General features: G+C 42.2%; 2 protein-coding genes across 7 annotated transcripts; one reads left to right on the forward strand and one right to left on the reverse strand.

Moving 5' to 3' along the window:
* The first annotated feature begins 5,003 nt into the window (after window positions 1–5,003).
* DNAJC19 (DnaJ heat shock protein family (Hsp40) member C19) lies at window positions 5,004–8,144 on the forward strand. 3 transcript variants are annotated; one of them, XM_074153239.1, is made up of 6 exons: window positions 5,004–5,073; window positions 5,517–5,568; window positions 5,833–5,906; window positions 6,308–6,384; window positions 7,051–7,121; window positions 7,421–8,144. In XM_074153239.1, exons 1-6 carry the CDS (start codon window positions 5,071–5,073, stop codon window positions 7,489–7,491), a joined length of 348 nt encoding a protein of 115 aa, XP_074009340.1. In that variant the 5' UTR covers window positions 5,004–5,070; the 3' UTR covers window positions 7,492–8,144. The 3 variants fall into 3 exon arrangements, with proteins under 3 accessions (XP_074009340.1, XP_074009342.1, XP_074009341.1); XM_074153240.1 differs by having other exon boundaries at window positions 5,018–5,073; window positions 5,430–5,568; XM_074153241.1 differs by lacking the exon at window positions 5,517–5,568.
* Window positions 8,145–9,043: 899 nt separating this feature from the next.
* FXR1 (FMR1 autosomal homolog 1) lies at window positions 9,044–41,979 on the reverse strand. Of its 4 annotated transcripts, none has more exons than XM_074153242.1 (17): window positions 41,833–41,979; window positions 31,992–32,044; window positions 28,831–28,924; window positions 27,644–27,715; window positions 25,577–25,725; window positions 25,048–25,141; window positions 24,046–24,162; window positions 23,775–23,945; window positions 19,962–20,040; window positions 18,949–19,058; window positions 18,101–18,187; window positions 17,137–17,344; window positions 15,100–15,303; window positions 14,246–14,446; window positions 13,418–13,498; window positions 10,983–11,074; window positions 9,044–10,075 (listed from the first exon to the last, which is right to left on the reverse strand). In XM_074153242.1, exons 1-17 carry the CDS (start codon window positions 41,881–41,883, stop codon window positions 9,905–9,907), a joined length of 2,034 nt encoding a protein of 677 aa, XP_074009343.1. In that variant the 5' UTR covers window positions 41,884–41,979; the 3' UTR covers window positions 9,044–9,904. The 4 variants fall into 4 exon arrangements, with proteins under 4 accessions (XP_074009343.1, XP_074009346.1, XP_074009345.1 ...); XM_074153243.1 differs by having other exon boundaries at window positions 9,046–10,075; window positions 15,100–15,267; XM_074153245.1 differs by lacking the exon at window positions 13,418–13,498 and having other exon boundaries at window positions 9,045–10,075; window positions 15,100–15,267.
* Between the last annotated feature and the right edge of the window lie 29,900 nt (window positions 41,980–71,879).

The raw sequence follows: 71,879 nt of genomic DNA on the forward strand, positions 1-71,879 counted from the left end.
TTTGCTGATTTTGTGCTTTCTCCTGCCTTTGGTGACCACACTTACCACTGGGTTGTCTTAAATACTCGATTCTGCTTGCAAAGAATGGTCTGGTAAGGCCCCACCTCCCCAGCGTCCCTACTATAAGGAGAGATTCAGAGGTGTCCCTAACTCCTTCCCCTCCTTCCCAAAGGAGGTGTTCCAGCTTCTCTGAATAAAAAAACCCAACAGCTGATGTGCTGATCTCGTCCCGCTCCCTTTCCACTTGCTGGCAGAATGTCACTACTGAAGTGGGGAGACCAGGATGGACTTTGTGCAGTGTGCCCTTCACTGGCCAGCGCTCCATCAGAGAGTGGGTTTCCTCCCTAGTGAAATCCAGATAAACTTGCATGTTTCAAGAAAAAAACAAACCACAAACCCAACCCCACAATCAAAAACCTTGCTAAACTTACTAACAATTACAAACCCTGCCCCTCCATCACTTTCCGACAATCTGACCTGTTTTTCTTAACTGAGCTAGGAAGTCAAATAACGCCCACTGCGAGGTGGACGGATTCTCTTGTGATCATCGGAAACACCGATATGCTGCCTGCCACACATACACACCTCATACCTGCTGTCAAATCACACCGAAATCTTGCTTTGTTTGATTAAAATAATCCACAACCATTCTTACCAAGTGAGAGAATCTCAGTTTACAATTAATTACATCCACACGATGCTCTAATAATTACGATTATCAATTTAATGACAAAGTGATGCTACATATGCCCAGCTAATTTAGCCACAGGTAAGAGAGTGTGGCATTGTATTCTGGTACAGATGTTGAGCACCCAAAAAGATAGCAGAATCTCAAAAAGGATGAATGAAAAGAAAATGACAAGAGATGTGAAACATAACACTGGCAGATCGGCATAGCCAAGAAAGTGGAGTATGGGCAAAAAGCAGGAAAAAGGTTTGCAGGAAAAAAAATCCCAAGATATTCTACCTAAACATTATTTTTACAATATATGTCTTAAAATTTAAATAATGTGCTTAAGAGATTCTGTACCTTGGTGCCCCAAGGTGAAAGTCTGCGGGCTTTTAGCAGCTTGGTAGTTCAGCCACAGCACATAAAGGAATAAGCAATCTAAGATTTGGCTGCCTGTGCATACGACAACATATAACTGTGATTTTCACCTAAACAAATGTTTAACAACCTTATACAGGCATTTAACAGGTACATCCCAAACCCTCTGAAAGCACAACTACCTCTTTCACCTTCTGTCCACTTTGTGGAAGATACAGTTAAGAGAAAGTACTGCCAGATTTCTGCAGAAGTGGTCTGCTTTAACGGAGAAGTTTACTTACGTACTCCACACTGGCTGCTTTGGAGAGCCCAGCAAGATAAGGCTTCCAAAAGAAAAACAATCTTCTGTCATGAGGTATTTTAACCCCAGGAGTGGAAAACCTGAAGACAGCAGTAGGATAAAACTCTCGACAGAAGAAACTACAAAAGCTTCAGGGTTTCTCTGGAAAATAGAAAGGGAGCAGTTTAGAAACACAGTAGGCAAAACAAAAGGTTTTATACTTCAACGGAGAGTGTATTTCTTAAACACTCAGTAATTTTGCCTTCCTCCTGATTTCAAAACCAGGCATTCTGCAGAAGGGATAAAAACTGTAGTGCAGCTATTTCATTTGAGCCCATTAGAGCTTATTAATTTTCCCCTGTGAATGACCTTCCAGACACCACCATGCGGCTGGCTGACCGACAGAAGATCCACAGGAATACAGTGCTAAAAAATTAGCTATTCAGGGAAATAGACCAGAACTTCAATTTCTAAATAAGTTGAAACTCTGATGGCAAAAGAAGCCACTTCCAACTTCATTTGTGGGGAAAAAAAAAATTCTGGTTCCATGAGGTTTTCTGCATTTTCTGGTTTTGTTTGATTTTCATTTTCTGATGATGCCCGATTCCTGCTTCCTATAAATCAGCAGTAATACCTGTTATTTCAGCCCCGCGTCCCTGTGTCTCTACAGCCACCAACGTGGCCATAAAGCACTAGCTGTAGTAGCTTGAAGGACCAAGGCTTAAAAACCAGGAAGCTGCCTGCTGTGTAACAAGCACAAGATTAATATTTATGTACAGAACCCGAACAAAATCAACTTTAAGCATCTGGCAAGACTTAAAACACCATTTGCCAAGAGGGGCACCTAGATGATTAGTTTCTGGAGAACACAACCTATATATAGGTAATAATTCACAAACCTTACGGGTTCAGAAATAATGTATCACATCTCTGACCCTTCAAGCACGTGTTATTAAAGCTACTCAGATAGGTAAGTGTTTACTGACTTGGTGTGCTGAAATGTGAACTGACATGAACTTAAACACAGCTTTTAAACACCCAGTCCCTTCCACACTGCACACAGGTTTCCTGAGGAGCACAGAAGGGAAAAGGAATAGATTTAGAGAAGATTAGAGCAGTTATTTGCAAATTTATGCACAGAAAACTTATTTTGATTCTGATCCAGCTTTGGAAAGTTTAGTGGCAGCATTTAGGGACTGTGGTCAGCAAAGAGATAGAATAGGTGGCACCCGTCGCCCGCCCCAAAGCACTCCAGGGACAGGGAGAGCTAAGGAAGGAAAAGCAACTGTTTTCCCCTTCAGCTGCCGGGCAGTAGAAGAGTATCTATCTCCTACATCATAGACCTCCTAGAAACACATGGCACTTAAAGAAGCCCTGAAAAAAAGACCACACTCGAAACACGTTAGAAGTCTCCAAACGTCCTCTTCTTTAGCAAGTGTGGCATTTTGCAGCTCTGGCTTTGTCTTCTTCATCCACCGTGATGTCCCAACAGACATCCAGGCTGGGACACGGGTAGTTCTCCTTTAGCTCTGCTGGGGAAGCTCAACAAACTGGGGGAAGAAGCAAAGTTTGTCTTGTCCCATGGAATAAAAATATACACAGCATATTTTAAAGGAATTATGACACTTCAACTTCAAATGCTGTATTATAAAGTATTTAATCTAATAACAAAAAAATGAATTATTCCATCTTTAGGCTCAGCCAACACCCTGGTCCCGTTGCTGCTATCACACATGTACCAACGATGCAAATCCCTCCATCCCACCTCAACTCTTGCCAGCCCTTCCCGCTTACAGACAAAAGTTTCCTTTCTCCTCAGTAAAGATGAAATCTCTCCCCTGAGCGAGCAGGGGCTTCCCAGCATCTCCCTTTCCGGGTTTTCCTTAAGGGGCTGTCACATGAGAAGGATTAGGTACCAGTTATTCACCCGTTCCCAACCCACGTGGAAGTTTGCATGTTTCATAATGTCTGTCTCTTCTCCCCCAAAACAAGAAATTCCTCAATAGAAAGAACCACGAGGTATAAATCCGCAAACCCCCCTTTGCGAGTGGAGCTACGAGTCCTTCAGGGCTGGGACTGGGGAAAGTGGGGAAGATAAATGGAATAAAACTCCCTTTCAGGACAGTTTTCCTCTAAAAGCTGCTAAAATCTGGATGTAGCAAAAGGCTCTGTCAAGATGGAAGAATCAAACTTTGCATAATTAATTACAGGGAAGGAGTCGTCTCTTACTGTACTGGTTTAGGCGACAGGAAAAATTAAACACTTATCATGTCCTGGTAAAGTCATTGCCCCCTTTTCCCCACAGCTCTACCCCCTGTTTTTGATGGAAAAGGGACAAAGGGGAAACCATTTTACGACCAAATCCTCCACATTGGAGGAAGCTAGTTACCTGCCAGACCCGTACACCTCTACAGACTTACTTTTCCCCCCATAAAGCAAACCTCTAGTTGTTTTCCTCTTGCTCGCTCCCCTTTCCATATTTGAGAAGGTGGGACAGGCTGGCGGGGGCCTCGTGCTCTACCATCGATGGATTTGATTCATTTATCAAAGAGAAAAGTCTCCTTTTTTTCCCCTCTCACGAAACGCTCGTACGACAGCGTGAGCGCCTTAACCAAAACCTTTCTTCTCGCCTCGGTAAACGGCAGCAGGTTATTTTCTTGTAGCGCTATTTGGGTGACGGGGAAGGAAAGAGACAGGAGACCACCTCCAAACGTTATCTCAGAAGACATTAAATCAGGCGCTCGGAATTTTAGTGAAAAAAACAACGATTCAAGCTCAAACTGAAACGATGACACAGTCAAAGCGAACACGGTACTCCCAGGAACCACACAGCGGGAAAGAAAAAGTCTCTCTTCCCCTGCAAGAGCCAGCAGAACGACGAGCTGCTCGGCTCTCCTACCGAGCTGCCTTCCTGAGGGCTTGTGAGTCCGAGGCCTGCGGCAACCAAAACCCGCCCCGGACCACGGGGCTCCCCGTGAGGGCACCTTCCCCCCGCGCAGGGGACGACGCTAGCGCCGTGCGCTCCTGCCGAGGAAGGAGGGCTCAGAGACCAGCGCCGGGAGCTTCCAGTCGGGACCTCGGGGTGAAGGCCGGCCCGGGGTCACCGCCGCGGGCTCCGTGTCCGCAGACAGCACCCGCGGACGGAGGGACGGAGGGTCTGTCGGCTGCTGTGCGAGCACAGCGTTACTGCCGAGCTGTAACGGGAGCTACAGACAGAGCAGACGCTGCCCCGTTACTAATATTCCAATACAGGTGCCGGGCCCGCGGCTCTCCCTCATCCCATCTCCCATCTTCAGCCACCGGGAACCGGGCTCCTCCCTCCGCAACCAGCCCCGAGGGGACACCCCGCCGCCGGCCGGCACCGGGGATGGACCCGTCGGGAGCACGGCCCAGCGACGAACGGGACGGGCCGGGTGGTAGCGAGTCACCGGAGCGGGAGAGAAGAAGAACGGGATGGAAAAAAACAACCACTTTTTCTAACAGAGGGCCGTGGAGTGCGGGGAGGCTCCTGGCCAGCACCGGAACCGCTCGCTGACACCGCCGGTAACACCCGCACGGCCGCGCTCCGCCTCTCCCGCCCCGCACCATCCCGGCGGGGCTGCGGCCGCCCCTCCTCAGGGAACGGCCCCCGCTGCTCCCGCCCCGCTTTACGACAGCCGGCGGCGCTTTGCGGCCGGCCCGGGTGCCGTACGGCGAGGCGCGGCCTTCCGCCAGCTCGGCCCGGGGCCGGGTCGGGGCGGCCATGGTGAGTGCGGCGGGGGTCGGGCCCGGCGGGTCTCCCCGCGGGAGCCGGGGGGTGCTCGTGTCTGTGCGGGGAGCTCTCCGGCCCTGCCCCGGGGCGGGGAGCTCAGCTCGTCCTTGGGCCGGCCCGGCCCGGCCGCGGGGCCCGGGGCGCTGCCCCGCACAGGCCGCTGGCTCCGGCCTCGGTGGCTCCGGGGACCGAGCGGCGCCGCCGAACGGGACGGTGCCGGTGGGCTGGGTTTCCCTCGGCTCCCGCAGCTGGGGGTTTCCCTCCCTGCCCCCAGCCCCGCTGCACTCGGAGCCCCGTGGCCCGAGTGACTCGCGTCGTGACCGCTTGTCCCCCTGTCACCTTGTTTTCAGCGTACACACCAGCCCGGCCCGCGGTAGGGATCGCCGGGCGGGCTTCTGTCCTTCAATAAACGGATGCTTTATGTCTCCCCTGTGTAGGCCAGCACGATGGTGGCGGTTGGGCTGACCATCGCGGCCGCTGGATTTGCAGGTTTGTAGATGGTGGGGGGGTCACTGAACAGCCGGTGGCACCCCCCGCTGCCTGCCTCGGGGCTGCTGGCTGTGGAGGCGGTTCGGGAGCTCACAGAGGGCACTCTCAGGAGAGCCTGTATTGAGAAACACATAATTAAACAAAAGATCAAAGTTCTGACTTTTTTATGCCCTCAAAAAGTAGTCCACGTTCTAATCCATACGTTTACTCCTAAATCTTTACAAAACTTTACACTTAGCCTTGTCCAACACCCATTTCTTTAAGGTCGCTACGCAGTGAAAGCCATGAAGCAAATGGAGCCACAAGTAAAACAAGCACTTCAGAATCTACCAAAATCTGTAAGTTTTTGTTTTATCAGTAGCATCTTTTTATTCAGAAGTTTGCTGGGTGGAATAACTACAGGCTGTTGTCCTGTATAGCATTGCTGTATCTGCTTCTACTACTAAAAAGAATTTTGTCAATAATAGCAATTAATGTCAGCAATTCTGGTGGTGGTTGACTAATAGAGAACTTCTTTTGTACTCGTTTAAATAATGTTAAAGTACTCGTTTAAATTGTTAAAGTACTCATTTAAATAATGATACTCGACTTCAACTGAATTTCTTCCTATGACTGCAGAAGCAGCTTCGCAGGGCTCTGACAGACCAAGGGCTCAGCAGCTGCTACAGCAATAACGAGTTGTTTTAACTGATAGACTTACAAATTGGCGGTTTTTTAACTAACGTGTTTTCTCTCTCAGGCCTTCAGTGGTTACTACAGAGGTGGATTTGAACCCAAAATGACTAAACGAGAAGCAGCTTTAATACTAGGAGTGAGGTAAAAGGCAATTTATTACGAAGGGAAGGTAAAAGGGAGGTTACGGCCTTACCTGGTTTGAAAAGGACACAGTTCTCAGTGCTTAAGGCTCTCCTGTGCCGACCTTCCCCTGGGAATGTCACTGTCGGCCTTCCAGGATTTTCTGTACTTGTTTGGGATGCTTTGCTGCACGTCAGCACGGTTAACGCTAACTCCGGCTGGAATTTTTGCATCTGCAAAGCCCTGGCAGGTTCCAAAGCCACGTCCAGGCCCCGGTGAATTTGCCGTTTTCAGGAAGCCTGGGGGTGACCGGCTGCGGGGAGCGGGGCTGGGTTGGTTGCTCTTAAATAAACGAAGAGCAAATTGTACGTTATGATTTTCCTCTAGCCATTAGGAAGTTGTCCCAGTAAAAACGTCACAACATAGTTCTGCTTGGTTTCAACCTGTGAATGTCCCCACCACGCTGGAGCGCTGTGGTGTGTCACCTGCACCTACAGCGCTTGGGGACACCTTACAGACCCTCTCCGGGACTCGGATGCTACACATCACTAATAGGAAAAGAAAAACACCCGGGAGCCAAAGAGCGCACGGACAGACACCGTGTTTGCTTGGCCGAAGGCATCCTTGAAAGATCTGGGGGACTTCAAAAGGTTCCCTCAAGTCAGTTTTTCTCTCTCTCTTTCAAAGCCCTACAGCCAACAGGAGTAAAATTAGAGAAGCTCATAGGCGGATCATGCTTCTCAACCATCCAGACAAAGGTAAGTGAATTAAGTCACATTGATTAATTAATACCTGTTTTTAACACAGATTAATAGCACCGTGTAGGGGAGAAGTGGCCGACATCTGACTACCTCGGCTCCTAAAAAATAAACCCAGAAAACTGAGTGAAAACAAATTTTAGGGTGCCTTAATCCTTATGCTTTTGGAAGAGACGAGGCGGTTTGTTTGTGAACACCTTTCAGCCCGCAGTTCCCTGGGTGCTCTGGCGTCGCCAGCGACACAGAAAGCAAGTGTTTTCCTCACCTGACGTGACGGGAGGTTCTCCTCTTTCTTCTAGGCGGTTCTCCATACGTAGCGGCCAAAATCAACGAAGCTAAAGACTTGCTGGAAGACCAAGCTAAAAAATGAACGAGTGAGAAAATCAGAGGGTTTGTCCGCGCAAAATGATTATTTTTTTTTTTTCACAAATGGCTTAAGAAAAGTTCTAATGTCGGTCTTTGACTTAATATAAATGAAGCTGGAACTGTTGAGTCCGGGGAGGTACCTCCCTCCTCACGTCTTAGTCGCTTTTTGGGGAAATACGCGAGGGAGTGAGGCTTTGAGGGTTTTTTTTCCGAGCTGTTCTTTATTAAGCAGCAAAATCTGCCACTCGAACTACGCCCAGCGCAAAAGAGCACTGAGCGGGTTTGGCCGATGCATGTTACCCGATGCAGGCAGACTTAATGCTGTCACCTCGTTTTGTGTTGAAGTAGCTGCGTTTAAAGCTCGTGCTGCTGTTCCTTCGCGTGCCAAAGCCAGAACCACGACCGCATCAGGGGAGAGGGTGGGAAAAGTCAAGAGGATTTATTTGAGGGGAAGAACGGGGGGAGTTCTGTGGTTGTTTCTGACTGAAGAAATAAAGAATAGGAAACGATGTGCTCAGTTGTCTTTGCCTTGTGAGAAACAAGGTTGGTTCAGCTGCTCGCGTGTTACCGCGGGGTCTGGAATGCCCTGGCTTCTTAAGTAACTTTCATTTTTTTAATGGATTTTATGGCATTTAATAAATTCCAAATTTGTGATGTAAGTACTGCAGTTTTATACATTATCTGAACAGCACAGAGTCAGAATTCACATCACAAGGTCTGCGTTTACGGTGATGAGGAAGCAGGAGCCCCTTACCCCAAGCCACTGCCGCTGCCTGCGCTGGATTTGTCACGCGTTGTCTCTGACCCGGCGCCCGAGAGTCCTGTCGCGCTCCAGGAATCGCCATCTGTCTCTTTACACTGACTTTTTAAACATCCCTTTTTTTTCCCCCCATTTTTTTAGATTTTTCCCCACTCTTGCAGCTGCCCTGCCAGCTGAGGTGCTTGCGCACACACCTCGGTTACAAGCGTGTCACCGTTCTCCGGGAGGAAACGCGTGTCGGTGAGCGTCCACACTTAAGTCGCGTTCAATCTGCCCGTCTCCTTCGAGGAAGCTGACGGTGGGTGCAGGTGCTGCGGCTCCGCTGGGGCTGACGGGGGCAGCAGCTGGACTCGCAGCTGGGCCGAGGCCTTGGTTTTGTCCTTACTCACCTCCGAGCAACCAGGTAAGGCAGATTTCCTTCTTTAAAGGCAGCAACTTCAGCGCCAGCCCTTGGCTGCGATTCCTTACGGCATCTCCTGGCTCCCCAGACCCTTTCCCACACCCGTCTCTTCTGCTCCTGAAAACACAGGTTAGCGGGTCACGCCTCCACCTTCTCCATCAAGAACTACGCTCCTCTCTATGTCAGATCAGGTGCTTCTCCAAGAGAAGCAGCCTGGTTTTAGGCTCGTTAACCGATGGTTTACGTCCTCGCGTCACAGAACGGAAGATGAGCTCCCGAGAAAACTCTCGGGGAAGAGCCCAAGGCTGGAGCTGCCTCGCAGGGGAGTTTCAGCCGTTCCCCACGGCTTGAAAACCTGCGAGTCAGTAAGAATTTAAATTTCTGACAGAAACAGTCAACAGATGGAAGATCAAAGTTTATTTTCTTTTACTACCAGCATACAAAAAAAACATATTGCACATCAAACAACCAAAACAAAAATAAAAATACTCTACTAAGGACTAACATATGTAGTTTATACAGAATAAACTTTCTGGAAATTGATCTTTTTCAGTAGTTCAGGTTATGTCTTAATGGACATGACTAATTCAGCTTAGTGTTAACTAAAGCTATGTTTGATTTTTAAATACTGTACAGTTTAATAAATAAACCAAACAAAGCCTCAATGTAGAACAGTCACTGCCAATGTCACCCAGAATCCCTGCAGATTATGAGAATTTAACAAATGTATTCCAGTGGTCTGCAGATTTTTTTTTTTCCTCTACATACAGCATTTAAAAAACATGTATTAAAACAGACCAGTTTCCAGACTAAACTAATGGAGAAATTACATTTCAGTGCAAAATATTTTAGACTGCATTTCTTTCTAGTATTCCTCAGGTGAAGAAGTGGTTGCATATTATTAAAAATGTAACAAAAGCAGCTAATGCTTTCATAAAGAGTATTATGTTAGGGATCCCCCTCACATCTTTGCCGTATTTTGAAAACAAAATAACATTTCCTATAGCCAGCAATTTTGTTTTATTTAAATGTTACATATACTATCTCAAGGCACATCTGATGATATATTTATAACACAGTAGGTGTCAAAGTATGTTTAACATATGATTTCTTCAGGATCCCTCCCCTTTCTGTATTCCAAAATGGAGGAACTGAAAGTGCGGTGTCAAGACTGGCGATCCATATTCTATCTTTGGCAAGCTTATACAAGCACTATTTTAAATGTAATGTAAAAGAACTGTAAACTAGAACTTCAGTTTATGAAACACCGTTCAGCACCGCTTCTTCCTGGGTATTTCCCTCCTCCTGAACGGTGACTTTCTTCTCCTCAGGACTGTGCTGTACTTTAGAAGGCTCATCCCCAGAAGTGGTGGCAGGACCATTCACTGCCTTTTCGGAAGGGCTGTTCTCATCAATCGCGTCTTTTGCCTTGCGAAAACAAAACCGGGATAATATAAAAAACCCTGTAAAAACACGGAGCGTGTGACCCAGTTCCCTCTGGCTCCCGCGGCAGCTTTGCAACAGGAAACGCCTCTGGCTCTGTCCGTGCCACGACCCACCGGCTGCAGCCTCCTGCCACCCGAGTTCTGTCTCCCACACCCCGAGGAAATCTGCCACGGTAACCCCCGCCAGCACAGCCCCCCCCCCCCCCGGCGTTTCTCAATTCCCACTTTTTTAAGCCAAAGAAGTAGTTGATGGAAGAGTTGACTTTTACACCCCTTTCGAATTAGATGTCGTAAATCATGTAGCAATGGATTTTGTCTTATTTTGCTAAGCTCAGACCTGACTTGTGGCAGTAAGTTCCATGTCACTGTTAAAGTAAAGGAATTCTGCTTTATTCACTTCTGAATATTAGTTTTTATATTATCATTTATTATATCATTTATATTATTATTTATATTATTTACCGGTAATGCCACCGATCCTTCAACGAGACCAGATCTCAGATCTGCAATCTCTGCAACAGCAACTCTTTCTAAAACAGCCTGAGTCCCTAAACACGCAACTTGGGATCCTCTACTTGTGAAGTATTTTACGGATTAGTTCCCAAGCCCCATCCCTGTTTACGGAACGCCACCTTAGCAAGCGTAGTATTTTAAAACGCCCAAGGGCTTCATTTGAGCATGACACGGGGCACTAAGGGCTGCAGTGACACTCTGAGTCAATGCCACTTCCATTTACTCTGGGCCAGTTTTGCTTTTAATTATTTATTCTTGAACTGCAACGCATTTGCGGTCAGATAAGGGTGATGTGAAGGAAGCGCTGCTTTGCTGTTCTGCTGCAAGGGAAGAAGAAAAAGGAAACGTATTAAAAAAAAAAAAATAAGTCATCTTACCGTTTCTTTCTTGGTTTTGGCTAGTGTCTCCTTCGGAGGGTTTCTCTGTCTACTCTGAGATTCAGCTCGTGATATATAATCAGCTACGGTTACTGCGCAAGGGAAAAAACCAGAGTGACGCTCAGAAGGCACCGGTAACTTCCTACAGCTGTTCTGAACCAGTTACACTGAACTGGGAGACAGCTCGCAACAGGCCCTTACAGGTATCAGCTACACGGCAAGGACCAGCTGCTTTTTGCTGTTAAATACAATTTTCACTAAAATGGGTGGTAACTCGACAATCTGAAGGTGGAATCTTAAATGGCAATAAAATAGTAATTTTGGTCCAATTGCTGATGTTACTGGAAAATAAGGGCGTTGTGTACTGGCTTTGAAGAGATCAGACTGGAGGCTCACTGGGGTTTTGCCATCTTGAGCAGTGAAGGATTTCACACGAATAAAACGCAGCAGGTTAGAACATGAGAAGAACTGGGAGGATCGGAGTACGGTGTCGCTTAGGATAAAGCGGGATTCAAAACTCTGTTACTTCATGGAGCGACTGGCAGGAGGCTTTGCCTCCTCCTGGTACTCAAACCACACCCCCTCGTTAACTGCCTCATGGGTGGTGGGTTAATTGTGGTGTGCGCAGACCCCTGAGCGGCTCGGGAGCCACTGGTGCGGGCCCTGCTGTGGCTGCACTTACTGGGTGCCAGCCGGGGGGGTCCTGAGCTCTCCTTTTCTTACCACCTCGGCACACGCTCTCGGGGCCTGGTCCTGCCTCATCCCGCCCTCCGGCCCGCACCAAGAGTCAATTCTATCCTTAAAATACACAGCGCTACGAATTTCAATACACGTTTTTATCTGTGATGAGCTGCAGCAGCACATTGGAGCTGGCGAGCGTGATCTGCTGAGCAGTACAGCTGTGTGCGGTGTATCGTGCGTCCGGACACGACCCCTGACTGAGAACGGGACGTACAGAGCAGGAACCTTCTCTTACGGGAACTGGATTCTTACAACTGGGTCCAAGGCAGTTTCTGCACAAGGAGAATTATCGCTTTAAAAATGAGGTTCTGTGCCCGGCTCCTCCAATGGGAAGTTGAAGCAAGTTTTATGCAGAAAGTGTAAGGCACCAATTCTTAATAACCCATAGCGACATAAATCCACTAATACAAGTGAATGACTGAAATACCTTGTGAGCGTGGGGGGGGGGGGGGAGTCCTAATTTCACTCACTCTACACCTAAAATAATTTATGAAGAGATTACATTATTTGAGCATTTTACACTGTCAGTCTAACCAACTACCAATGCTTTTACTCTTGTATTTAAAAGGATTTATTACACAAACTGAAAACAGGGTCTTCAACAAAGACATCAACAGGAAAAAACTGAGTTGGGAAATTTTTTGTTCTTGGAATACTTAGATTTAAAAGAAAAACATCATAGCTTTTGTAGAGATGACTAACATCTCCCTATGTCGCTGGCTAAAATCAGGTTCTTCAAAGGAAAAGCTGAAATCCATTTCTGCTTTTTCTGCCTCTCTCTGAACTCCCATCACCGTTACCAAACTGGACTGCTGGGAAGCGATGGGTTACTTGGGGTTTGGGGTTTGTAGGGGCACAGGGTGTTTGGGTTTTTTCTCTTCCCTCAAGTTTTAATTAGTGTAATGACAAAATTTTTTCTGTTTTATCAAATGCTGTATGAGGATATGAGGAAGGCAAATACGGGTGAAATGTTGAGCCTGCCAATCTGGAAGCCCTTCTCTTCCTGCCTGACCCCGGGTATGTATAAAACGAGGCATTATATTAAAAAAGAATCAGGTAGTTCACCTTTAACATCTCAAGTGTTAGTACACACAAAGGAAATGCAACAAGCCACAACACCAAAACACGGGAAACATGCAGCTTCAGTTCAATTCCTCCTCCTTCCCCCCCTCGATTTGTGGGTGACTCAGAAACACCGAGGGAAGCCGGGGGCTGGCGGCAGCGGTTTGGCCGGGGCAGGGGACGGGCAGCTCCCGGTGGTGCCAGCGCGGGGACCTCTGCGCCCCACGGGGACGGGGAGCAGCGCGTTGGGCACCCCGTGGGGATGGGGGGCAGCGCGTGGGGCAGGAGGGCGCGGATGCAGGTGAGCGCGGAGCGTGGACCTCGGGGTCTGTCCCGATGCGGCTCCGCTGGACTCAGCAGCACTCGGGCTGTTGACTTCAGCGAGAACCCGATGGGAAGCGCAACTCGTACAGTCCAAGCAAAAAGTTAGACTTGATAAATTAGTTTCATTAGGCAGATTAAGAACTTATAAAAGTTCTCCTAGTAGAAAAAAAAAATGCCTTTTGTCTTTATCTAGTAGTCTGATTAGTTATTGAGTAACCTTTGTATATTATGCAGCTCTATGGAAACAGCAGACACAACATTCTCTCATGCTTTTGACCTGGGGTTCCCCACAGCTCCACTGGAATTACCTGGCTGTCTATCTTCTGCCTGACCCCTGAAGCGACGCCTGCGGCTACGATTGCGTCGCTGGGGTTTTTTGTCACTATCATCTGCAATTGCAAAGTTTACCATGAACTATTTCTGACGATAAAATAAGTAAGTAAATAAATCAATCAATTCTTCAACAGTTTCAGCAAGGGGCACGTAACATCGCTTCTGTTAGAGACACCGGCGGAAAAATAAACAGAACTTTATCCTGCAAGCACCCACAGTAACGCCAGAGCTAGATGTTACCTTTTTGCTCTTGGCTCATTAAGACATTTAGGCATATGCTTGATGACCTCAGATTTCATTTATTTAAATAAGTAACCGTATGTCAGATTTTAGCCACAAAACCCACGAAAAGAGGCAGCTTTTTCCCCACATTATTAAGCAAATTATATTCTTGTCCCGGTGAGTATCAAGAGAATTTACTGAGAGAAAGTACTTAAGCGGAAGCCGGGTAGAGACAAATTAACAGCTTCTTAAGTAGCTTTCCCACACCAGGACCAGAGTTACCAAGGAGAGAGCTGAACGCTGACGGCAGCGCTGTCTGTAAGAGAACAGCGGCACGAGTGGGAACGACACGTCTTTGGTGTCTCCGTCAAGACAGTTTTTACAGAAGAGGCACCTGAAAATACTAGTAGAGCTTATTAAAGAGGAAGTCTCGTGGCAGAGCCACGGAGGGAGCCTCTCTTTAACCTCGAACACAACAACGACTCCGCACTGACACAAATGAACAAGCCTTTCACTACACTTACAGGGACAACACGTTCTTTCTTGGCTCGCTGTGGGCCTCTCACCCAGCCGTTACATACCTAACCCGTTCTCGTTAACAGAAGCCGTGTCAGACTCTGTCATTCCGTCCATAAGAACGGCATCTTCGTCAGTCCTCCGCCGGCGGGACCTCCTGCGCCGGTTACTGCTGTGGTGAGACTCGCTGGCATCTGTGTCCACCGTCTGGTCCGACTCCGTGTTGTCCAGCAGGCTGTAGGGATTGCTGTCCGGATCCTTAAGCACTAAACAAACAAAAAGTTTCCGTTTAAGATACCATAATTTACACGTAACTTCATTTCCAGGGTGACTTAAAGCTGTGTTTGAAAGCTTCAAGATACAAAGCAACCTTAGGAAAAGGTGTAATACACACAACTATGGGATTTCGGGTTTGAGACTGACTCTAATCCAACAGAGGCTGTTCTGAGGCACCACAACAGGCACCTGTATTGTTTCATGGCAAAAATTTCCATGGCGACAGCTAGAGAACTCTCACTCAAAACTGCTAAATACCTAAACCACACCTTTCTCTTCACAGCAGCGCGGTGCTTTCGAGAATATTCAAGTGTTATGAACCAGCACAGTCAAATTCTGATAACACATAAGATAATTTCCATGCTAGGACTTCTTCTCATTCTGTACCTAAATGCAAGCTTAACTCAAATGCAACCACAGGGAAGATGTTTTCTAAACACTGATAATATCATTAGTGTGTGTGTGTTAGAGGAAGGAAAATAAACAAATAGAAATCTAACATCACAGTGTACAAGAGGAAACTATCCCCCAACTCTACTGAAATCCCACTGCATTAAGGTTATAATGTAAAAACGCAGTGGTTTAAACACAGAAAACTGCCAGGAACAAGAACTGAATTCCAAATCCATCTGGACCACGGTACCAGAGCTAATGGACGACTTGCCACCACGAGGTCCCCCACGCCCACGGCCTCCGGACACGCTACGGCCCCGGCCTCCGGGACGTCGTCTATTGTCGCGTTGGTGTCTGCTCTCTCTGTCGTCTTCTCCTGCCAAGGACCAGTCGCTAAGTTCATCTTTCCTCTCAGATTCTGTTTCAGAGGGATTAGAGAGCTCAGAGTTTGTACCTTGTACGAGAGGGAAAAGAAAATCGGAAATGAGTATGAAATTTGGGGTTGTAGTCACAGAAGTCTTCCAGCCAGCATGGCTGGTTGTATATGTATGATATATATAGAAAGTAAATAAATTTATTAATATATACTTATAGAAGTAGATAAATGTAGATATAATTTTATATTATATAAAATATATAGAATCATAGAATCTGCTAGGTTGGAAGGGACCTTCAAGATCATCTAGTCCAACCATCAACCTAACTCTGACAAAAAAAGACATCACTAAACCATGTACACAATATATGTACATATAAAATACAGACAGAGCAGAAATTACCTACGTTTCTAAGATTCTCACCCTAAGCTTGTTTGCAATCACCTGTGAAGGGCTCACAGACACCAACGATAACGTACGGACACGATAAACGAAGGACTAAGCAGCGTTTCCCCTCTTTGTGCACACACTGCAGGCATTTGCTGCAGTTTCCAGGCAACTTCTCTGAAATTCCCAAGGACAACTTTGCCACTGCACCACTGATGGCTGTTGCTAAGCAACAATTCAGGCTGTTGTAACGCTGCCTGAACCATTTAACTGCTTATATTAAATAGCATCCATAATATCCCACTGGCTCCGAACGAACCAAACCCACACAGCTTTTTACTACTTAAAAATCCCACACCTCTTTATTGTAAGCATCCAGGACCTCTCCCTGCTGACCCTTCTGGAATAAAGATACTTAGACCCAATTGGTTCTAACGTGCAACTCCTGCTGTTTGGGGAGGGGGAAAAATAAATTTTCCAAATGAAAGTCTGTGGGTCAATAAACAAACTGAACAACCATCATTACACTTTAGTCTAACAATTCATTGGGAAATTGTGAAAAACAAAGTTGCAAACGTTAATGTTATCATCAGAATCAGCCCGACCAGCACGGCAGGATCCTGGATGCTGTATCGGAGTCTCTCACTGCATCTTACATTAATCCTGTTAGTTCCGACCAAATTAAAAAAAAAAAAAAAAAAAAAAAAACAAAACATAAACAGGATTTTGTGCTGTCTCTATTTTAAATTATTTTGCTTTAACTTATCAAAAATATGTTCATAAGCTGGTCATGATCACAGACAAGCATTTATTTTTTCTCCTCCTCGCTTAAAACAGAAGCTAGTTCCAGGTATTTTGGTTTTACTTCTGTCTCCTGAAGAACATGTGCAGCTCTTTCCCTTTCCCAGCTTTGTATGACACAACTGCTACTGCTGAAGGACAAGATCTCACCAGAGTTTGCTCATATGAGAGGCCGGGGTTCAGCTGGAGAAAAGGAGGCTGAGGGGAGACCTTCTCACTCTCTACAACTCCCTGAAAGGAGGGTGTAGCCAGAGGGGGTCGGTCTCTTCTCCCAAGGAACAACCGATGGGACAAGAGGAAATGGCCTCAAGTTGCACCAGGGGAGGTTCAGATTGGATATCAGGAAAAATTTTTATACGGAGAGAGTTATTGCACATTGGAATGGGCTGCCCAGGGCAGTGGCTGAGGCACCATCCCTGGAGGTATTTAAAAGACAGGTTGACATAGTGCTTAGAGACACGGTTTAGTGATGTCTTTTATCAGAGTTAGGTTGATGGTTGGACTAGATGATCTTAAAGGTCCCTTCCAACCTAGATGTGATTCTATGATATTTTCAATTTAAAACTTAACTTCAACAAGAACGTCAATCTGATGAGGTTTTTTGAGCTATGTAGAAAATAAAATGGCAATTCTAAATTTCCAACCCTACCTTTGCTGAACGCAAGGAAACCCAGAGACAGCTCTGGATTCAGAATCACACTGAGACGCTGAAGGGAACTCACCGTAGCCAGAGGTGTAGTTGGGGCCCCTGCGACCTCTCCCTCTCCCGCTGTAGGACCTGGAGCCTTGCACGGAGGAGAGGGTGCTCTCGTCAGTGGTGTAACCCTTCTCCTTCTCAGGGGCTCGAGCGGAAGAAGGTCTGAAACCCATTCCGATCTGACGCAGCTGCTCATCGATCTGCAGCCTTTCCAGCCTTAGTTGTTCTACCTCCTACGGAAAAGGAAACGAAAGAAATCGCTGATAAAGAAATGTTCTTTCTCATTGTCCATCCAGTCGCCTTAAAAACTAACATTCCTGTGGGAGAGCTGACACCACCTTGGAGGTGACTGCAAGTTACACAATTCACCCCCAAGTTCTGCAATCTCTGAGTTCTGGAAGAAATCTAAACTCCTCCTCTGAAATTCCCATGCTGGAAGACTGTTAAGACCACTATTACCTTTCTTAACTACACTTTTCTAGTCAAACCACAGGTTTTCTAGTCAATTTTTTTTTTTTTTTTTTTTAAAAAGCAAACAGACAAAGGAACATGACTCAAATTCATTCATTATTTCTGTTAACACCACAGCTCCATACAAAGCCAACTAATCTAATTGGGTAATAGTTCTAATAGTACACAGTATTAGTGTGATACTACTACAAATTCCATCCCACCCCAACAGAGTATTAGCCTCAGAACAACACAACACTAACACGGACAAAAAAAAGGTTGTGTGTTACTCCTCAAAAGGCAGTTAAAAAGCCTTCCTTACAGTCCAGTCCTGCCAGCACCACCAGTACGGAGCGACTGTGGTGATGGATTTCGAGGCCTCCAGGCACCTCTGGGCACCAGGTGGATCGAAGGCACCGAACCTTAAACCCCAATATACAGTTTGTCAACTGCAAATCCCACCAGAGTTGTTGCTCAAAAAAATCTGTTACTTCAACCAAATTCTCCTCTAGAGATTCTTTCCTGTGAAACACACTTACCTTTAGATACGCGATGTGATATTCTAAGAGAACTTGGACATTCCCAATGCTTTCTTTAGTACCAACGAATACAAACGGTACCATTCCCTACAGAAACAAAACGACAAGTCTTATTTTCAGGAAGCACGGTATCATTGAAACAATGCTTTCTGTTTAAATTATACAAAAATCTGTTCAAATTACAAAAGTGAACTAAAGAAGCCCTGATGGTAACCAGATCTTGGGCTGCACAGATGCAGTAGGAATAGCTCAGACTGGGGTGAGGGACTCACGACTGCCCAGCTTTCCCAGGGACCTCTTCTGGCAGTGGAAGATTTTTTCTTACGTTTTCATATATTTAAAATACATGAACACTATTAACACTACCAATTCCAAATCAGTTACACAGCTGAAGTATGTATAGTAAAAAGATTAAAAAAAAAACCACGTCTTGCTTCACAGCAAGAAACCTTTCTTGAATTGTTTCACATAAAATTTACTGCAAGATGCCAGTCTGAAAAAAACCTTAAAGACTGCGCTCTCGACATCCACAGGGCAGTTATAAAACTGGCTTTGTTAAATAATCCACAAAGATCTATCCTGGAAAACCACCCAAATCCCAGACACATGGGTTTGTAACAGGGACATCCCCACCGTTACAGCTTGGCCATGAGAAAGAGCTGCCCAGGCCACAAAGGTTGCATTTATAAACTCCGTAATGATGCAGAGCAAACCGTTATCCCACTCTGATGTCCCTGAAATCCTCACTGCCTGCATATATTGTCCTACATATTCTTTGTTAAAAGATTCAAGATGATTTGGTTTGAAAAGAAAAGCCTAATCATAGGAAAAAAGAATAAAGTACTTACATCTTCACGGGGCAGTTTATTTTCATTATCTCCTTCAATTCTCACCCTGACGACTCCAGACTTGTCTACAATCTCCTGAATCACTTTTCCATTTTTTCCAATAACTTTTCCTTCAGAGGGCAAGAATGGTTAATTTTGCACCCGTGGGTAAAATATTTTAATGGGTTTCTTGATATTTTAAGTTACGTATAACATAATTGTAACAAACACCTGACTCTCTTCTACCGTTCACTTTGTTTCAAAGTTTTCTCCTAGTTCATAGAGGTACAAAAAATGCCCCAAAGCAAAGCACGGAAGAGAGGAGAAAACTTCCCAAATAAACTATATATATGCATGGAATAACAAGTATTGAAGAAGATCGTGACTTCTGAATGATGAATTATTTCTTCTTCTTCATGAAATATTTAAATGACATAATAATATGCAAGCCCTGAGCCCAAACCGTAAGAGGTTAAAGAACAGTTTTTAATTTCATTTTTGGATAATCCAAAGCGCTGCTGAGTGAGGGATGGCACCTGCCCTCCAGATCCTGCCCATTTCTAGACAGAGCCCGAGACTGCCAAGCAGTGATTTATCCTGCAGCTCAGCACCCTCCAACCACCACCTCCAACCGACCTGAACCCAGGAGGAAGCAACAACACAAGAGCTGTCCTGCGCCACTCTTGCACCTCAACTGTCATATTTCCACATTAAATTCTGGAATTTAGTTTCAGCACTTCTAAGTAGTCAATTTAGGATTTTTACTAGAATCTAAACTTCAGATCTTACCATTAAATTAGACAGTGCAAGTCTGAAATCAAACCTTTTTAAGTGTTAAAATCCTGACAAAGTATTATTCAACAATAATGTATGTGATTTCCTATTCATCCCCTGGTACATATAGTTTTGAAATATTAATCACTTTCTACTTAAATGGAGAAATCAAATATTGTAGCGGCATCTAAATCTCCTCTGCAGAGTCATGCTCATGAGGCTCCCTTTCCCAGTTGCCAAGTTTTAGCAGTATTACATACCAACGAGATTTCTGGGAACTTGAATAAAATCCTCCACAAATTCCAAGTAACTTCTAGCCTTTTTTACTGCATCAGCAGTCTGAAAATGAATTAAAGAAAAAGCAGTTTATTTGTGAATGTACTATGTCAAAAATAAAACCTTGTAGCAACAGCTGCAAGCCTTCCAAACATCAAAATGATTTTCAAAAAGAGAATGGAGACAAGTTTAATCTAGTTTTGAACTAAATGTTAAAGAAAAATATTGAGTAAAATGCCCAGAAACAAAATTCAGCAGCAAAGTAAAGCATCAGCAATGAAGAAAACAACTTTTCTGATGATATTTTAAGATATTTTAAAATATTATCTGTAGCTTACAACAAATAAACCCTGGACATAAGGTATTTTTCAGCTGTTATCTTGAAGCAGTTTCTGGTAGACATTAATTGGGAAAAAACCACCTAATTATACTTGTTTTCCTCCAAAATCAAGACAGTTTTCAAAACCAGAATCCACTTATAAAAAAGTCAATATAATAAATTATCACAAAGATTCTGTACTGAAAATAAATTCCTAAGAGGTCGTACCAACATCCACAGAAGCTTCAGCTCACAAGAACACTGTGTTAAAGGAAACTTTGGACCGTGTACCTCATTTCACCTGACGTCGCAGTAGTTCTATGGCTATCATTAGACACACATGCCATAAAACTATAGTTTAACCTCTGCATTTTCCTCTGAACTGCTTTAGAAGCATCTAGCTTTTCTCAAAAGAAACTGTGCTACCATCAATATAGCCAGAAATATAAATTTATAATATAAATTTATATTGCAATTTTTAACATAATTTTTAACGTGTAATAGGCTAGTAAAAATCCCAGAGGGCCACACGTGGAAAAACAAGGAAGGAGAAAATGAATTTTAGACTCGTTTGTCTCTTGACTGTATCTAAAGATGACGCCACCTGATAAAGATAAGACATTTCCAAGGCTGGAGGGCAATCACAGAACTTTACAGGCTCTCTCTAAGCAGTGACTGGAAGGCTGTGGTAAGAGAATTCAGCACCAGTCAGACAAATGGGGGTTCAAAGGAGCAGCAGCGCTGCAGGAAGGTGTTCGGACACAGCTCACCAGTTTAGAGCTGGTGACAGGTAGGAATTTTTCTGTTTTCACGACCAAAATTCTTCTTAACACTTGATGGGAAACTAAGCCTGAATTACAAGCACCTTCAGTTCTCTTATAGCTTTATTATCGAATGACAGAAATTAACTGACAGTTAATTGAAGCTATAAACATACTGAAACAAGAAACAAAGCTTCAAATTAGCAACAGCAGAAGTGTAGAATTAAGGAACGAGTTATCACCAGCATCTAGTCAGTAATGACAGCTTTTGAGCAGTTCTCATTTTACACTAATGCCTCAGCCCTTTCATCTGTCATGTTTTAAGCAACACATGAAATACGAGTACCACCAGCTCCTGCATCTTTCAGAGCAGGGAAGTCCTAACAGAACAAAAAAAATTTATAAACCTCTATTTCTGGCCAAGGTCAAAATGCCAGCAGGAGAAACGTGGGCTAATTGGACTTCAAGAGCCTAAACCAAGCAGCCAAAGTATTCCAGTGACTCGTAACTGCCTTTCTGATTTGAACAACAGTCCACACGTCCGTTTGTGCTTCGGTTACTTCACATCATAGCCCATAAAATCAAGACGTGTCCAGGTTACCTAAGAGTCTTCGATATAAAGATTAAATGCAGAGCATTTTTCCAAACTCAGCATTATAGCTTTTGCAGCAGGAGAGTTCTAAATGAATGTCAAACAAGAACCCTGTGGCTGTAGATTTTAGGGAAAAGCCTTTTCCCGTGCAGAGAGAGACAAAGTCCTCCTAAGTCATGCAGGGAACACTGCTTTTTCCATTGTGATACAAGTCCTTTTTCAAGAAATAAAATAAAAGGCGCATTAGTCTCCCAGTTCAAATGGAACTGAGCTCATGAAAGCTCCAAAGGGGAAATTAGTTTTCTTGGTTTCTCCAAAGGGAAAACAAGAAGTAACAGTCTCCTGAGAAAGTCAAGATAGAACCTCGCTGTCCTTCAATCCAAAGGAATGATTATCATACAGTTCAGTATCTAAAAACAAACAGTACAAGAGGGAAGAAGCTCAAGCTTTAAGAATTGCACAAGAATTGAATGCAATTCACTTTTGCCAGTAATAAAGGTGTAAGAGAAGTTTTCCTGGTTCTGATTAGGCTCTCCCTCGCTGGGGAAGCACAAGATTTCAAAAGCAGGGACAGCCCTAGCTCTGAAGTTCACAGTTCTGTGCTCTCCGTAACAAGGGAAAGGGTCCTGGAATCAAAGTGGCCTGGACCGGACAAGCAAAAAGTACGAATAGCACCCCATACAGTTTGGCTTCCTTCTAATCATATAGATTTCCAATATTACTAAAAAATTATCTCCCTGTTCCTTCACTCAAGAGATTCTGGCCCCGAACAACACTGAACTTTTATTTCTATGCAAAATGTTAGCTGTGGGAGACCCTCAGACCCTGACTACAGTGTCAACGACACCGGATCACAGCTCCCACAAGTCTCACAGCCTAAAGCTGTCTGTCTGTGTGTTCAGCCACCAGGGCCTGGCCACTCACCAGCTCCAGCTGAAAAGAGGCAAAAAGAGTAGACAAGTCTACCCAGATGCTTCAACCCTGGTCACGGGGAATAATTAGGCTGCCTGGCTTTTTTAGAAGCAGCTATCACTTCTAGGAAAGACAAGACTGGACGTGTCCCGCGGCATTTTTATTCAGGGGGCATCTGGTATTTATAATCGTTGCTGAGCACGACTGTAAGAGGCTGGTGACAGTCGTAACCTTTCCACAAGTTTCAGCATCACATCATTCACGTTAAAGAGATCAAAACTGGAATATACCAGACATTCTAATCTACTGTGTTTGAACTTGCCCAATTCTTCTTCATGAACTAGGAGATGGGATTTACTGCTAGTATTAGATCAAAGAAGGATCTGTTGCCACCCCAATACCCTGGAAGTGTTTAAGGCTTCCAAAAATGGGACACAGAACTTCAGGAGACATGGAGGTGTACAGAAGTTTGTCCTCCCCTCAGCAATATCAACTTCATCTAACCCTTGAATCACAACCAGCTTCTGCTCCTGACATGGAACATAATTCAAGACCACAGATTACCTGAAACAGTAGAAAACCAAGGATTTCTAGAAGCATTAACAGCAGAGACTCAGGTGTTACTGGCACCTGTAGTGTTGGCAACATGGGATAAAAACCCTCCAGAAATGTTCTACAGGGCCTTGGTGACAGTGACATCTTTGGCATAACTCTTCTGCCTTCTGAATGGATCATTGTTTTGGTCCAAAGACCAACTACATTTCAAGGCACTTGTGAGATTAAGAGCACATCAGTTAAACAGTCACACAAATGGAATTAACTTGGAGCAAACCAGCATTTTGCCAAAGCCAGCATTAAATTGCCAAAATAGAAGGGTTCGAAGCAGCAGAGATATGCTTTAACACACGTGGCTAGGTCAGAGGAGCAGGCACCACACAGCAAACCACACGTGAACTGGAAAGAGGGGAGAACCAACAAGAACAGCATATACAGTCTGAAGGAAAAAACCACTTAAGTATCTGTGATCAAGTAAAACAGCAGCAAATGATAGTCTCTGTTTGACTGTATTATATATATGTGTGTGTGAACATGCATATAGAGACTTGGACTCCTCAGCTGTTTCCAGTTCTTAACTCTGGGCACAGCTCTCGCCGCTCTACAAGCGGATACAGAGTGAAATGCTCATCAGGTTCATACAAAGCTTCCCCCTTACCTCTCCGTAGATTCTGAAAGTACCGGTATCCTCCTCAAGTTCAATGGCAGTAACTCCGGGAACCTTCCTGGCTTGCTGTATGTTACTGCCGTGAGTTCCTATAGCAAGTCCCATTAAATCTTCTCTGACTACAAATTCCTCGTGAAATGCTGCAGCGAGCTGCTTCGTGCACTGAAGGGGAAACAAAGTAAAGAGTTGTCCACGTTCACTCAGTGTAAAATACAGTTACGTGCTCAGTTTCAAGCCACAAGAATTCCAAGTTACATCTTACTTCTAAGTGTTTTGTAGCTTCCTCGTTTCTTGACATGAGCATAAGTTTGGTGCGAATGCTGCGCAAATGCATGTCACTCAGTATGTTCACTCTCTTCACAGTCGCTTCACTGGCAGACTACAAGAGAGAAGGAAAAGGACGCTTCATTTTTAAAGCAAATCAACATTTAAATGATAAATCAGGAATGTATTTAAACTAAATCATGAACACAATCTAAGTTTCCAGCACTTACATGGGCATTATTCTTCCTCAAAACAAAGCAAGAGGAATTCAGCACCACCTCTGCAAACCAATGACTTTCTGTTCTCACCCACAGCAGATCTTACACTAATGATTTTGCTGCTGGATATACACAGGGATTCTTTCCCCCTGATGCTCCCCAGACAAATTAAGTATCATTCTACTGTACACATACTTGTCACTCACTCTCTGAATGGCAGAGCTAAGAGATAAGCAAGGAAAACAATTCTGGAGAGTGAGGGTCAGGTAGACAGCATTAAGCAAAGAGAAACTAACACTCGGAAAAGTCTATGTAATAAGAGAAATCTGGCACAGAAAAATTTAAGTGAGCAATTCCTCAGTGGCTACGTTGAACTGGTGTAGTTCTTCACGTGGAAACCCAGCGGTAGGTCAAAGTGCCCAGTGAAATACAGTATGGGGGGAAAGCTACTGCTCCAGAGCAGAGTAAGATCAAGCTGGCTTTGAGCCATCCACACAAATCAGTGAAACGGCACTCAGTCGTGGATGCCAAGAATAATATAAACAACGAGACCGAAAGCTGCTCCAAAATATAGGCTGAATGCAGTGCAGAACTTGTAGCCCCTCCAAACAGCCTGCCCCCAAAGATTAAAATTTAAAACACATCTACTTATATTAAAACTCACAATTTACACAGCTTGACAAGTTAAACCATTTTCCATACAGATATACAGCTGGCTATACACTTCCCGTAAGTAGCATACTGAAAATTCAGGCCACATTTACATCAAAATAATTACTTACCAGTATTATTAGTTGAGCAGTTTCAGCATGATAAAAAATTCGACATGCTCCCACAGCTTTCTTGAAATCTTTATGTGCATTTTCATTAGCACACCTAAGGAGACAAAATGATTGTCATTTCAACAGGTTGCATCAAAACAGACCGTGTAATATGAAGAGAACCAAGAACGTTTCAGGAGTTCATGGCAAAGACTGGTCAGAAACTGGAAAATTCCCATTCTCCTTAACGGGGTTCCAGTGTTTATTTCCATCAGGGTTACTGGCAAGTCTCAGTACCTGAGGCCCATGGTGGGGGCATCATCTCTACAAGCCCAAAGGAAGACCTGAAGCTCCCACCTCAGAACCTGCTTTTTGTCTCCACCCCAAAAGCCCAGCAGGATCCCAGTCAGCAGCTTCTAAAGCAGCTGCTGCAGCCACAGCCACCCTTAAGGTTCTTCAGGGACCTGTAAATTGGTCTCTAAAATGTAAGTGGGCTCTTTCCCCCCTCAAACACAGTAAACGCCTTATTAAAGTGTGCAGAGCTACTCACGCATCTCTCAGATCTTCAGGAACATCCACTGTGCACTTGAAAAAGGTGTTCTTTTTGACAGTTTTATTTTGATTCACAGGTCGGAGTCGTTCGTAAGTGACAATTTCATTGTAAGTGGCATCACAAGCAGCATATTCAATGACATAAAACTAGGGAAGAAATTTTTTTTTCAAATGGTAACTTCAGTAAGGAACACCAAAGACACAGTAACATTACCAGTATCACCAAGAAAGTACAAAATATGAATATATAGACTAAAACATAAATCTGAGTTGATATAATGCTACCATTCTACACAAATGAGCCTGGGTATATTTCAATACCCATCTGACACCTCAGAGAAGTCAGGGCACCATATCAGCATAATTTCAGTTCCCCACAAAAGCATCTTCAATTGTTTTTTCTCCTGCCCATCCCTCTTCAAATACCTACTTCACTATAGTCCAGTTCAAGTTCCAAAATTCAAAATGTTTAGTGCAGCTCTAATTCTAAAAAATACCTAATAGAGAAGCAAACGCAACTCATTCTTCACGAAAATATCTGCTTTGCAACAGTTGAAAAAAGGCAAATCCACTGATTCAATGGGCAAACTACCTGTGAATCACGTAAGATGACAAGGAAAATAAAAATCCAATTTGATACATGCTATCCCAAATTTAGGAAGACAAAAGACTTAAGAAGATTTAATAGCTACCAATAATCTACTCCCACACTTCCACCCAACCCACGCAATTAATAAAGCAGCTTGTGTGCACAGCATCCCCCAGGCCTGGCTCTGTGTTCGGGGTGCAGCCTTCTCCCCTACCCTTCCACCTCTGGGCAGTGCTTTCTCCTCTTCCTCCCTCTAAACTGGTATCTACTTTTGTCAACACACACAATTTACTCAAGCATCAAGAGAAAGTAAATCACTAAGGTCATGACATCCTTTTCCACATGCTATTTTTTTAATTTCTAGTTTTAAGTTTAGCTTCAATGCCATCCTAATCATATAGAACTGCTTTGAAACATATGACAAACCGGATTTAAGTAATAATAGTGAAAAATATGGGCAACTAAATTTAAGAGAACTACCACTAAATGCTTAAAAAAAATTAACTGCTATAGTTAAAGATAATTCTGGCTATCAGAACAATCACAAAGCTAACTATCATTAAATACATGGGCTGTTTACGAATTTCACACTTACTTTGATGAAAAAAATTTGAATATGGAACCATGTTAAAGACTGTACAAAGGAGCCAAAACTGAACTGTGTGGGGTTTGGGTGGGGACGGACACACAATTCCATAAAGTAACTAATTTGACAATGCTGCGTAAAGATACCAGACATCTAAGAATGAAAAACATTTTCTTTTTTTTTTTAAATAAGCAACATAGCAAGGTAACTGACAATAAAATTCCAAGTTTCTATCATTTAAATCAGTTTGTCTCCTTTTCTTAACAAGCTGTTCATCCACAAGGACCGAGACACAGAATCTTCCTTTGATAACCACCACCTTCCCTCACAGAGCTCAACAGCAGTTACTATTTGTTGACAATTTTTAAACAGTATCAGAAATTAAATGTTTTTTTTCCCCTCAGCCCTGTTTTCTTCAGTTTTAGGAATCTAATACAGTAGAAACATCAAAACAGAGGACTCTTCCTACTATGAAGTTAAATTATTTTGCTGCCATTTCACAAAAATCAAGGTTTAATGAGACTGCATCAGACACTGCCACAGCTCCACACGCCCAAGGGGCTGAATCTACAAGTCACTTTGCAGCTGCAACTCTAACAGTCAGTGGAAAATACCAATTTGACGGATGTAAAAGCAAACCAACCAGTGTCTTTCCATAAAGCAGAAATACATACCCAAAAAAGAAGCCACAGCAGCACACATGGATACCTACAGCCTGCTTCATTTATGGACTCTCGCAGGTGAAACATGCTGCTTTATTTCATTTTTAGCACCAAGTCATGGTTTTGTGTTTGTAGCACTTTATTCATAGTTTTTCCATTGCAAAGGCCTTTCATATTTACTGTATTTAACATAACAGCATTAAATGAGTAGGTTTTAAAATAATTTACCTCTCCTTTCATCATTCGAACTTTTGCCAGCCACCAGCCACAAGGTTCTTGGTCATTTGCTCTAGAATAAACCTGAAAATCAAAGTGGTAAGAAACACTGAAAGCCCATACAGACATCATTCGCTTGCCTGCATCTATAATAAAGAAAGAACATGCCAACTTTTCTAACTTTCATTAAAATGGCACAGTTATTCTACGCTAAAGTAGTTTTTGTATAAATTATGTAGGCATGTGCTTCTTGCACAAATTTTTATTATTTTGCACTACAAAGACTGTGAACAGATTTCCTTTGCAGACATCACTGACAATTCAACAAATTAACAAACGCTACTGAGTTAACGCAAGATCAGATACAGAGCAGATGACTTTTGAAACTTTCATTTTCCTCATCTCCTGTTAGTTTCATTTACTCCTTACACACTTCTGACAGGCGGAGTCATTCACATGCAGCCTAAACAAGAAGTTTTGCAATAGCACAGAGGCAGAAAAGAAACCTCTTTAACCTCTCTTTAAATTTAACCTCTCACAAGGCCAACAAACAACACGTATTTCAAATAAAATAAACAGAAAACCCCAGCGCCTATAGTACATTGCTTCTTAGATTACTAGCCCAAAAATATAAAGGTATCCTAAAGAAACTCATTACTTTGATTTTAAGGACGAGTAAAGTAAAAAGCAGAAGTTAAACCAATTACTAAATTACTAAATATAATGCAATGACCTGGGAACAGAACATGCAACTTTTAATTTCCTGGTTTAATACATCACTTCTAATTAACAATGTTTCTCTGTAAAACAGTATAATTTGTACAATTTCCTACCAGACCGTATCAGATATCTTATCTGGGTTAATACCGTTGTTACTGGAAGAGCTTTGTTGCAGCTTCACATCAGGTTACACTCCAGAATAAAAAATGAAAGTTACCTAGGTGGTGGTTTTTTTTTTTTTTTTTTTTTTTTTTTTTTTTAATTATGAAACATTCTCAGTTATTTTAAAATTTAGATTTTGAGAAAGTTCCATCGGTAGCTCTGTGAAAAAAATTAAGTCTCACAGCTTCACTGAGAGCCTAATAAATCCATTACTAGAGACACACTTTGTTTTCAAAATTCACTTTGCTACAGTTACTGTCACCGCCCTGAGCGGACACTCAGTGACGTGTCAGGACAATTCATCAGGAGAAACTCACCTCCACTTCATCTCCTTCACCAATTTCTTTCTTGATATCGGGGGGTGGTGGTAATCTGACTTCATTAAAGGGTACCTGGCGCTCTGGTTGCCAACTGAAAGTTGAAGAGACATTACACATTATTTCTAGCATTTTCCTGTTGCTTTCTTAGTTTTATTTTTAGAACTCTGAGTTTAGTTAAAACTCACTCCTTCCATACAATCAAGTCTGTTTCTTCATTGCTAGAAAGCAAACAAACAAAATAATCCCATCAAGACAAAAATAATTTCTTGTTGAAGTTGGAAGGTATTTTGGCCATAGAATGCTACTTAAATCTCATTGTATTTCTGAGAAACGGTGAAGGGGGCTGACAAAAATCACCTGCAATTCAACTGCCCTTGTTGCAACTATAGTGGTCCCTAAACTCGGGGTTTGGGTTTTTCCTTCCCCTCCCCACCTTTATGAAGTTATTACTCTCACAGATGGAAAGGCAGATAGTAAGACTTGAGGACAAAATGCATTCCCTGAATTACAGATTTTATTAAACCTCAGTTTAGGAACAGTATGAGCATAATCATCACAACTGAACAACAGAATCAAAAATGTTGCAAACACGTGAACTGCTTAGACTTCTCTTGAGAATCTCAACCGTCCCTTGTAGTCAAAGAATCTAACATACGGGAGCTTACACGAAGTTACAAACCACACAAAACCAGACGTTGTGATTGAAAAGACCTTGTACCTTCAACAAAATCCACCTGAAGCTGCAGTAGGTTAATTTCGGTACCATCTCTCATCATCTAAAAGAACTCCATCCACTAGAAACAGATGGACCAATAATAACTTACCCCTGTCAGATGCAAGACGTTCTGGTATTTTTTAATAAAACAGTGGAGTGCACAGAACGCTCAGTTTCAGAATATGAGGAGTCAAAGTTTTGATGGCAGAAAGTCAAATATTGGAGCGTCTCATTGATGAAATGCAAAACAATGTTTTAAGAAATGACTTGTAACTGGCTACAAATTACCTACTAAGAGGATCTGACAGAACTGACACCTAATAATCAGCAGGATTATCCCAAATATCTGGCACAAACTACAAAAAAGGGAGGTGCTTGCTTCTTACAACAGAGGATTCTTTCTTTCAATACAGCTGCTTCAGGCTCCAATGGGCCTCTATGAAATCGCACCTCAAGATCCAATTTTCTATCTTAAACAGTAATACAAATTTCCAGTTCCTGAAGTTTCTGTGTTCATTCTCTGCCTCCTCTCCAAAAAATGGCTCTTGAAAGAATCAAGAATATCTGCCCAGAGCCTAGTTATTGCTGTGGCCACAAACCCAGCATTAGCAGTCTGTGCTAGTACAGCAACTGCAGGAACCCTACAGTACCTGTAGATAAGGACTGGTTAACAAGAGCAGAAAATGCAAACGGACAATTTAGACTGCCCTCAGTGCAGTAGATTCGTTTACTAATTGGTGCTGATCACTATCACAGCAGAACGATGCCTTCAGGAGAGGACTCCCTTGCCAACTTCAGCTCTACTAAAGTCCTGATGAATTTAACTGAGTAAAAAGGGCAATAATTTATCAGATTTACATCACAGAATAATTTGGCTAGAACCATATACACACTTCCTGATAAGACCTATTTTTGGTCAACAAAACACTCGCCATATGTTGTAGCCCATCCTTTTTGGAACAGGGCCGCTGCTGTCACCAGACTTCCTGTAAAACACAGGGATGACACGGATACGAAACACTAGGAATGCGTTTGCCAACAATTAGACCCCTGCTGTGAACCACAGGCACTTCCTTGAGCTTGCTTGGTGTCTGACGTGAAAGCATGTGCTTTGAGGGCAAAGAGCCTCCTACCTTAAGGAATTAAGTAATATTGATGTTGAATATGAAACTGAGGATTTGTCACATCTCCTCAGACCATGGATAGCACGAAGGACTCAATTTGTTTTTGCTGTTTGTTGGGTTCTGGGGCTAGAAGGCATAACAACTTCCCCAGCCACCTCATCATTTGTGTTAGCACAAATTATGGTTGCCACCTCATCATCTTCCTATTTTTCATAAAAGGAGGGCTAGAAAACACAGGTTAGAAAGAAACAAGGACTGGGCTTTGCAGGGTAAACCCTAGGATTACTTCTTTCCACCCCCTAGAATTTATTTTTACACACATGTCTATATGTATACACATATAAATATATACACACATGTATGTACACACACCCCCAAGGAATGCATATTCAGGGTTATAAAACACTGTTTATAAACACACACTTGCACACTCCCTCCTATTACCTTTATTACCCAGCAATCTTTCCTGAAGAAAGGCCCACAGACTAATCTACAGGTTGGTGCTGGCAGAGTTTAGTAACAATTTTCCCATCAAAAGCTGACACGTTTTTAGGATCTCCACCTAGCAACTGGAAGGGAAACAGGAAAGAGGCTGTAGCTCCCAGAATATTTTAAATTAGCCCTGGGATCTCCCAGGTAATCCAGGGTGTTATCAGTCTGAACACTGAACAGGTATTCATTTGTACTGTACCATCCCATGGATTATCTTTGACTTGCCACTACAAATCCCTAGTAGTCCTGCTGTGTTTATATATTAAATGAAGAGGGCTTCATGGATAAGTCGTTCTCCAGATTTACTTACCGATTTGCACTCTTTCCCACTAAAAATATTTGGGTCTTTGGACTGTATGTGTATATATTTTTATTTACTTAATAGGTAAAAGGAAAAACTGAACACCACCAGGATGCTTCTATCTATTTCTCTCTGGCTGAGAACATGGATCAGAATAGACATATAGAGAACTGCTTATTTAATAGAAGTACTTCAGTATTTTCCATCTTTTTCTGCTTTAGTGTAAGAGTTCAGGCCTCTGCCACCTCTTATTTTAATTAAATTTGACTGTCCCATCTATGGGCATTACTAAAGGTACCCGAAAATGTAAAGGACTCTGTAGCTGATGAGCTGAATTCTGATGCAGCGATTCACGGAAGTAGTTCATGGAGACTGGGAACAGAAGAGTGAGCCTTCTAGAACTACACCTTTCTAATGAAACCTACTTCCCCTTAACATCAAAACAAACAAAGATCAACAACAAAAGCATAAAACCAAAATAACAACCTAATACTCAAATGATTATTTTTAAAAATAAAATACTTACTTGTTTTCAAATACAACTGTGAGGGAGTCCTCATGAACATCTTTGATAAATCCCTAAAACAAAAACATCTTTGTTGTCAGAATACATGTGAAACCAAAACAATGCAGCAATTTCAACACAGCCTGAAACGAAGCCAAACAGCCGACCCCCACTAAAACCAGGGCTCCAATTTAGCAAAGGTCCACGACACGATCCCACCGTTTGCACGAGGTTGTTGACATTCTCAGTTGAGAAACACAGTGCACAGGGATTGTTTCAAATGACTGCTCAAGTCAGACCAGCGCATTTACAACTGAAAACTCGCTCTCAAGAGTTCATTATTATTTACAGGTGCGCACCACTGCTTTACAGGAACAAAAGGAGAGAGATGCAGGCCCAGGGCAATCAGTACCACTCACAAGACAATGTGAAACAGCTGCACATGGCACCGTTTGCTTTATAGGTGTGCTTCTCAACACAAAACTGTCGCTCACAGCAATATGACAGCAAGTTTGGATAAAATTTGGCAATACAGGCTGCCACCGAGCTAGTTATAGTATCATCATACCAAAGTGGGGACTGTATGAGGCCAAATATCTGTAGCACCTCAGAGGAAAACAAAGAGAATTCAGTATTTCATGGGGTTTTGTGTCACATTATGATCATCTCGGGAACAACTGAGGGGAGAACCCATTTTCCTTTCTTTCTTTTGAAAAGCAAAAGGCTTCTTTAGGGTCCGCTGTGTACGTCAAAAAACTGATAGACACAGTAATACTCAAGTATCCATGCTGAAACTGAGTTCCTACATCTCTTGGTTAAGGAAGCCAGGAACGTTGCAAAAAAAGGCAGATAAAGGGACAAGAAAGATCTTTCAAACTGCTCCTGCTTTTGCTATAGCCTGGTATTTGTCCACACAGAGGAGGTCAAGGAGGAACCTGCAGTTTTAAGGGAGTAAGAGTTGCACAGCTATGTTAAGAGAAGTTCCAGGAAATCTGCTGAATGGATTATATCCACTTAAGAAACTGCCAACGGAGGAGGTCGAAGAACGTATCAGCTGTGCAAGGAGCAACCAGCCCACAGAGGTATTATGTGTCAGCTCAGGGAAAGATAGATTTTGACCCAGGAGATCCCTCAGTGTAGGGAGGGTCAGTGAAGGAGCCCATACTGACCGCTGGTTGCAAAGGGCCTACATAAACAAACCTCCTTTTACCTGAACTCGTGCTCGGGCAAGGCTGGGGAGGCATTTGCTCAAAACCTGCTTTTCTGCTCCCTGACCCTCACTCAAAACCATCTGCCAGCAACAGAGAAGACTGGTTCTAGCAAAAAGCACACTGATAATTGTGAACAAAGCAGGTCCCCAGAAATCACAGAGATCTCACTGAACCACTGAGAATGTTCCTAATAACATAAACCCTTTCAAAGGCTGTCCTGCCACTGCAAGGAATGGAAGGCAAATCTCTGACTGAAACAGCTGGCAACAAAATACACCTGTAATCAGGAACTTTCAGTTTCAAGGAAGTTTCTGGACAGGTAAACTAGACAGGAACAATGAAGTTATGTCTGTTTAAAGCTGCAAAGAGCACACAAAATTTTACTGCCTGAAGTATGTGTTAGTTAACAACAAAGCTAAAGCAAAAATTCCACTATATTTACGCTACCAACGTCTCCTTTAAACATGCCGCAACGTGAGGAGGAACTAAGACAGCACAAAGTATAGGAAATAAAGAGTCATTCTACTACAATTCATTCAAACTCTATCCAAGAACAAAACACCCAAGTCACAGCACTGTGCACCGAGTTCACACCATCCAACACTCTGCCCAGTGACAACTTCTCAACACAAAGTGGTATTTACAGACAGAGATTAACTCCCTGCTACGGACAGGCATTTATCTGCATTCCACGAGTCTTTGACTCATTATTAAGTCTTTGTCTCATTATGCTGCTTTATTTCATAGCTGAACCTTACCTCTTATGTTATTACATGCTCTCACGGTACCCAATGGGGGGGGAATACGTATTTCATTCCTAAGTTCAGGCCATAGTAGCTAAAAATTCATTCTGCAGATCTGAATTCAGTTATCTTTTCCTTTGTTAAAAAATCTTTTTTAAAAAATTAAACTTCGGAATCAAGAGAGATTCAAAATCAGGTACCATAAACCACCCGAAAAACTCTAAACTATGCAAAGCATTATGTTTTGAGTAAATCCTGAGTCCACCAAGTAGTTGCAGGTTTCATTAGTAAGACAAAGGAAGTGGAAAAAAGGAATCCCAACAGCATTGACTCTCCAGGATTTCAGACAATTAGTCCATTATTAGGTGAAGTCTGGTTTTCTGTGTAACAGTATAAACAGGTTTAATATTCACCACTGATTTTCAAGCCAATGTCCTGCTGAAGAAAGGGAAAGCTGAAGCGGAACAATAATGCAGAGATATGACCGTAGCAGCCCAACAGCTGACACTGCACAAACGGCAGCTGCATAAACAGGAACACTCAATGCTTTCCAATAAAATCCAAACTACAAATTCCCACCCAGAACCTGTCCGTTCTACAGCACAGTGTGGGTTTCAGGAACTCCTTCACACAAGGCAGTCTCTCAGCTGAAAGCATGCGTGCTGCTCTTCCCGTGCCAGAACATACTGCAGACTCACGGCTCGCAGACAGGGATGCAGCAACCTGCTCGGAACTACCTGAATGGCATTTTCAGTGGGCATTCCCAAACTCTTTCACTTCTTGGTATTTAGATATGGGAAACACTCAAAATCAAATATAACATTTATCAGGTATGCAATTCAGGTCACAAATGGACATATGTAAAGCACTAAATAAAATTACATTATTATTTAAATAATTATATTGTTGTGAGGCCTGAGAGAAGCCCGATCAGAGTCTAACTGTACAAATACAAGACTAATATTAAAGTCAAAAATCCCAAATATAATTCTTCCCACTATTATCAATTTGGCTACAGCTGTGGGGAAGAAATCACATTTACAGTAACTGCAGCACAGCAGTCTATGAGGTATTATAGATCGCATGGTTCATTTGTAATACAACAAGAAGTGATCTGAATTCAATACAGGTTTTAAATACAGTTCTACAAGAAATGATTCCATTACTGCCAAGAAACATGCCACAAGTATCAATAAAACATTGCTGAAAGTACAAACTCCTGTATACCACTCACTTTCCTACCTACAACCCTGACCTTTACTATCAGCATTATCAGCATTGCAACTCCAAGATAAAAACATAGAAATTGATTTCACGTGTCAGGATGAGATTTAGCATAAATTTTCAAAAAGAGCCTAGACCTTTCTTTTAATTAAAAAAAGTTTTACAAGAAACCTGTGACGAGATATTTTGCAATACAAACCAGATTTTTTTTAACATTAAAAGCTATATTGAATCCTATAAACTCACAAGGATTTCTTCAGAAAGGGCGTGATGAACATAAACCGGAAAAGTGAATATCCTGCTTTTCAACTAGCAATTCTGAATCAGTTCTTTATCAGTGAGGTAACCTATATAAATAGATTTGTACTCTGAGACTGCACTCGTCGTGTCTGATACTGTATCGAAGACATTTTCTACTAAATTAAGTAAGGATGCATCATCTTAACTTTTGCTCAGATGAACAAGGTATTCCACTACTGAAATTTAATTTAGCGGTGTTGTCTAAGAGACAACGTCAATATTGAAGTTTGAAATGTTCTGTGTTCCTTACACATCATTCCATATATCCCCATTCCAAACACAGGTGATGAGGCAGAGCTACTATTAGCAACTAAGCTTTCACGTAACATTTGTGTGTTTTACACCACATATAAAACTGTGGGGGGCAGAAAGGGAAGAAAAATTGATGTGACTTCATCTCGCCAGCCCTCTGCTCCAGAGCGTGCAGATATCGGTGTCAGTCATTGGGTTTACGCCGCGAGAAGCCCATGTATGCCCTGCTCAGGAGGCGGGCAGGGGACCATACTGTACTACAGGCTATTAATGTCCCGCTGCCTCCCCAGGCACTTGGGGACAGACCTGTCTCTGCCACTCACTTGGCAGAAGCCAGGTTCCAGGGCTAGCACCTGTAGATCCGGGGGTAACATCGCTAGGGCTCCTGCCCGGGTTTGGGATGAGAGATCTAGCGAATCTAACACAGGGCCATACCGCGTTAAGGACGAACAAAAGGACAGGAAATTATGAATGGGTCATTTGCCACCAAAATCTCTGCAGTTGAGATTTCTTCGTCTCACAACACATGCTCTTTCCCTTTTACCTGGGTTTTGCTCACGGATTTAGGATTAGGATCTGCTGATAACATAAACGGATCAAGACTTACAGAAGTGCCCTTACAGTGAACTGTATGTCTCTGTATATATACACACACACTATTTTTTTTTAAATGCAGTTCCAGGCAAAGCCACAAAATCTGTCTAATTCGGAGACGTAACCCAAGTTCCCTCTTCATCCCGCTTTCTTAACTTCATCTGACCCCAAACAGGACAGTCCACTCTCAAAATGAGCTGCGGTTAGTTCAGCTCCAAACGTTCTATCCAGGGATCCCCACCGCGCTACTTTTGAGTCACACGTACTATAAACTATACACTAAAAGCTATACTAGTATTACCTTACTCACCACTGAACAAATTTCAGACAGTAAACGCTTTGGCATCTGGTACCAGGACTGCTTCTGAATCGGTGATATAAAGGTCAAGGAGCCTATATCCAATTACCAATCCTTTCACTCCTTTCAGAAGCAAGAACTGTTATTATTTTTAACTAACATTCAGATACAACTGTTTCATGTAACAAATACATAAAACACTTAATTATTACTAAGGGATGTATCCAATGCTGACACCAAAAGAAAAAAAAAAAATCAAAGCAAACACAGGGAACTTGTTAAATAATCAAATCACTGGACAAAAAAGACTGAACTCCATGAAGTATTATTTTCATTAGAAGCGATCACCTGCTTATACAAGGAAGTGACAGAAGAAAGCAGATGTAGCTTTCCGCAAACCACAAACATTACAAGCCAGCATCAGGTAAGAAAGATCCCGAACTATTATAGCAGCCACAGTTTAACCTATGAGATGAATGCTTATTGCCATTCACAATCACGATTACCATATGTAAATTCAAGGGTCATGATGCAAGAACTTCAGCACCGAATCCCCTGGTTTAGGCTTATTAATGAAAGCCCAAATGAGTCACACTTCTGCTTTCTTCATTTGCCTATTCCTAAAGGGCAAGACTTCTTCTGCAAGACAGCCTCTACTAATTATGTACATCAGCAATCAATAACCACTGCCTGGGGCATCTCCCTTCATCAGCCTAAAGGGGTCAAGCAAACAGCAATAACGACTATAGATACTTCTTGCACCACCCTATACAACTTCCAAGAGATCAGTAACACCTTTAAAATGTCTGAAATTTCTTACCCATTAGAGTTAAATGTAATAAATAAATGGTGACCATTATAAGACAGTTGAGATCCTTAAAGGAAAAAAAAAAAGTCACGCCAGTTCCCAAGTTTCCTGGTGTAGTAACTGGGTACAAACAGCTGTGTAAGCTCTACTCTCAGTGACAGCTTCCTATTAAAATAACTGCCACGCTAAAGATCATTCAGAAGAACTCAGAGTAGTTTTCAAAGCCACCAATTAAAAATTCTAAGAAAAATTAAAAAGCCATTGTATTTTTTTATTGATGCATGAACTTTTTCTCACAGAGAACTGCTCACGGTGCTTTGACGCTGTACACGTGGAGGAATGCTGTGTGCTTCGCTTTCATCATTTTTTCCCTTAGTAATGTTTTGGCTTGTCTCTACCTGGAGGCCTACGCCAGCTCCTGCTACCAGCGCTTTGGTTACTCCTCCTGCCAGAACAACTGCGCCTCTTGAAAGAGGAACAGATCAAGAAGGAAGCACTTTAGAACCTGTAAATTAAAGGCTGAGTTTCATCCTAATTCACATTGTTATCTATTTTGTGCCCTTGCATAATCTAAACAGCTAGCTGCTACTCTACAAGAGAAAGAACACAAGGGCACGCGACACACCAGAGTCGGTTTTTCAGCACATGGAAGTCCCTACAGTGAAGAACGCAATGGATCTTTCAGTTATTCAGATGCCACTGAAAGACTCAGGTAGAGGAAGTTTATTTAGAGTTCAATCTATGTACCTTGGTCTTGTTTTATTGTAAGGCCCAACCTATTTCGGGTACACTGACATCTAACTCATGAACAACACGCAGAACCAGGGCTCTAGTTCGCATACAAGTGAGGAGGCCGAGGGAGATATGGAAGCTTCTGTTTTATCCAGCTGCCTTCTTGCCAAGAGCTGCACAGACACCCTTTGCAAGGGGCAGGACCAGAGGCAACAGGCATGAACTGCAACATGGGAGTTTCTGCATGAACAGCAGGCAGCACTTTCTCTTTTACTGAGAGGGTGACTGAGCACGGGTACAGGTCGCCCAGGTTGGTTGTAGAGTCTCCATCCTCAGAGATACTCAAGAGCCATCTGGGCATGGTCCTGGGCAACTACCTGGCTGTAGGTAGCCCTGATTGAGCAGAGGTGTGGACCAGATGATCTCCCCCAGCCTCAACCATCTGTGATTCTGTGCATTACTCAAGTGATCTTAATGACACTCATCATCCTAGAAACACTGCAGTCAGGCCAAGGTGAGGCTGGGAATATTCAACTTTCAATACTGATTCTCTCCAACCCTCTCAGAGCCTGAAGAAACCCAGATATTTTTGACCATTTCACATTAAAAAAAAAAAAAAAAAAAGAGAAAAGTCTAATGTCCCAAAGATAGGAACTAACCTGAAACCTAGCCTCGCCTAGAAAGCACTAACTGTTCTGCTCTCAGAAGTCCTCACCACACCTCTAATGTATGCAAACCCTTAATGAGTAGGGTTCATCAACTCTGTCTGTTCTCCTCCCTGTTCCACAACACAAACCTCATGGTTTTTCAGAAGCCCGTGGCCACTCTGAGCCCCATCGGCACCATCTGTTCTCTAAAGACAATGGGTGCTCAATATTATGATATATGCAAAGTCTCCTCAGCTGCAGGGAGTGGCTAAACATGGGCTCTGCTGTGCACTGGTTGAGAACCTGGGATAAATTACAAGATAAATTCTGTCTTGCAGATTATGTTACTTATTTAAAGCAAAAGAGGAAAAAAAAAAGCATAAATTAATATGGAAATTTATAAGTAAAAGGTTAAATTTGGATAATATTTTTGTACAGGACAGAGAATAAGAAAATTTCTCTTGAGGTGTCTACAGTAAGCAAAGTTACTGTCCATTGATCTATGCATCACGAAAAACATTTTCACTTTTCATGTATTTTAATAAAATCATTTTCCTTACTAATTTATAGCAACGATTGTGTACACATAAATACATTATGAAGAATTCAGTTTAAATTGAATTTTACTAAAATGAACCACAATTATTAGAGGGACAAAAGAACCTAGAAAGAATATCATTACCATCATTATATCTCTAGTAAAGTACTAAAAATCCCACCAAATTTAATCACTAACATTAGTTCTATTACAACTCATTAAAAATAATTGTCATGTAATTGTTTACATAATTATTTAGGTTTTTATCTCTGCTGGCATAGCAGGATCCTTCTCCTCTCCTTCACAGGGAGGTACCCTGCACTAATAAGAGTTCAGTCTGTTGCGAGGGCAAACCTCAAATTTCATCCCATCTTACAAATTCTGCTTTTCTCTTCAGAAAAAATTCTGTGCCACCTTCTATCCAGTGACATGGGGCTTAGAGAAGATGAGCCTGTTCTCATTATCTTACAAATGCTATTATCAGCACCCAAAATAGGATACTTTCTAATAGGGACTGACACACCTCCCTCCTCTTCAGAAACTTTAAACAGAAAGTTACTAGTGGTGTTATTTATTTCCCAAACACAGGCGTAACCTCTGCCTACCCCAACAGTCAGATGCACAAAATGGAGTCCCTGACACACACGTGTCACTGCATATGGCTCACAAGAATAATCTTGTGAAATTGCGTTTCAGTTTGGTTTATTCAGTTTTGGATTGTGGGGAGATTCTGGTTTTTTTTCTCCCCCTTTCCCCATTACCAGTGGATTATTCTCAGGTGGGGCTTTGTTATCTGTGGTGCCAATCACTCTGACCTGACTTCATCCACCATGAAGATGCCATCACTGGATTTAATCCCCATTTCATTGATCTGAAGGCCATTAATGCCATTTTTAAGTAAAACTGCTTTTGTTCGCCACTGTTCACAGGGCCAAAACACCCGATGGTGCTAATCCAAGCCTGACAATTCTCACTGACTTAGGAGGAGATGTCACCATTGCAGATTTTAAATCAGGCTTATTGTAATAAATTCTATGTGCAGATCCCTTCAGGCCAAGAATTCAGTCCACCTCCTAATGCTCCCATTAGTCTCACATTCCTCTTAAGCAGAAGAAACAACTAATCCATAGTTTATAGAGTTGTCCAAGATGACAAGGTAGAAAATGGAGATCTAAGCAGAGTGTCTCCAAATTCTGGGCTTCCTAAAATGGGCAGGGGAAACGACAGAGAAAAAATAAATAATCAGTTCTATTTAAGAGTATCCTGTTCTAAATGCAAATGATTCTGATGCGGGTTTCTGTGTGGTATTTTAAATCCAACTAAAAATGTGTCTTGATTTACAAAATGTATTACCTACTGATTTCGGTAAAAATTTAAGAGGTTTACCTAGCAAGGGCACATAACCTACCCCATTAAATTCTTTCCTCATAAGAGTATCTCCTATTTGTCTCTCTTAATAGACAGCCAGCTGAAAAAAAAAAAAAAAAACCAAACCAAACCTAACTCCTGAAGTCAGCTGGTTACAATCCTTTAAACACCAACTGCCTCTCCATACTGTGAAACCACCACATGACTTCCAAGCCAAATCCACAGCTGCACACAGGAAATTCGGGGGGGGGGGGGGGGGGGGGGGGAGAGAAATAATATATAAAGACACCCCCCCCCCAGTATAATATTACATGTGCAATACCACCCTGCGTATGCGGTCAGGGACAATAGCTAAAGAGAGTCCTGAGATTAAATGCTCCCAGAGCAGGGCTCCGCTGTGTGCTCACAATACCGGCCGGAATCAGCCCTCCTGGAAAGGAAGACAGAAGGCTCTTGCCATAAAAAGAGCTGGGATTCTTAAACATCTGAAGCCAGGCTTAGGGCAAAATGACTGACGGGCAACAGCTGAGAGTATTCTGCATTGATCCAGTAACATCCTGACATTCCAGGGAGGGTGATGGTGAAGGAAGCTTTCTGATGACATAAATAAACTCGAAATCCTTAAAGAATTATTTCAAATATTTTAAAATTATTATTATTGTTTTCGGCTCAGTTCACCCCATCCCACCCAAAAATCGCTACTTCTTCCAGAAATACACCCCTCCCACCCCCAGGCCTACCCCCCCCTTTTCCACAACGAAGCCCAGGCAAGCCCCGCGCTGCGCATCCGCTCCCCCGGCCCCCCGCCCCCCCCGGCGCTCCCCCTCTCCCTCACACCGACCTCCCTGGAGAGAAGCCCTCCTCAGCCCGCCTCCTCACCGCCTCCCCCGGCCACCGCCGCCCCGCTCCATCCCCGCCGCCCCCCCGGGGCCCCCTCCCCTCACACCAGCCCTCAGCACCCCCTCCTCACCGCAGCCCCCCTCACCCCCCCTCCAACCACCACACCCAGACACCTTCCCCCCTCACGGCTCCCTCCTCCGCGGCCCGGCGCAAGGCCTACCCCCACACGCACCACCGCCGCCGCCGCCTCCGGCCGCGGAAACCTGCCCACCCCCCCTCCACCGTCGCCCCCTCCCCGCGTCGGTACCTTGTAGAAGGCCCCGTTAGAGCCGCGCACTTCCACCGTCAGCTCCTCCATGTTGAGAGCGCAAAGGACGCCGGGACGTGCTTCTAGAAACTGTCACCACGGGGGGGAGCGCTGCCGGGCCCCCCCCTTCCCCCTCCGCCCGCCCCCCGCCGGCCGCGCCGCCGCCTCGCCCCGCCCCGCCTCGCGCGCTGGGTCTGCCCACGCCGCGGGGGTGGCGCGGGGGGGATTCGCAGCCGGCGGAGCGGGGCGTTCCCTGCGAGAAGGGCAGCGGCAGCCGGCGAACCCCCCCCGCCGGGGCGCGCGGGAGTGGGAGCGGCCCGGCGCGGGACTGAAGGGGGTGTGAGGCGCCCGCCCTGAGGCGCAGGTGGCCCGGTGGGCCCGGCCCCGCGGGAGCGGCTGCTGTGTGGTAATGGAGGCCGCAGTCAGCGCTGCAGGGAAAATGCGGTGTTTTGTTTGTTTTTGTTTTTGTTTTTTTTTTTTTTTTAATTATTAAACGAGTAACGATTAAAAAGGCTGGGTCTTAGGGGACACTTTCCGCTCTCGAGCCGCCTCAGGCGGCCTGGCTGCCCGCCCGGTGCAATCAAGATGGAGCCGGTGCGCCCATTGCTCGGCTGTCTTTGTCCCTCCCGCTGCTCCGGCCTGGCCCTGGGGGTGGGGAGCGGCCCCCCACCCGCCCTGGGCTCCACAGCGAGCGCCCCCCAACTCCGAACGGGCCCGGGGGAGGCCGCCCAGTGCCCCGACATGGAGTGGAGAATCGCCCGGTTCCAGGCTGTGTCCCTCCTTCCTCCATGTGCTGTTGCAGAGGAAAAAAAAATAAAAATAAAATGACTCTGCTATTCTGTGACCATCACAACCCAATCAGACCCGAATTTTGCTATGAGCTCAACACTCACATAAGCTTAGTCATGCAGAGCTTGATGAAAGGCCTGTATCTTTGCCAAATACGTGTTTGTTTTTTTTTCAGTAGCTTTAAATATCAATATCTACTTTCAAATGTCCTTTGTGCTGATCTTTGCTGTTAGATGTTGGTCCCAAAAGGAACAGGAGCACATGATGGTATTTTACCCATCACATGTTAGCTTTTTTAGTTTCTCCATGTTCATTTCCCACAGTGGCTTTTTTTGACCATTTTAACTACGTCTGTCCTTTTTGCCAGTTTTAACTTATGTCTGTCTGTCTAGATTTCGGGTGACAAAAGGCCTACAAGTTTTGGGAAAGCTGGTGGCTGGGTAAGGCGGCTCGGATGTGCCACCACTGAAGGAGCGATGTGGGTCCAACCTCTGTGGCTCAGCTCGCCGGCTGCTGGCTGGCCCCGCGCGTGCCAGATGGCCAGCACGCCATTCCTTGGCCATTTGTGCACATTTTTCTTGTGCAGTGAGTAATTTGAGGGGATGGAGATGAGCTGAGAGAGTCCTGTTGAGGAAGAACTGAAGATCTTAAGTGGAGCTGGAGTTATAGGCGCTGTGGAGGGCAATGCCTTGAGTCATTGTGGTGAAAGACGAAGGGAAATGAGACACAAATTAATTGCAAAAAAAAACCCCAATAGGCCCTGCTTGTTCCATGTTTTTTCCACTGAATAACTCAAATCTTTGTTTGACTATGAGGTAGTGTTTAGACAAAAAAGCAATTATGTGATCTACTCTTTTCCCATGCTCTGTGTACAAATATTCTCATTCTTGCATAATATTTATTCCGCGGGAATGTTGGAGGGTACCTTTTATCATAAATATTATTTAAATCTTCAGAAATGACCCACAATTTTGTCTGTCAATGGTGCCTAAGCCATGCATAGGCAAGAGAGCCCTTCATGCAAAATGGTAGGTGCCCCCTTTCCTATTGGCAGGGAGGCACTCGGGGCTTTCCAGGATCAAGTATGAAACCTGATAAAATGAAATAAACAGTCATGCTACAAAAATTCTACGTCAAAAAATTTTCATTGCCCCAAGACTGAATATCCTGAGGTTCATTTATTCAGCTTCCAAGACACGAACTCTCAACGTCAACTGCTAAAAAAAGGTGTTTGGGATTTATAAAAAGAAGCAAAACCAAACTATGCATGACCAAAACAGGACATGGATAAAAAAAACCTTCCTTCAGAACTGCGTGAGGTGCCTGGGTGTCCACATTTGCAAAACGGGGGCCAGTTCTGGTCAGTAATGATAAGAACCTGGCTTGAGCCAATCTGCATCTGAATTTGCCTGATAAAATTTGTTTTTCTGGAAGTGCGCACATGGCAGTAGTTAAAGAGAGAGGGTTGTTTACAGATGGATATTGAGGCGGATTGCTATACCTACCTGAAGACGGGGTAGAAGAGAGCTATTGTTAGATTGTGGGCCATAATAGTTTGTAGCACGTCGGCCAGACTGGCGAGAATGAATCTAAGTTTAATTTTCACTTAACGTAAATTAGAAGCAATTACTAAATTAAATTACTTCAAGTATTTACTGAAATAAGAAAAGGGAGGATCTTTGCCCAGCTTCGGGAACTCAAGAGTCTTCCTCTCATAGTACCTACTTGCAACTTTTTTTCACAAGATGACGTAAGGTGGTTATTTTTTTCTTCTAATTTTGCAACACCCACAGTGAAACTGCCACCTACATTTCATAGAGCAGTTCTGGTTGCGGAGATGCTGAGATAAATCTAGTTGAACCACGCTCTGTCCGCTGTTGGAACTGTTAGGCAGCGCAGGAGGAAGCTTCATGACTCCAAAAGTAAGCAAGAAATAGTGGGATTCTGTATCCTTGGGGTGCCTGGCTGGAAAGAGGGGAAAAAAAGTTTGCTTATTTCAGTGAGCAAAATAAAGGATGAAGGATTAAACACTGAAGGATTGGGATTGTTGTCTTCAAATATATCAAGGCACACAAAGGGGGTAACGGTCAATGACAAAGGCTAGAAAAGGCAGAAAACAAGACTAGCAAAAAGATTCCCAAATAGGTATAGGCTGAGCAGTAATAAATTTAGTCTGGAAATTAGAGTTTAAAATGGGAGGTTGAGAAAGTTTCTGGAAATGAAATAATGAAAATTAATAAAGCCTGCCTACTTTTAGGGTGGAAAAACCATTTACGGTGGTGATATATCATGAGCAATATAAACCATATTTACAAGACAGGAGACTTTGAAAGCATCAATTCCAACAAAGAAACCACCAACCCCCACTCTCATCCGTCCAAATGCCATTGTCTCGAATTCAGGAATTGAAAAAAAAAATGGGGATTGAAAATGGAACTCCCAGTGAAACAGTATCATAGCAGAGTTTTATTTTGAAAGAATGACTTTTGGTCACAATCTGCAAATAGGAGAAAAAATTATAAAGGCCTCTTTAGATTCCTAGCACTAGCAATTTTAAACCCAAGATTGGATATGCTCAGGTTCATACAAAAATGAATTAACAGAAATCTTACCATCTGTGTAACTGAAGGTCAGGATTCTGGGACCTTCTGACACCAAACTCTGTTCAATGTCCATCTTGCCCAAAACCAGACAAATTTCAGGCATTTTCAGGGATGCGGGCAACAGTGAGACAACTGTGAAATCAACAACATAGCTCCTCAGAGTAGTGATTTTTTCAAAGTAAGATTATATTTAATTACAAAAAGATGCACAAATTGATAGCCTCCTTAAACTACTAGTAGGCTGAGAGTTTACTTTGGAAAATTTTTTGTAGTTTTAAACTAATCAGTCATTTCTCTGCCAATTAACTTTAGTGCCTTTGCTGATACCAAAACAAGGTATTGCTGTGTTTCACTGAACATATTCCCTACCCTTCAGTAAAATAAAACCCCAGAAGCACACCTTCTTAGAACATTTTGTAAAAATTAATTGGGCAAAACTCAAGGTCAACTGAATTCAGACTTGTGCCTTTACTTACAAAGTAAGTTTTACATTCCATTCAGTGGAGGGAAATGCCAACACTTAGCAACTTGTGCCATAAAAAAATAAAATAATGATAAAATATTAATCTAGCTTCGCCTTTAAGTGGGTAAAAACCTTTTTGGTTCAGTTGCTCATTCTGAAATTTTGGCAGAAGGCTGAGAGACATCCATCCAGAGACTTCCAGCCTTAGCAGAAGCTTGGGCGACTGGTGGCCCTTAGACCCTCTGTAAATCACTGCACATCCCTAATCCAACACAGATGAGTATTGGAAGGATATTACAAGATAAAATCAGATTGGCCTCATGTCTTAGCAAACGACAACACTACTTTACAACTCAGAAAAAGTCCTGGAGAAGTTCTGTTGGAAAATTACATGCTTCCCGGTGTGGAAAGTCTAGTCCTTTATGTGTATGTTTTCTTTGTTCCATGTCTTGTACTTGGGGAGCAGAAAGAAGTTTGTGAGACATGTCAAATCAGCTCCAATAGACTTGTGCAAGTAGAGTGGGGCATCTAATACTTTGTGGAACAAAATTGGTAGTAAAACATATGGTCTGGATACAGACCGTCCTCTTGGGCTGCTACTGCGTAAAGGGCCAGTGGTTTGTTGTAAAAACGGAAAGAAAACTCCTAAAGAAAAGCTTGTGTTTTGTTTTATTTTGTCCTTCGCTGTGATTTTTGCACTGTTTGAATACTGAGTTGAAGAAGAATCTCTCCCAATTTCCAGCATCCTTTTACAAATGCATTCCCAACCTTTACGAATGAATGGATATTTGCGTGGAGGTTTGCTGGGCTGCGTGTGCCATACCCTGCTGCATCTGCAAGGGCTGTAAGCAGACACCGCGGCTGAAAATAGGATCCACAAAAGGTGTTGCCGAGTGAGTGTGTGTGTGAAAAGAGTTTTGTGCAGTGCAGTTTAAAACCCCTCTGTCTGGTATGGAAATCGGAGAAAGAAGAAATCAGAATTGTTCCTATTATTGTAAATTAACTTTTGTAGTTATTTACACCTACCTTGAAAGGGAAAATCTTTGGAGCTACTTTATTTTGTGTCTATTACAGCTGATAGCACTCACATTCTTCTGTCTGTGTCTAGACACAATGAACTTAAAATGTTCCACAGATCTAGGGTTAACAGCCTCCTGCGGTTAGAAGGATAAAAAGTGTTAATAATCCACAGAATGCAGTAGGTGTTTACTATTATATTCTACTTCCTGTTACTGAGGTCTAAAAAAGGAAAAGCTACTGAGCTAATTAAATTATATAAGGAAGACGTTAAGAACCAATATTAAAAGAAAATAGGTTTTGACTACTGTCTGTATTTATGCTGAAGTGATGATGAGTAATAGGATTCAGGTTTCATTTGTTCAAAGTCCACGAGATAATGTGCCTGCTCAGCAAAAGAAAAATACCCATCCAGGCAACAGACTATTACCTGAAAGTAATTTCACACCGAATGACAACATACGAAGCTTGTTTTTTCACACTGGATGAACTTCTGGCTCGCTATTGCCTGGCTTTGTCACTAACAGCACAGGGAAGTAAGCAAAATAAAACCAAGAGTTTGATGCCGTTCCAAAAGCAGAGCGAAGCAGCAGCCAGTGCCTGCTGTAAGCACAATGTTCGTTCTGGCACAATGCAAAGAAACTGCAAAGTCATTTCGCTGAAATTTTAATGAACTTAAATGAGAACAGTGCTGTTTGATGGACTTTACGCAATGCTCTGAAGCTCATCCTCTCACAGAACAACTTTTCATGGCTTGGCTTGGTTTGGTTATTTTCATTAGCACTTTGCATCTGCCTCTTTTGCATGCCAGTGTGGATGCAGCTGAGCAAAAATAACCCGGCTTCTGCTTGACTTTGTTCCAAGCTGGGAAGTGCCATGCACTGAGCCCCAGAGAGGGACCTCTGCCGCCGTGTGACGTCGTGGTGAAATAATGATGGGGACAGGCCTGTCACAGCATTGGCTTCCGACATCCAATCCTAGAAGTTCTTGTCTCCAGGTGTTAAGAGTTATGTCCCTCCTATCACTGTTGTTACCCACACAAACCCAAATGAATAATTTCTGACTTGTGGATACTTTCAATGGAAACCAGAAAAGTATTATTTTCCCTCTGTTGCTGATCCAATTTTGGCCCTTGCTTGATCCTCAGACAAGTCTGAACTACCTTTGTTTTGACTTGACACCTGGGCCAACTTTTAATGTCAGTGTCATGTAAAGAGATATCTGCATTTCCAGTGTTGGACTGGACCAGAGCAGGGTTTCAGGTGATGCAGGTTTATGTGATACGAATTATTAGCTCAAAACGTGCATGTTTTATCCCTGGTTCTGAGTATTAGCATTTAATTTCTTAAAGTCAGGGCCTACTCTAAGAAAAAAAGGCAATGAAGTCCCAAGCAAGATTTGCAAGAGGCAGTGGACAGAGGGCATGTTGCTATCATGGATAAATGATCTGAGGTGTAGGGATTTAGTGCCACAGGATATCAAAAACCAAACTAGTAGCAGTTAAAGAAAGGTGTGTCTGGAGTAGCAGAGGATGCACATCTATCCAGGGAGGGAATGCAGTACGGAAGAGCAAGGAGGGAGCTCACAGGTAGGAAGAAGTTAGCAGTGCATCTGTTGGAAAATTTTAACCAAAAAAAAAAAGTGAAAAGCTTATTTCCGTTCTTATAGGATTACCTGATGCAATCTAAAGCACAAAATAATTCATTTCAGGAAGAGATTGCTTGTCAGCTCAAGGTGCTCTGCTGTCGAGAGTTCCAAAAGCAGGTTTCTGTCTTGCCATGCTTTACTTTTTGAAGGCCCCAATGCAGCAAAGTGCTTGGGCAGGTATTTTATTTAGTATCTGAATGGAAGGGACAGAGAAATGACTTTAAATAGGTGGCTTAATCTCTGCTTTTCGAGAGAGGAGGGAGTTGAGAAGAAAGTTTTCTGCTAATTTGTTGGCAGAACAATAATTTAAAACATTCTGTATACACATATTTTCAGTTTCTCTGAAAAGTCCCACCTGTAGAGCAACAGTTTTCTTTTTATATATGTAAATTACATATGTACGTGTGTTTGTTGTATATATTGTTATTTTATATATATAAAGAAACTGCAGATAAATACAGAGTCTCAGTGCCCTAGGGGCGAAGATAAGCGTTTCACAGGTGAAGTACTAAGAACGTTGATATGTCCCTGTCAGGATCTCAGCGTCAGTTGTTCTCCCAAAATGGATCATATTCAACTCCCTCAAAAAAGCAGAGGAACCTTTTCTATTACTTTAGTCATAGGCACTGAGTTTAAGAAATTGATTAAACATGCACATTTTGATGTTTGCAAGACATAGCCAGTAACTGATACCATGTACTTGGCCTCGGCGGAACAATAGACAAGGGTGGGCAAAGTGTTCCCAGCGCCCAAGGTGGCTTGTTCCGACACCTCCTATACCTTAGCGTATTGTGAAGTTTAGGTGTAACTCATTCTTCTTCTGTTGAAGCTGTTTCATTTCCCAGAAATACTTCAGTGCTCACAAAGCTACAAAGCGTGCCAGAACGAAAGTTTAGATTTGGAGCCGGTGGATCCTTGCACACCAATAACAATCACAAATACAATGGCTTTGGTGTACAAAATCAAAGTATGCTGATCCAAATCAGTTTGCAGGACTGGAAACTTTGAAAAAATTCACAAGTTCCACTTGACGGAACTGTTTTTGAACAACTTTTAATTCATGTGACAAATGTTTGAAGAATTGAACATATTTATCGTTAAATGATATTTTCTATTACAATTCTAAAAACATATTTAGATGTTTTCTAAATGTACAACAGTAAAGCCTGATGTCTTAGTTACCCATACTTGTTCCTCTGAGAAAATAAAGTCTCAAATACCCTAAATTCCACAGTCTGGAGCAATTTAGGTCTCCTTAGAGATCACAGTTTGAACTACAAATGCAATAAGGGCTGCATCCTGCTGTAACTGAAATCCTCCCTAAGTCTACTCCTGCTTTTCAATCTCTCTAATTTTTTCATTAGATCAAGAGTCACACATTTTTGTTGGCAGTAAAGCAATTCCAATTTGAACTGCCTTCTGTCTTCAATAGGAATTTTCCCAAAGTACAGAAATAAAAATGTAAAACTTTGCTGTGTTTCATTACTTTCATTCTTTTGAACATCGCTTCTCTGAAAGCTCTGTGTGAAATTATTAGAAGACAGGTTTTGAAATGCTTGTGAAAGTAGATGCATATACGGGACTCAAAGGGCCTTATTTAAAAAAGAAATTTGCCGGTTACCCAGATCTCTGGTTGGTTATGCCCATTCAAGGATACAGAATCCATCGTTCGTATGATTATTTTTACATCTGAACTTTTTTTTTTTTTTATACTAGATAGACTTGAAACTTTCAGGGTCATTTGCCCAGCATGTCGTTGAATGTCCTGTGCTATGGATTCCAATTAGCAAGACCACGTTCAATGGTCCTACACCACCAATGCTGTCTAACTGCTTTCCACTTGGCTTTATATGTTTCTTCTTTGTTGCAGCTGCAACCAGGTCTATCCACCCTTTGATAGAAAAATTTCAATTACCCCAGGGAGAAGCTTTTAGCTTTATTAAGCATTGAAGTCTACACATTTGTTCTTCTGTTGAAGAGCAGTTCAAAAGGAGAGTTTCTGAGGAAGTAATCTCATAAATTAGGATAAATCTTGTGGACTTTCACTGCTAATGTTTTCCCTGTAATCTGAGCCTAAGAATCTGCCAACTCCACGTACAGTTAAGTATTTCTTTAACACCTTTAGCCCCTTACAGATGTTTCTTACGCTTTACCAGTAAACGGCTCTTCAGTGTTTCTTTTGAGAGCGCTGTGCTCCCGGCACAGAGTGGATGTCACGGGAGGCTGGGGACCTGTGCTCCGGCCCTGAGAGAGTGACAGAAAACTCTTCCCATCTGCTGGCTTTGTATCAGCCTCCGAGTAAACGAAGGGTTTCCTTTCTTAGATGATGGGTGTCGACTCATCGCCTCCTTGTTGCCAAGAGTAACCTGAGTTATCCGAGGAAAAGCATGGGCTGCCCGCACCGGGTCTGTAATCTGCCCTGGCTTTGTGTGACCAGCCTCAGAGGGAAGTGGCGTGGCCAAGCGACATGGAAAAAGACAGCAATAACACTGCTGGAAGGCACATCTCTGTAGATAAAAAAAATGAGCTTCTCTTCCTAATGCTGTCAATCTTGCATTTTACTTCATCGGTGGGTTCATTTACGCAAGTAAATAAGGCTGTCATTTATGCTTTTCAATGTTTGAAAATTCCACAAAAGTTTCACGACAGCAGTTTGAAATCGAATCTTTCATTATTGTCTCTATCTTGCAAATTAATTTATTACTGTATTTGAAGTCCTAAATGCCTCTTGAGAGAGCTGAACATACAGTCTAACAATCTACCCATAAAGAGCAAACATGAGTTACACATTTAAAGAAGATAATCTTTCAGTCGCATGGAAATCCTGTCACTCTTGCTTTTCTGTTTAAGCTTGATGTAATAAAGCCTTTCTTTCTGTTTGCAGAGAAGTTTTGGTTCCCTTTCCCTCATCCCTGTTCTGTGTGACAGAGGAACACAGCACATTAAACCGAGCCTGTGAAAAGGGCACACAACTAGATGAAATTAACATCACCAAATTAGAACACTAGAGTTCCTGGATGAAATATGTTTTTCTAGGAATCCTCAAGAGTGAGTGAGGAGGAAACAAATAACCATGGGGAGAATTGTCCAAATGCACAATTCCACCAAATTCTGAAGCTCCGACGTGCCTTTTTTTGAGTCCCTCTCGGAACAGCCAGTATCGGTTCAAACACAGGTAGTAGAATTTACATAAGCAAATCTCATCTGGCTAAATGCTGCCCTATAAATATACATATTATAATCTGTTATTAACACACAAGATTATATTGTCACAATACATCAAAATGTTACAACTGGGGACTTCGAATAAATTATGGCTCTTCATTCCTGTGCACCCATCCTAATGCCACTGTACCACCTGCATCTCTCTGCCAAGGCACATGCATCCTCTGCTGTCCCTCTGGACATTTCCCTGTTTCTCAGCAACTCAACTAACAACAAATACTCCTACTAAAGCCAAAACAAATTGAAAAAAATGAAGAAAAGAAAATCCCCAAACTGTTTGCTCTCTCTTAGGAAAGCACCATTTCATGGTGCAATAAAAATACTAAGACGGAGGAAAAACAATTAAGATTACAGAAATTAATTCAGTATCAAAGTCCACAGAAGGACTCCTGTTGACATCAAAGCTTTGGCTTCTCTTTGATAATGAGATTACACATCGTACTGGATTTTCTACATGTTCTTCTCTGCGGAGTAGACGTATTACCACTGTCTGCCAAGGCTTCTGCACAAAATTCAATCAGTTTAAAAGCAAAGGGTAGATTTTTTGTACCACTGGGTTTGGAAAACCTGCAACCCAAGACCTGACACCGTAACCTTGGAGCTGAAACTGTAGTTGGAGCTCGTGTTTCCAGTGTTTCATCATGTTGCGCGTACATAATATTTTAGGCTTTCACTTTCAGTCAGTCAAGACCTCTGCCTTTCAAATTTCAACTTGTATCATCTACCCAGCTTCGTGCAACACATTTGCACGCATGGAATTACATGAAACTTGGTAAATAATTCTGTTGACAGCACAAAAAAGTGGAAAAATCGCTGTTCCACTCTCTAACGTGGTTGGGTGTGGAAAACTCCCTGGAGTAAAATGCAGTTAGAAGGCAGGGGGAAAGACTGAACATAAAGAAAGGGTTAACTTGTTTATGAAAAAACCGTATCTCTGCTTATCCCCTTATCAGAATAGAAATAGTATCATAAATCAAATAATCCTACTCTACAGCCTGTTGGGATTTTTGAGGTGTACCCTTTGAAGAGAAGCCTGGGTGGGCTGGAAGGGGGTACAGTCCCTTTGAAGCTCTGTTGTGCGCAGGGGCCAAGTCGCTGCTCCGAAGTTGAAGGTATGTGTTGCTGAATCAGTCATTGCTAATACTGATGTTTATAGCATTAAGAGAGGGAAAGTACTGGAGGAAAGTCTTGCAGATGCCAGACAGAGAAACATCTATATTAAGACTTAAGCTGAATCATTAATTTTTAGTTATCAGCAAAACCAAACTAAGAACCTGCGTGCTCAGCTGAGAACGTTATTGGTGCAGCTTCTTCAAAGATATAACAGTTGCTTTCAGTATGAAATGCTGAGATTTTTTTTTCTCCTAGATTTGAGCTCTTCAGTTCAAAACACACTGCTCAAACCTGGTTACTAAACAGGCAGTGACATTTTTGGTGCTTACATCAGTGTAAGATCTACTGAATTTTCTGGGATTTGGGGTGACTCAAGTGTGCATCAAGAGGAGAGGCTTAAGTGACCCTGTGTGCATCAAGAGGAGAGGCTTTTTTAAAAAAGCATTTACAATCCACTAAGTAGAAACCGTAATGTTCATTAAGCTATGAAGTTCAGCAGAACATGGACTGGAGGAGATCTTCATCTCCGTCAGGGTACATCTAACCTGTAGCTGGAGAAGGCCAACTTCATCCTCCATATGTGAAAACACTACAGTCCGTTGTCATTTGGAGACAGCTCTTCTGCTGGAGTTGGCCCATAAGGTGTTCCCATCCCAGCTCCAGCCTTTTTCCTCCCCTGCCCAGACCTTTTCCCTCCTTTATTTCATGGACCTCCAACGAAAGATCCTGTCAAAGTCATCGATACCAGGAACAGTTTAGATTACCTGCACAAAAGTTCTTCTCACTACATAACCTTCACATGCTATTAGGCAAAGATCTCTTTACTAATCAAATATTAATTGGAGAATTTCCCTGCCCTTAGTGATGCTTCCAAGGCACTAATATCAGAGAATGTCCACCAGGGGCAGATCAAGGTGCTGGTGAATCACTTTCTTTAGGATTTATGGTTGCCCAGTGTAGCCCTGGTGCGGGGTGGGGGGGCTGTGTTAGAAATCACAGAAATTATCTACAAAACATAAGAAAAAAAAATAAAGAAGTGCTGAGAACACTTCAAAGAAGGCAGGTTCTGCTGCAGGGATGCTGTGACAATCTCAGCCAGTGCTTTTCAGCATCTTCATTGTGTCATTTCAGGAAATTAAGACACCTCTATGCTTCATCATTATAGTAGTCCACAAAGCAAGGAGTAATTTCTATCTCTCTGGCTAATGGTGGTACCTCAGAGGCTGAGACAACCACTTCAATGAGGTGGCACTGTATCAGCAGGCTGGGCACTCGTGCACATGCACAAAATGTTTGTGTCTTTATGCTTTTTTTCTTCTCCAAAGAGAACATACATTCTATAGCCTTCTTGTCTCATTCCTCTTCCTGCATTCCCCCACTTCAAGATATTCTTTCTAGAACATGTCTTCAGTCCTTTCTCCACACAACTCAACAGCAGGTAAAGATATTATAGTCTCAGGCACAGGAACTCCCCTCTAAAAAAATATTCAAAGTCATTGCAACAAAGAGGAAATAAACAAAACGATGAACGCTGCTGATTAGTCTCTTGTAGCTGCTATTCAGCTGACAAATTAAATGGCAGGCAGAAAAGAACACTACTACTATTACTATGTATATTAATATTACTATGGAGAAGGCAGCAGCAGTCCCTGCCCTCATGCCATCAGCAACATTAGCAGGCACCAGCTAATGGGATCTCTACTATTACGAGTTGGCCAAGCCTTAAAAAGAATCTATTCAAAGCAGAGAAGGAACAGAGAGATGTTGCCCAGGTGAGGGATACAACACCCTGACTTTCACTGTGCTTTTTCATCCCACCAGTGGAACAGCTTTGTCTGTGACTCTGGCTACAGCATGGAGGGAGTAAAAGAGGGAATGTGCACATACACATCTTGCAAAATTAATGCCACAGCGTTAAGTTCAACAGGAATCTCATTTTAATTGGAAAAAATACTATTTGCATGGAATCACTGTCTCGCTGGAACAACCCCCCCAGCAGGTACTTGTACCTACGGGACAAGCAGCCAAGCTCCGCCTAATCCTCAGAAAACTGATCTCACACACATCGCTGGCTGGCAACCACGAAGTTAGAAAGGACTACCAAGACAAAAAGCTTGTAGCACGCTTCACAGGCCAAGCAGCACCCGGTACTTACCAGAAAGTAGAAACCTCAGCACATCTGACTGCAGAGCTTCAGAGCAGCCTGTGCAGTCCAGCGCGGGGGCTTCTCCCTGGGCTGGGAAGGAAGCCTGGAGGAGAAGCACAGTACCAGCATCACCACCTGCTTCTTGCATTAATTCCACTCTTCTGAGTGACTGTAAGAACCGAGAACAGAAGAGTTACACATTTTTTGCAATCTTCAGTATTGCTTTTTCCTTTATCTACCTTAATCCTTTCTTTTCCTTGGTGAGAAATATCCAAAATATTTTAAATTTAATTTTAGTATTTGAAAATGCAGTTAGGCCAGTTTGTTACAACTGTAGTTTATCTGGGAAAAGTGCCAGAGAACTTTCTAATAGTTTTAAGTAGTCTAAAACAATAGTTGGATAAGCTTACTTTTGAGAAAAGGAAGGTATTAACCACCACAGAGGGACTGAAATGGAAAGAGACCTTCATATCTTTGTCAGAGAGTTTTGTTCAGGTGCTAAAGTTTTGTTTTTTTCATTTCCCTGTCAAAATATCAACCACTCCGGAGTTACAGATGCAGCAGATGAGATTGTTGAGGGTTTATAATCAAAGAGCTCATAATGAATTATGTAGAGTTTACAGTCACTCTGTGGAACCAATGATCTTATGATTTCATTAATTTCATTACTTAATTCCAATCCGATATATCAATACCTGACAAACATCTATTTATATAACAAAATACTTGTGTTGGTATTCACTCAGTAAGTGCACTGCCTTCACTTTCACTAGTTCAATCCTGCTGATACCAGCTCAATTTCAGTTTCCTGTTTTCTTTTTCAATAAGCAGCACAGACCAAGAACCTTTCTATATTGAGTGAATATTAATTGGTCAAGGAAAAACTTGGTGGGCTCCCAATTAGTGTCTGTGTCTCTCACATTGTCCTACTCAAAGACGACACTGACACATCACAGTCAGTCACTGCACTCAGCGCACAGATTTGTACCTTGGAACAAGGCACGCTCCCCAAATATGTCACCTCCATAGTGTGACCCTGCCATGGCAGTGGGCAATACTCTGTGTCTGACAAAACATGCTCCCAACACCATTAAAACTGGACCAGGTGACACCCTTCTTAACCCTCAAGAAGACTCCAAGACTGAAGATAACACACCAGCCAGCTGGAGAGAGTGAGTGCCCCCTCTTCCTTAAGCCCACCCCCTATCTCTGCAGTAAACTCCATTCTTTTCCCCCCCCCATACTGAAGACAATCTCTTCATACACTGCATTTCCCTTAATATTTGGTGTTTACACTTGGTGACACCTTACACTGCCTGTCACGCTGTCTCTGGTGGATATTTGCTCTTTTGGCCATAACAGCAGTAAAATGACACAGGGTAAACACCTGCAACCATCCAAACAACAAAGCTGCTACACTTAAATAATTCTCTGTAGAATTTTATTTCAACTCACCAAGCAGGTAACGATTTGGATATGAAGGTATTCCTGGACTGCTCGAGCTTTCCATCCCGTTGGGGCCTTGCCTCCATCAGAGGAGCTGAGGTTGTGTGGTTCCACCTCCAGTCCCTCCTGCTGCTACCTCCGCATCAGCCTTCTGCTCAGCTGGCACCTGTGATGCTTTTTAGTCAAATAATACTCAAAAACGGTTTTACCAAAACTTTGTATAATCTAAAGCAAATGCCTTCTTTTCACCTCACAGTCCTTTCACCAGACTTACTCATACGAGGTCCCTCTGAACCGATATATGCAAAAACTTTAAAGACTGAACACATGAAGTGATTTACCTCTAATTGCACATGATATTTAACTGTCATTCTCAGCTTTTTTAAATTCTTTTGTGGTGGGAAAGTGCCTTCAGGAAATCTGCATTTCGACCTCTCCAACTTTAACCTCCAAAAACTTGAAGCGGCTGAATATTTGGGCACAGCAGGCATACAATGAATCTTTTCTGTATTTTGTGATGCTGCTGCCATCTAGAGTATAAAAGTAATATTGGGTCAAGAAACACCATCAGCAGTATTTAATTAATGGATTTTGTATTAACAGTGAGCAAGTATAATCATAATCATACATTTTTCTCTATTTTGTTCTGCTGCTGCCACCTAGAGTTATAAAAAAAGAATATTATTTTTCTAACTACAGCTATTTAATTAGTGGCTATTTATATTTGTGGGGGATACCTTTGTTTTCCACAATTTTCTCTTTGCTCTGGCTTGTCTCTTTGTCCTGAATGTCAGTATAACCCAAGTATTCCATCTAATGGTCTCTTTTAAAAAAATTAACAAAGTGGATAAGCCAAATCATTAATTTCTTGTGATTTTAGGTTTTTAAGGGTAATCTTTAAATAAGAAAATATCTTAGGTCAACCTGACATTTTTTTCCTGGTTGAAGGACATCATTTATCATAAAAATTGGACTTAATATTCATATGAGACCTCCTAATCAGAATTAATAGGGGAAAAAATAGGCTGCCATTGTCATTAACAACGACAGACAACTGCTGTCACTCCTGTAAAAAACCCCAAGATTTTACAGAACCTTTTTTTTTTTGTGGCACAGAAAGCAACACACACGCCTTGGGGACTGTAAAACAATCAATAAAAGAAAATAATGAATAATAGGTTACCAAATCTGCAGTCACGAGTGCATGTGACCTCCTTGTGTATTTGAAGGTTCAAAAGAAGTCTCCTTTGATGCCTAGTAGGTAACTACAGAAATTCCTGGAAGAAATCCTAGGCATTCTTGTTCTTTTAGCCTATTTAATTTTTAGACAGCTTTGGATGACTGCACTGGAGGTAACAGCAACCCTCCAAGATCAAACAGCCACCAACTCTTTACCTGGATTGTTCCTTCCCCTTTGCTGATGTAATCACTTTCATTATCCCTCTTCAGGTGGCCGCGACAGCGTACTTTGTTGGGAATCCTTAGCTTGTCATGTCTGGTGGAAACAGGAGCACTTTCTATATCTTTGTTTGACAGCTCTATTACAGTGCCTCAAAACTCAGGAATGTAATACATAGGCCTCCTCAATATCTCTAATGGCAAATTTCATGAAAAAAAAATATCCCTTTTCTTGGACTTTGATCACTGAACTTTCTCTAGCTGGCTGTTCTTGGTTCCCGGTTCCTCTAGCTGTGCCCCTTGCCTTCTTTCACCTACCTGTGAAGTAAAGCAAATGTCCTGGTTTTGTCTTTTCAAACTATCTTTATGAAAACTAGTCATAGCTCTTGTCACAATGGCTTCACCTTAATAGCAACATGAAAGTCATGCATGCTTCTGTGTATCCTCGGAATAGCTCACCCCAGGAAAACTGCTGCAGATGCCACCAGGAGCCAAACGAAGCAAGGTTTTATTCTCAGGTTGGTGTCGTTTGTCTTTTTGGTTGTCACATGGAAACTTTTGAATAATACATCCATCCAATCAGTTCCACAGTTCCTCAAAGAACGTCCTAGGCATAAATGCATAGGTATTTACGGATTTAAGCAGAATCAGATGAGAAAGCAAGCTAATCAGGGAATACGTGAAGCTCAGATATAGAGCTGGCAGAACCAGAAGCTTCAGTATGATCTGCAATTGTCTACAGAACAAAGCTATTAACAGCAGGCAGTGGAACAACAAAATACCTCGTCTCTGCTTGTCTTCTCACTCTAGGAATAACAGAATTAATAGAGGTGTGGAAGACAGATGTGGCGGAAAGAGCCACGAGAGCCCAGTGTGCATAAAGGATGAAGAGCGAATGGTTTGGGGATGGAAAAGCCCCTGTGAGGCTGGAAGGAAGGAAGGACTCACCTCCGGCGATGTCCGGGCACTGGGAGGGCACCCACAGTGTCTGACACAAGGAAGGAGACGGGTGCTCCAGGGCAATCCTGAAACTGTAACTGAAGGGGAAGGTGATGGACAGGACCTTTGCAAACCAGATAGACCAACGTAACAATTGCTTAGTGTAAGGAAAGGCCTAAAAAGCAGTTTCCTGAAGGATTCATCACCCCAAACAGCAATTACCCTGTGAGATTATACAAGAAAAATAATCCCATGCAAGTTTAGAAAGAGCTTTTGTGTTAAAGGTATAACAAAAGCCTTGGCAATGGGCAGCTGTTATCTCCTAACCTCGGCTATATCTGAATAACGATTAAAAAGATGTGTAAACTACATAATCACTACTTGCAGTAGCTGTTGTAACCCTCACTTGAACTGTCTGTGTCCTCGTGGGCTGTCCCGAGTTTGTCTAAGGAGCTTCAATTCCTCCCATAAAACTGACCCGGGGGTGAACAATAATAACAGACTTTTATGAGAATAGACTATCCATTATCTTCCTAGATTAGCAACCACTGTCTGAAATTCATCTAGTTTTGTTTCAGTTTGAAATAAGGGTCATTAGTTATCACGTTTCATTTGGTCATTGGAGTGACAATAATTTTGGGACCTCTTGTTTTTCTAAGGTATTGTCAACATTTTTCTTTTCCTTTGGCCTCCAAGTCTCAGATCTGGTACTTCTAATAAGTGACACTCTCAGTTTAAGAAACAGGTATGATGTGGTTGATACCTTGGTTTTTAAAAAAAAACAATTTCTCTGGTATTTATGTTGATTTTCCTTCTAGTACTTGTAACCATAAAAGGCAGGGTGTGTTATACTTCTACTGATATGACAGAGAATTACAAAAACGAGGCGATTGTAACTTGGAAGCCATTATCTATGAACTTGCATGGAATCCCATCCTGGCCAAATTATGGTAAGCCTGTGTTATTCAGCATATTCTATTCTAGCTCAGTATTTCAAATGAGGATTGATCAGAAGGTTGCACCACTGGGTGATCAGCTAGTAGAAAGATTCATCCTATATAAGCTTCTTGAGGGTTTCTTTGTGCTTTGACTTAAAAACAATTGACAATTTGTTTCTGTAACTTCCATATGGGTTTTTTTCCTGGGCCAGTCCCCCTTGTAGCGTATCAGTCCCACTGTCCTCGAGCCTCGGCCTGAGTGGAACGTGCAACTGGTGGTTGCCCAGGAACCTCAGCATGTAATGGTCCTTTTTAAAGGGTCCCCTTGTTGTGTGCCACTGTCCCTTTTGGTGTTCTGATGAATTTGCCAGTGAAGTAGTAGTTAGTATCATTAACTCTTTTCTGACATTTGGTCCCTGTCACGTGCAATACAGTCTGTCTCACAAAGCAGGGGACTAATTAGTTTTACTACAGATAAGCAGTCCAGAGATAATCACTTTTTCTTCTTCTAAAACCCTAAAGATGCAGGTCAAGGCATTTTGATGGCTTTGAATTTCTGGGCTGGGTTAAGGCTAAAAAGAAAATTTGGAAAGAAGTATCTACTAAGAACAGACATAACATTTCTGAACCTCCTTTACTAAGTTGGCGCTACTCAAACTAATGGCTTTTTAAAAAATATAAAATAACAATACTTCTGCACTTCAAAAGGCACTCACAGTATCTGCCACTGTCTTTGGATCCCCATCTTGTTTTTACAACAGTGAGTTTATTATTACCTTAGTAGACGTCTGAATTTATTCAGTAACTATTCTTTTAACCGCTTAACCTTCTTTTGGTGCTACCCGTTCAGCACAACGGAATTTATACCGATGCGTTACCTTTTGCTAAAAGCACGTGAAGAACTTAAAGTGCTTAAGGGATTTAAGACAGGCATTTGAATCTCCATCAGTGGACAAGGTCTACCCAACAGACACAGCTGATGGAGTGATTCTGCAGCCTGTTCCTCAGCCCAAATTCACGTGGAATTCCCGGTTGCGTTGTTTCAAGTGCTATTTTCATCTTCTTGTAACGTGATTCAAAATGCTCCAGACATAAGGGTTCCCATCCTGTTTACATTATTAAACAAGCTTCTGCTTTTGCCAGTAAGTGGTCAGGTTCATAACGCCTCTAGTAATTATCTTTCACTGAATACCAATATTTATTTTGAAATTTACAGCCAGGAACTAATCGGGTGCAAAATCCTGCTTTGCAAATGTATATAGAGCCTCGGAGAGAACCGCTCCCGTGTGACAACAGCTTTGTCCTCCAGCTGTTTGTTCATATATATGTCTTTGCTCTTATACATTAACAATTCTTGCCCGAGTGGTGCATGTTTGCATTCTATAAGCAAGTCATACAAAGCGCAAAAAGGAAGTACAATTTATTAGACCCAATGCTAGAAATGGGGAAAAGACAAGCTTTTCAGCGCGTATCCCTGGCGTTGGGTTTGAAATACACACAGCGAAATTTAAGCTGAGGTTTAATACAACGGTGCCAGCTTAGCCAGGCACTTCATTCCATCCCTTCTTGTGGAGCACTTTGGAAATATTTTACAGTTGTCCTACATTTATGAAAACCAATTTGTCCTTCTTTTTAACCTTTTTCTAACGCTGTTTTCTATAGTTATGCCAAGGTATGTATTTCTAGTGAATGCAGTTTGCGTCTGTAACTGTTTGCGAACACGACCATTTGGAAAGACGACTTTTTCTGTAACACTCAAAATATTCAGTCAATTTACTGCAATAATTGCTTTGGCCTCTTTATTCTTTCTACCACAAACATTTGTTCTGATCAACCTCATGTTATATAGATTCATGCACTACGGTCTGAACCATAACGATCAATGATCTTACCCACCAGTTTATTGTATTTTTGCCGAGTCATATTGTTGACCAATTGTTGACCCACTTTAAAAAACAACCCCCTCTGTAGATCTAATTCTACAATGAATAGATGATAAATTCCACCTAAGATTTCCCACCAAAGGAACCAGTCACAGCTTGTACCCCAGATTTTATCAAAATTGCATCTCTTTGGGTTTTATTTTGGGGTTGTCTTACAGGGAAGAGCATATTTCAGAATTGAACTATGCAGACCACGATACCTATCATTTAGGTATTCCAACGTATTTTCTGCTGTAGGGTATTTTATTCTAAAATAATAATAATTTTATTTCAGAAAAATTGTTATCCAAACCAGGGAAGTTATTTCAGAATAAAGTCACTTGTAATTGGAAAGAAACTACTTACGTGGGGGAATTACTCCAGAATAGCAGAAGGGAAAGAATTCTTCTGGGATGGTTACACAAGCCAATTTCAAAATATAGCCAAAGCGGGAATCAACAGAATATGCCCAAAATGCAGGTTCTTACATGCTTGAGGTGGTACATAAATTACAGCAGCGAAAATGCAGAAAATTCACTGAAGCCCTGTGTTTGGATGGCTATTTCCCGCACTGTTTACAATATCATTATGAGAATTTTATCGTTATTTAGTTGTACCATAATAAGGACAGAGAGCTGAATCAGGGCCCTCTGCCAGGCAGTGTGCATCCCTTCCCAGCAGCCAGGGGAGCCACAACAGAAAAGTAGTAACTTCAAAAAGTGCTCGCATGGGGAGTTACCCCGCTGAAGTCACAGGTTTTAGGCCTGAATTTAAAATCAAATTGCTTTTGGCCTTAAACAAGGGCTTTTCCCCTGTTGCCCAGTTCTTTTTTTGTGCGTCTGATTTCATCGTGAAGACATAAAGCTGAATTTGCAAAATCGCAGCCATTTCCATGGCAACAGATTGTGATGTTACGATGGCCACTGTCGGAGCAAACAGAACAAGCGCCCGAGCTGTCGGGATAAAGGAGTAGGAGCACCTTCTAACCATGAAGACGTATCTCTAAAACCATTGCTGGTTGGTATCATCTCCATTTCACAGACATCTGCTACCACTTCATCCCCCAGGCCATGCTTCTTTACAGATGATGAGTTAAAGGGCTGATCTAATAAACTGTGAAGTCAACTGGTTTTTTGGGAAGTGTGTTGGACGAGAGAGCAGGCCACCTTGGTGTGACGTAGTATTACTCTTGTTTAAAGGGGCTATAAAATAACTTGATGCCATGAAATTTATCCAGCATCATGTAGTGCATCTGTGAAAGATCTGTCATGGGACTGACGACAGAATTCTCATCCTATTTTTTAATAAATTACAATCTAACTTCAACATTCTCCTGACTCTTCAGGTTTCTACCTGCCCAAGAGGATGAATTCTACTTAGAAACAGTGAGTTTCTGTTTTCTTTGGGAGAGACAATAATTTTCAGTATTATGAGGTTAAATTTAAAATTTGATTTAAAGTTCAAGGTTAAACTCACATTGAAGTTCCAAAAAATTAGGATAGGGAAAAAAAATATGAGGAAAAAATGAATTCTGATTCCATATATTAGCAACTTACCTGAATATAACATTATTTGTAGAAATATAAACGTTATCTTTAAAACCATGGAACTCAGTTCTGCTGCCATTGAAGCCAATGGAGATTTTGTTTCAATCATCCCCACTGTCAGGTTTATATTTTAAAAAACATTTTATTATAAAGAGATATATATTTTAAAAGTGCCCCTTTGATAAATGGCAGCAGCAGAATGGAATCTTTGAATAAGCTCTTTGAAGCCTGCAGTTTTATGAGCTCGGTGCCTTCAGAAGCTTCTAAAGTAGTTAGAGACAAATGGAGACAGCCAAGGCTTTGCACGCTCACTTCAAACATAAGTGAGTGACTAACAGAAAATTGTAGTGGCCATTAAAACTTCAAAGGAGAAGTGTGACCTGAATATTACTTGTCACAGCACAGAATTTGTTACTGGAAGATCCGATCAACTTTTTAAATTGTAGCATCTCCCCCAGATGCCAAGATCGTGACTTAGATAAATGATTCTGTCTCAAATAAAATTTTATTTCTGAGATTTCACTTACGGATAGTCAGATGATGCTGGCTCCCCCTCCTTGCTTCCAGCTAAATCTTGCTAATGCTGTTGTCCTCATAAGCCACTCTCCTTTCTTCCTGCCTCCCATGGCATCTTTGCCCAGAAAGCCTTTCCTTCTGCTGCATAAAATTGTCCTCTCTTCTTACAAATCCCTCTTCACAGCTCACTTGTGCCCCGGTATTTCTCCAGCGTTGGCCAAACATCCTACAGATGGATGTAGACACACTCATACAAATACTTACGACAGAGTTCAAGAAGATTAAGAAGTCCCTGTTCCCAGCTCACCTGTTGGTTATCTGACCCCCATGGGAATGTGGTAACTGTGTGAATTGTTAATCCTTTGAAAAATCCAGTCATCTAATAATCTGGTATATATTTCTCTTTCTGTTCTTTGTCTGTTAGATGTCATCTGTTTCTTTGTCAAGTCCTATTGTATCTCACGTGGACTACAAGGTCCTCAAATGTTATGACCTCTTTAATTATATTAAAGAAAAAATAAAAGGATATGTCTATATACAGAAATATGTAACAGCATTTACATCTTACGCTTCATTCTCTGGAAAACAACCGGAAACAACCAGAGAATTTGAGTGATTGACCTTTATATATATGGAGAAGGAAGATAAACCGGTCTTTTACTATTTCTTTAGGTCTCAGAACGAATTGTAACTTTTTATAGGTCCCCTGTTTATGGATAAAAAAAATTATGACCTGTATTTTATCCTACCATGGGCTTTCAAGTTCACTGTAGTGATTTGGACAACTTATTTGCATGCATAGAGTTGGATGATTGAGCCCCAAAGTTATTGCTTACAACTCATCCAGAAAGATGAAAAAAAAAAGGTGGGAATGCTTGTTACTCATCTGGAACGCTTCCATTTCGACAGACCAGTCCCAGGGAGTCTGGAAATATCAAACAAAACATACTCCAATTGCTATTGAGGGTGATATTGGGCAGAAAACACTCTGGGAACCGCTGCCACAGCCAAAACTAACTGCTCCACAACCTGCAAATCTTTCATTTTTAAGTATATTCTTTAGAAAACTACGTGACCCAGGGCTGCATATGCTGTTGTAAAGAGACACGTTAGGAAGCCAAAAATATAGGATATGTAAGTGGTTTTGTAGCAGAATTTAAGGCTTTTTTTTCCAGACTTCGGTTCCATTATTGCGGGAAGCTTTCGAGGTCAGCAGAGGGCTCAAAAAAGTTTTGAAATCTGCAATCCGCAATTTTGAAAATATAAGCTGTCTTTGGAACAAAATAGGACCCTTCTGTCTTCAGATGAATTCTTAGCCACTCCCGTTAGCTGTAAGAAGCCTTTTAGCTTGCCAGAATATCTGCAGGAACGTCAGTCATGGTTTTTCTAGCTACAAGCAATGATAAATGGACACATTTCTCTTATTGTTTTAGCAAGCAAGGTTCCCTATAATTAAGAGAATTCAAATGCAGGTGCAATGGCATGAGTCCCTAGAACTGATAAAGGGTAGGGAAAAGTACTTTAGGCAAAACATTCAAAATACCAAGCTTTTCAGCTGTTTTATTAATATACAGATTGGAGAAGAAGGATGACTATGAGTTTGATAAGATGTAACGTACAGTAAACATTAATTATGTTATACGTGTAATAAAATCGTACTTTAACTTTGAAATGTTGTTTAAAATTGTCCCCTGTGCAACTCCTGCTTATTACATTGCCGTTAAATAATCCTTAAAACCAAGCTGCAAGTATCATATCCATTATAACACAAATAATACATAGCAGAGACTCGAGTCACTAAAAGCACATTCTTATCAGATTAAAAAAAAAAGGAAGAAAAAATTTAAAAAGTGAAATTCATGACGGAAATTCCATGAGACAAAAGGAACAACTACCAGCTCAGAGAAGCAACTACAAGTAATCTCTGAAAAGTACTTTCATGGGGCAAAATACGATGAAGTCGGCCCTTGTGGCCAAGGTGTCTGAGAGCTCCTGAGTGAGAAGCGGGAAAGGACTCTCTGATCGAGGGTGATTTCTCTTCTTTGGAACGGTATTTTCAGCTTTGCAGTCCAGAAGCTTACCTTTTCCTTCCCTAGAACTTCAACAGTATTTTCACAATTTGATTTGCATAACATCAAGGGTAAGTTTAGATGAAACTGGCAATCATGGAACACACAGTCTTCTCTAGAAGAAACCTTGAATCTCTAAAAATTAATCAGAAGTGAACTTAATCGCCCCTACGGTATTCTGCCAGAAGACAGTTTCATGTCTCATTGACAAATATCCTCTTCAATGAAAATCTCTGTGATTATAATATAAGTGTATATATAAGTATACAGTAAATATAAACCAATGAACTAGCAAAAAGAATGCAAGACACAAATGGACCACAATGTTGACTGTCCTAAGTTTCATAGAAGACGATAAGGCATCGGAAGAAAAGTTAGAAAAAAATGCCCTAATAAATTACTGACGATGAAGAGAATTTTGCAGGGAGTGGGAACGGTTTGATATTGCTCAAATGAGAATTTGTTTTATGAAAGTACAGCTCTACATACCCACATGCATTATAAATTAGTTCATAGCATTTTCTCAAGTCCTCCATGATGGTTTAGTTGGAGAAACCTGCAGTGACCAGAGCAGCAGAAAGTGCTGAGAACAGAAGAACTCCCATCCTGGACAGAACCAAAGGTCTCTTCTGCAGTTCTCTCTCTTGACAGAGGCCAACAGCAAACGTTTAGAGAACGGTAAGGACAGGGCAAATACAGACAAAGGCATTTTCCCCTTAGAATGGTGTTGGTGATGTCTAAAAAAGCACTTGGGGAATTGGGAGAGAAAGGAAATACACACTCCACTTATTCATCAAATGTATGCTCAAAAGAAGGTACTAAAGTCCATCCAATTGCCTGATCATACACTTAGGTTAAAGGTATTAAAATGCCAATATGATGATGCTCATGGAAAGAAATGAGCAGCCAGTAATGGAAAACTTTTGCAGAACAGGCCTTTAAATTATAAATTCTTCAAGGTGTCTGTCTTCCTGACACGCTCTTTGGTGTATGTGTTCTATACATACCCCTCAGAGCCTGACTTCCTCAAAGCTCCTTCCTGAATGCTCTGCCGGATATGGAGCTGGGAGCACAGACAGTATTCCAGTCTTCAGGAATTAGCTACAGGCTTATTCCCAAATTCCAGTGACCACTCTGGAAATGGGAGGATCAGAGGCATTTTATAAAGTAGTCTCTGCCCTTCTTCTTCCCCTCTGCCCCACTCCAGCTACCGCTCTACACCAGCTTTTGGAGGTCTGGGAGCAGACACTTGGCCATGTCTGTGTCTCGGGGAGTAACTGCAATGACATTTTACGAAGAGGTAACATCCCTCCGTGCTATTATTCTCCAGAGGATCCCCAGGGACTAGGATTAAGGGGCAACACCTATTCTGTGTCTTATATTCATGCAGTTTGTGGCTCTCTGCACCTCCTTCCTTCTCAATATATGAACCCAAAAGAGGAGAAATAGCACCACATTTCACTGGCAGTCTCTCTTTATGAGAAACAAGAATTTTTCATTTTAGGAATATAGTATATCCTAACATTAATGAATTACTAGGTCATTTGGAATCAACTATCAGTTTCAAGTGTCTATTGAGACACTTTTATTTCTTTAATACCAAATGCCAGAACCTCCTTTTTTAAATCTAGGAAATAACTGTGTTATTTCAATCATTCACCACTTGATGCGCCTATTTACCTCCTTCTTCTCGTGGCTGAAGAACAGCTACCTCCACAAATCTCCACAATTAAAGGAATTTTCCATGGAGATTTGTGCTTTCCAGATACGCAAAGACCTATCTTCCTCTCCTTCGATACCCTTTCAAACGTTCCTGTATTCACTTAACAAAACTATATAGACATATCACGGGCATTATATTTATATATGTGTGTGTATATACAGAGACAAAAATTCACAGTTACGTAAATATACATACGTATAAATGTACAGAGATTGCTGGAGCTGCTGGCTTGGGCCATGCACAGGAGCTTGTGTCGATGTATAATGAAGCACCACTAGACAGAACAGTCACTTGTGGCAGGTAGCTAAGAAATTTCAATAAAGTAAACTCTCAGTATTATCAAAATTATACATTTGGGGCTGTTAGCATGGCCTAGAAAAAGATGAGGACAGGCTCATCTCATTAAATGAGAAGAAATAGTGGAATTAGCTTGAATCTAATTACAAGCCACACTATCTAATGTAAAAACATGACTGTTTTTTCACTCCCATTCATTTTGGCTAGTAATTAGTTTTGGCCTCTAAAATGCCACCCTTTAATCATCCAAACACAGATGTGATTTGCCGTGCAATTTAATCTTGCTTTAATGAAGAACTAATGGACGCATCGCAAATTACTTTCCCTGTTGGAGAAAAATTCTATTTCCTGCTTTTCAAAAGATCAAGAGTATCTTGTGATAATAGCCCAAGCGGCCCTGGCAGCCTCGTCGCACAGAGCAAACAAGCTCTTTTACTCAACTCCCAATTCAATGGAGAAAAAGAGGCTACAATTAGCAACAAAGCAGGGGAAACGCAGCATTACAGCCGAATCACTTTCTGCAGCTCAACCCCCAGCAACCACTGCCTTGTTAGAGCCAGGTCTAAAGTGTCAGGAGCGAACAATGTGCTGTGATAAATTACTCTCTTCAAACAGCTGCACTGCTAATTTTCAATTATACACACAAATGGCTCTCAGATTGGAAGAAAATGGAGTGCATGGGGAGAACAGTAGTAGATTTCTATGTTTGTTTGGTGGTGAGTGTGGAGGCGGGAGAGTGACATCCTGAAAAGAAAGCTGGAGCGTGTGGAGTCAGTATTTCAACACCGGATGATGAGCCCTCCCAAACCTTACAGAACCTGGTGGCTTCCTTTCCACATCGCCGCTAGGCTGATGGAGGAAAAGAAACAGAACCGGTGAGATCCATTTTTAGAATTAAAAGCTTTGACCGTTGGCCACATGGGTAGCCTGCGCAGCAGATGAACAACTGGGAGACACAGGTTGAGATCCCAGAAGAGCTGATTCCCTTTCTCAGCTTTTCAAAGGCAGCAGATTCCATGTGCTGCTTTAAGTGGGAGATGTCCTGAAGTATGTGAACCCGTCATCTGTGTGGTGGCAGCACCAATTTCCCCATGATAGAGGTAAAACTCATCACCATACAACCAACTACGGTAGCACATCCTGATGCTGCTGGGTTCAGATGACAAATTCTACAGAACTTCCTTGGGAAAAGGTTCTGAAATCTCCTACTGAAAACGATTAGGAGTTTTGTTTAAGTCGAGATTCCTATTTTTAAACATTTGGGAGAAAATTAGGATTACTGTAAACAAAATGTGGCTCAGCTTCACTAAATCACAAAAAATTGATAGGGATTCTTTTCTTGCCTTAAAAAATTTCATAGCCCTGTTGAAGTCAACAGCTATGCCTGAATTTGGCCCAATGTGATAAAGTTCTCATTGACACTTCATCATGATTTGTGTTCTAAAAGATGGGAAACAAGCAACAGAACTCTACAAAATCAAACAGCTTGCACCGGGGTACAACAATCAGTTCAATACAAGTTTTGCCAAAAAAAAAAAAAAAAAAAAAAGGAAAAATGTAGCTGGTTTTCATTGCATTGTTTTGATTGACCTTAATTTTGATGAATGACAGCACTGAGGGGTGGGGATGGGGGGGAAGGCAGGGGTGGTTTATAATTTCTTTACCTGCCCAAACTGAGATAACTTTTAAAAACAGCCTTCTTGAAGATATTCAGATATCGTGATTTGATTGTTGCTATCAAATTTGATGTCCAGAAGGTAAATATTTCAAATCCTTTCCAAATCTTGGGTAATTTTTACATTTTCATAAGCCTAGAGGGAGAAAAAGCTATTTTGGCTGCTGGGAATAGGGAATCTGCGATTTCGCCTAAACCAATGACAAGGTTCCTAAAGTTCTTTATTTGCAGCGTAGTGTCAGCCATCAGCGTGCCCTCTCAAAGGCACGGGAGAGAGGGGAGAGCCAGGCAAGGGTAGATTCTCAACTGTAACTTATTCTAGTTCCTTCGATTTCATTTTGAAGCAAGAGCACTGCAATTTACACCCCTTAAACTTCTGGTTGGGAATGTTTTCTCTTTGCACTCCTTCATTAGCTTCGTGCTAACCCTAAGTTCAGAGTGAGTTCTGAAACAGATCTTATGGTAATTGCAGCCCATGGTATCCCTGAGACAGTCAAAGATGACACACGTTATTAAAATGTTTATGGAAAGGGTTGGCAAAGTCATCAGATTTGTTTTATAAATAGCTATCATTTCAAATGAAACGGGCAAAAAAAATCTAGTTGATTTTAATACTTTTCAGCCTGGCTTTTTTTTTTTTTTTCTACTTCCAATAAATGCTAACATTGTGTCTCCTAATTATAAAGCGCATTACCATACAAAAAGGATTATTTTTAAATTTAAAAATGCCAGTCACAATTTAAAATTACTTTTCTCAAATATGGCTCCTCAGAGAAGCTAAAGAGAGAAGAGAAAGTGAGGGGGGTTGGAATGAGAGGGGGAGAGAGAGAGGATGCAATATTGAATTGTAACAAGACACTTTTATTTTTTTGCTGAAGTGGGATTTCACTCCCTCTAGTTTATAATCGTTACAGAAATTTAAACCTCAAACCATTTCAGTCCAAGCTTATACTAAGCTTGTTAGTGGTTTCTGATGCTGCATATGATAGTGCTACAGCATTACCATAAATCAGCAGAATTAACTATGATCTTCAGAAGCATGCCTGAAAGTGGGTGACAGAAGTCTGCAATTTGGTGCTCTGAATATTATGATAACATTCTATATTAAATGTTTATAATCTACTTAGAGCTGAGCTTCAAGTATATTTTATATTTGTGCTTTACCCAATATTAGAAATCACGGGCTATTGCAGCTTTCCATGCCTATGTTGTTTGCAATATCCAAAATTAAAGAAAATATAAAAACACAAGGTGAGCAAGTTTGTTTTCCTACTAATGCAATGTTATTAATATTAAGAAGTTAAAGTTTACCTACAGGTTTGAAAATTTAAATGCATCTTGTAATAAATATACTTTACTCCTTTCCATTCATATATAAAATAATCTACAGCACTGACCGGATTTCAGAAACTCCATCCTAATACAATTTACAAACTCTCTGCTGGTGTCAGAGATACAGACTCAATTTTCCTTCCAGTCTTCATAAAAGTAACATATCTAAATTTTTCATCTAAGAGTTAATAACGATGATGATTTGCAGAGAATAAAATCACAAACTCGACAGTTTTGATAGCCGGTACAAAAATCAAGGTTGCCACATTACACAAAGGAACGTTCTGCTCCTCGGCAGGCATGAGCCAAAATTTAAAAAGCAGCACTGCCTGGAGTAGGTGGGGGATCCCATTTCTTCCCTGCTCCGATTGCTGTTCCCAACTTAAAGAAAAAAATAAAAAAATAAAAAAAGAATAGGATCAGCCAGTATTTTCCTACAGACCACTGGCCGCAGGACAGCAGGAGGAGATGGGATATGAATATAATAATCCTGCTGCATAAACAGTCTGGAGAGATAATGAACTATATCCTACCCTAAATCAATATATCTCTCTGCGTCCGAGCACAAGTAGGTTGACCTCCCCCAGCCGATAATCTAACTTCATGACTTTTCAAGTCATTCTGAGCATGTATTACAAAAAAAAATTGCCGCTTTTATTGTTGAAAATTATGGTTGAGAGCAGCTCACTTCAGGTTTAGACTACTAGATATATGAACTAAGTAGGTAAACCTGCATTTTTTTTTCTCCTGAAAGGGCCACATCCATCCAAACAGCAGCGGGCTGAACGTGCTGTGCTAGTTACCGGACATGGAAGGTGAAACAAGCACACCTGGCAAATTTTATTGTGTAACGGGATGATTTAATCCTGATTTTAGAAAAGTTTTATAATTAATTGGCGAGAAAACCATTCCTCTGCTGTGTCTGCACTGTCTTTAGGGTCCAAATTACCTACTGTCTACAGAGACAAACCAAATGGCAACCTCCGTGGTGTATGAGTCCAACGTTCTCACGTGCGCCCAGGCTCTCACGCAGCTCAGGAGGCCGGGGACCAGACCAAAGGGGACATAAGGAGTGTGTCACGTTGGGGCTGCTCTCACAGGGCACCAGCCCTGAGTCCCACTCAGCTGGCACCGAGCTGCTCAATATACTCTGGGCTTTTGATCATCTCAGAATTGACCTCACGTCGCTGCTGGAGAGATGCAGAGAACACCAAACAACACAACGTATTTGTTATAATATGG

Source organism: Numenius arquata, chromosome 9 (genome assembly GCF_964106895.1).
Source record: "Numenius arquata chromosome 9, bNumArq3.hap1.1, whole genome shotgun sequence".
NCBI classification, from domain to species: Eukaryota; Metazoa; Chordata; class Aves; order Charadriiformes; family Scolopacidae; genus Numenius; species Numenius arquata.

What these genes read in the sequence shown, in the direction of transcription:
- DNAJC19 (XM_074153239.1), top strand. An exon ending in TTCAGAATCTACCAAAATCT is followed by an intron (nt 5,907 to 6,307) that starts GTAAGTTTTTGT and finishes TTTCTCTCTCAG; the next exon opens with GCCTTCAGTGGTTACTACAG. An exon ending in TCTCAACCATCCAGACAAAG is followed by an intron (nt 7,122 to 7,420) that starts GTAAGTGAATTA and finishes TCTTTCTTCTAG; the next exon opens with GCGGTTCTCCATACGTAGCG.
- FXR1 (XM_074153242.1), bottom strand. Translation starts at nt 41,883, where the DNA reads ATGGAGGAGCTGACGGTGGAAGTGCGCGGCTCTAACGGGGCCTTCTAC. An exon ending in AGTTCCCAGAAATCTCGTTG is followed by an intron (nt 19,059 to 19,961) that starts GTATGTAATACT and finishes TGCCCTCTGAAG; the next exon opens with GAAAAGTTATTGGAAAAAAT. An exon ending in CCAAAACCAAGAAAGAAACG is followed by an intron (nt 10,076 to 10,982) that starts GTAAGATGACTT and finishes TGTTTTCGCAAG; the next exon opens with GCAAAAGACGCGATTGATGA.